Raw genomic sequence first — 66,262 nt, forward strand, 5'->3', positions numbered from 1 at the left:
CTGTGCATCTAACCACCTACTTCCTATGTGAAATTCCCCTTTGACCATCTCCAAGGTATTTCCAGGTTAACACACTCAAAGCCAAAGTCATAATCATGTTCCCCAAAGCTGGTTCTCTTCCAGTGCCCCAAATCTAATGGCACAGTCATCCACTGAGGTGCATAAGACGGAAGGCCATGAATCATCCTTGGCTCCTTTCCATACTGTCCATATCAGGGGCTGACAACTCCACCCACTACACACATATAAATTCCATGCCCCTTCCACTAAAAGTTCCCTTCATGGATGGTCTCTTCACTGGTCTCTCTGTATCCACCCTTACTCTTTATTAATTATTCGCCCCCATCCATTTCCCTCCACCCAGAGCAATCCTGTTAATATATAATCTGATCACACCAGTCCTCCGTTTGACACCCTTCCTGACTTTCCACTGGCCTGAAATGCCAAAGCCCTATTGGAGGCTCCTCTGCCCTGACATTTAATATGTATGTTGAGGGCCTAAGAGGGTAGGGGTCTTCCTGGGGTTGGTGGCCTTGGAGAAGTGCAGGGAGGAATAATGGAGGCTGCTGGGGACTGCCCCTAAAAAGCCCCAACTGTGGGACCCCATGAACTTCCAGGGTGGGCAAGAAGCCTTGAGGGAAGTAAGTCCAGAGAGACAGAAGTTGGCAGTATCCTGCACCCAAGGTCTCCCTCAGGCCTCCTTGGTCACCTAATTTCCTTTTAATTGGTGCCTAATGGAAGTGAATTATTGAGTTTTAATGTGTCTGTTCAAGTGCCAGTCTTAACCTGCCTCCCTTTTCCCAGGAGTCCGTGGCTGCAGGTGGAAAGAAGGAAGACGGGCTGTTGAGGGTGAGGAGGAGTGTGCACCCTTCCCCTAGCCCTGCTGAGGTAGGCCTGATAGTCCACAGGTCTCCCTGGGACCTTCTCTACTTCCCCAACACCCCCTCCCTGTCCACCTGCATCCCCTGAATACCTAGGTTCCAGCATCACTGACTTAGGACCTACTTTGTGCTGGCACTGTGCTGAGAATTTTCCCTGCATCACTTTCTTGAACCCCCATCAGAACCCAGTGAGGCAGGTAGTACTTGTACCCCCTTTCCACAAATGACTCTGAACTGACATGTCCAAGGCCACTGCCTTCATTCTATCTAGAGCTGTGCCCTAGATATGGTAGTCTCTAGCCACACTTGACTACTGAGCACTTAGAACGTCACCAGGCTGAACTGAGATGTGCTGTATGTGTAAAACAAACACTAGACTTCAAGACTTAGTAAGAAAAGAGAATGTTGGTAATTTCCTTTACTGATTATGTGTTGAAATGATTTTTTGATATATTGGGCTAAATATATTATTAAAATAAATCTCACCTATTTTTCTTTTTATTGTTTTTAAAGTTTATTTGTTTACTTTGAGAGAGAGCATGTGAGCAGGGGAGAGGCAGAGAGAGAGAGGGAGAGAGAATCCCAAACAGGCTCCGTGCCATCAGCACAAAGCCTGACACAGGGCTTGAACCCACAAACTGTGAGATCATGACCTGAGCCAAAATCGAGAGTTGGACGCTTAACTGACTGAGCTACCTAGGCACCCTTATTTCCTTTTTAAAAATGGCTACTAGAGAATTTGACATTTAAAATTACATATGTAGTTTTCATTTTTTTGTTGGGCATTTTCTCAGGGTCTGGTCTTACATAGGGCTGGTCTGCTCACCCATGACCCTGCCATGGCCTGGAAGGCAGGGGAAGCTGCAACCAAGCTTGGGTGAGCTCCTAAGGCTGTCTCACCTCTTGGGAGGGCTGCGGGTCCCTTTCAGCACCCTGGACAGCATCCAGGGCTGTCTTTACCTTGGGTCCTTGGATCGCGCCAAGGCCCAGGAAGGAATAACCGAGACAGGGGCAGGTATCATCTGCAAAATGCTCCCCATGAATAATAATATCAGTGAGGAGGGCTGGGTAAGAATTATCCATATCCCCATTCTGCAGATGAGGAAACCAGTGTTGTTTTGTGCATTCCGTCTGTCCACTCAATAAAGATCCACTGATGCCTGCTCTGTGTGGAGCCAACTGAACATACAAACCTGACCAGATCAACATAAATGACAACAATTCTGTGAGCAGTTTGACAGTGAAAGTGTGTGCCAGGGCTTTGGGAGCCCAGTGGGTGCCAACTCCTGAGACAGGGAGTTCAGGAATGACTTCACAGAGGGGCCACTTGGGCTAGATCTAGAAGGATGAAGGGGGTTGCCAGGAGGGAGTCCCAAACAGAAGAAATGACATGTGCCTAGGCACAGAGGGCAGAGAGACAGGCCAGGAGAGTTAGGCAAGGGTCACATCACCAAGGGCCTAGATTCTAGGCTACTTCTAGGATCCTTAGGAGGCTTCTGAGCAGGGCAGTGGCCAGGCCACGTCTGCATTTTGAAAAGATCACACTTGGGCCAGGTGGACCAAGAACTGGAGATAGGAGGCAGAGAGAATAAGGAAGACAACAAGGTGAGAAATTCAAGTCCAGGAAAGAAATGACGAGTTAGCTATTAGCCCTAATGGAAGAGCTCTCAGGCCTACAGATAAGGAAACCCAAGCCAAGGGCCCAGCAGCCTGTCCAAAGTCACACCCCAAGTCAGGGCTTGGGGGAGTGAGGACTGAGGGGCAGAGGGATGGGGCCCTGAGCCCAGGAAAGCTCTGCCACAGAAGCGGCGAGCCTCCAGCCTGTTTGAGCAGAACCAACAAGGTGAATATTAAACTGCCCCAAACCAGATGCACAGCAAGAAACCACAAGAGGGGAGGGGAAAGCACATGGCAGCTCAGCCCGAGATCCCAGCGGTGGCCAGTGGAGCCCAGGGCCAGGAAGAAAGGAGACGAATACAGCAAAGGCACGGAGAAGGCTTTAGGTGGTAGCTCAGAGAAAAGCCTGGCCTGCACCATGGTGGGGGCCCAAGGTCAGGGCCAGAGGCTTTTTTTTTTTTTTGTGCCAATAATGTCCATCACAGCACCCCAACCTCCGCCTGGGGCCAATCACACCCCTCCTTGGGGAGTTTCTGATTCGAATTCAGGAGAAAGTTTCTTCCTCTCTGGGGGCAAAGCAAGTGCTGGGCGCTGGGAGAAGGAAACCCAGTGCAGGGGGTGAGGAAGCTTGCCTGGAAGAATGGAACTAACACAGAGCATCTGTGAGGAGCAGAATGCCCAGTGGCACTCTGACCCTGGGTCCCCTCACCCAAGGCCAGCCACACATGCCCACCACTGTCCTTGCTGCAGCTTGCAACTCCTGAGTGAACAAAGTTCCCTTTTACCTGGGCTGGCTGGTATCGAGATCCTGCCATTCACAGCCCCAAGTCCCAGTAAAGCCACTGACAAGGTGTGTGAGTTTGGGAAAGTCATGTCCCCTCTCTGAGCCCTGACTTTCTCATCTGTAAAGTGGGGGAGTCACAATACCTACCTTGAAGACTCAAATGAAGTCGTGCCTGAGAGAGCACCATACGCAGTAAGTGCCCGGGGTGCCCAAGGGGAGGCGGCCTGGAAGGTTCAAAGGAACTCAGGGGGCCTGGAAAAGCCCAGGGCCTAGGGGCACAGGCCTGAGGACTCTGCTCCCGCTCCCCTGACCAGGCCCACAGCAGGCAGAATTCAGAGAAGACTGAGGGAGCCTGTACCTCCATGGCCATCCCTCTTCCAGCTCCTTCAGGAGGCTGTTAGCTGTCACCCCTGCTGCAGCAGCCAGTCCCTTCCCCCACTCTCTCATCCAGGCTCCCACAGCACCTAACCCCTCCCTCTGATGTGTCAGCCATCCCCGGAGACTGAGTCCCTGGGGAGTGGCCCAGGGGTGCCCACGCTGTTGAATGGCCAGGCCAGCAGCTGCACCTGTGGCCCCCACTCCCAATGCTGCCTGACCACAGAAGCACACTACTGCACAGACTGCAAGCTATTTTTACATGCTGAGCCTGTGCCCCCTTTTCCTGGGTGCCTGGGAACTGAGCAAGGGTCCATCCACTCAGGCATGTGAAGCATACACCCCAGCAATGAGCCTCCCATCCCGGCCCTCTGGCACCAAGGCAGCCTGGTCCCCCCACTCCACACCCGCACTAAGCCCTGAACCCCGAGGCTCCACTGCCACCCAGCACCCTGTCGCTCCCCTGCAGCCATGAAGCTCAGGTGCCGAGAGGTGAGTTGAAGCTTCCTGTCCTATCAGGCGGAGGCTGATAAAAGGTGCACGAGGGTGGGCTCCACTGTCCACCAAGCCTGGGTTTGAAATCCCAGCTCTGACTCTGACAATGGCCTTGAGCAAGTCACTTCCCATTTCCGGCCTTGTGTTCTATCCACAAGCCTAAAACCTTCCAGCAAGGTTATTCTGAGGCATCAGTGGTTGTGTGTGCAAAGCTCCTAGCACAGAGCGCAGCATGAGACCAAGTGCCAAGTGATGATAGCTAAGACTTGAGAAGCGGCTTCTGTGCCAGGCACTCGCTAAGCCCTTTGCATATATTAATGTCTCATCCTCTTAGCCACCCTATGAGGTAGGTACTATCACCATCCCTATTTCACAGAAACTGAGGTCACTAAGCACTGCCTTGCCTCCGGCCTAGGCAGCCTGGCCTCTGAGTCCCAGTGAACAGCAGCCATGACCATCATAGCCACAGGGGAAGGCCAGCTGCAAGGGGTCCCATACCACACGCCCAGTCTGCTTACCCACCCAGGCCCTGATGGGAGACAGGATGCGTCCGAGGTCATCCAGGAAATCGGGGGCAAAGATGGAGTCAGAGCCCAGGTGTCCCCTCCCAGTCAGGGCTGGCCTGACCCCATTATGCAATTTGCTGAGACCAAGTGAGGTGAACCAAGGAGACGGGGGAACAAAGCTGGGGTCCCAGGGCTGGGCCTTCACCTGGGGGAAGCAAACAGCTCAGCAGCAAAATCCACAGAGTGAAGTTTATTCCCGACAAAGTTCCCCTCCCCCCTCCCCAGCCCAGGACAGGGACAGACAGCCTGGGGTGAAGATGGGGGGGCCTCTGAGAAACAGGGAAGGGCCCTGGCCCCCCAGGCCATGCCGTGTCTGGCTTCCCCAGCCCGGCCGAGTCCACTGCGCCTCCCTGCCCAGCCCTCGGGAAAGGGGAGGGGGCGCCGGCTCCTGGGTGGTTCCAAAGTGGAGTGTGAAAATAGAGAGATATATATATTTATACGCAGTGGGCAGTCCGGTGTGGCACTCACACCTCTGTCTGGAAGTCGCCATCAGGTGGTTCTGTGGGCTCCCAGGCTGCTGCTCGGTGCAGGGCCAGCCGTTCTCGGGGCTTGGGGGGCAGCGAGCCCAATGTCATAGATTTGAAGGTGCTCCAGCTCTGATGTCTCCGCTGTTGGGACAAGCCGGGGTGCTCCCCAGGGCTGGGCTTCTCCTGTGGGGGCAGTGGGAAGGAACCCGTGGAGATGGGCCAGTACCCTCTCACTCGTTGTACAGGGCAAACCGAGGAGGCCCAGAGAGGGCTGGTGAAGCCCAAAGTCACCCAGCAACCAGGTGCCTGAGCAGAACTGAAACCCAGATCCGCCTGGTTCCGTAGTTGGGTTCCTGAGATGCTCTGAGAGGCCCCTGGGATCATGTCTTCTGTGTGACCCCCACTCTTCTCACAACAGTCACTTATGCCATGGGTGGACCCTCAGTGAGCTAGGCTGAGGTTGCCCAGGAAGGGGAGGAGGGCTGGGAGGGAATGAGCCCCTCGGAGCCCACCTGACCCCAACCCAGCTCAGGGGCACTTACGCCGGTCACGCTCCGTTCGGCCGTCCCACCCGAGGACACACTCCACCGCTTCTCCCTCTGCAACGGGGGCCACGGGTCAGGGTCCGACCCCAGGGGGCCCTGTGTCAGGTTGGGCCCCAAGCTTTGGGCAGGGAAAACCGCGGGAGTAGCCCTCACCTTGGCTGCGGACTGGCTGCGGTAGCGGTCGAAAGTGTGGAATTTCTGGTTGAGCTCGTGGTAGAGTTCCGAGTGCCGTTTCCGGGTGTGCATCACCTTCTGGGAGCCACAGGGTGTGAGAGGAGGTGCTCCGCACTGGGGTGGCACTGTGAGCCACCCCCCACCCCTGTCCCCTGGCTCCCCACATCCCTGCCTGCTGTTGGCCCTCTGGGACAAGGCCTGGGTCTCCCTCTACCCCGGAGTGATGCTTGGGCTGGGATCGGGGGATGGTGGGAAGCCCCCATGGAAACCATGGGTTCAGGGTCCTTGGGTCAGACTCTGCAATGGGGCTTTGGCTAATTTTAGGAGTGGGCCCTCCAGGGATAGATACCACCCACGGATGCCCCCCAACACACATGCGCATACATGCACATATGCGTGTACACACACACACACACACACGCGCGCGCGCGCGCACACACACCACTTACCTCAAAGTCCAGGTCTGAATATCGTAACTTCTTTCGCTGGGAGGGAGCACCAAGGAAACAGTGAAGGAGAAGAAAGCTTTTTACCACATGCAGTGGCTTTAGAGACGAGAGACCTGGCACCCAACATCTGCACCTACCCCTGTAACCTTCCTACAGCACAGGCCCAGGAGCTAGGAATACTTCAGGGCAGCCCTTGGGGTTGTGGGAACAGGACGGAGGTCTGGGGGATGAGGAGCTGAGGCATGACCCGGCCACAGGGCTGCAGCTCAGGCCCCAGGCCCACACCCCTGCTGCTCCCACACATGACTGAGCCTGCAGGCAGACGCTCACAGGGAGACCGCACACACAGACACACCACAGACGTGCGACCACACACAGACATGGGTTCCCACATGGGATCACAGAGCAGACACTCCTTCCTCTGTGCCCCGGACTCTACCCCTCTGCCCCATCTCGCCCTACTCTCTCTGCCAGCTACAACCTCCCCTCTCCTTGGAGCTCTCCACTTGTCCTACAAACACGAGGCCTCAGGTTTTCAAGTCCTTCCTTTGGCCCTGCCTTGCCCCTTTCCCTGGTCTCTGCACCGCTCCAGGCCCTTTCCAGCCCCTCACTTGCCCAAGAGCATTCAAGGCCCCGGTGACCTACCCAGCATCCATAGCTATTCGAGGAGGAGGCCTTAGAATCTTAGAATGTTGGCACCAGGAGCACTCATGAGACCAAAGTCAACTGTCCCAGGTTACACTGGGGAAACTGAGGTCCAGAGAGGAGAAGGGACTTACCCCAAGGCCCTCAGGGATGATGCTAAGACCGCCATCTAAGATTTCCCAAGTCCCAGGCCCAGCAGACATGGTCATCACCACTGGCCTCTATGACACCACTCTCTCCTGGTCCTTCCGCCTCTCTGCCTGCCCCTTCTCCACCGTCCACCCTGGCTTCCCCAACACTGGGCCCTCCGCGCTGTGCCCTGGACCTTCTCCTGCCCTTCTCTATGCACATGGGTGACACATGGGTGTCCTCTCTGTTCTGGCCACCTCTCTCTTTCTGGAGGCAGTGGGACATCTCTTCCTGTCCCCAGGCACCACACACACAGCTGTGCCCAACTAAAAAAACTCAGAATTCCCCGCCCCAAACCCGCTCCTCCGCCTCCACTCCATTGCGGTTGCCTGCACCAGAATTCTGGACGTCATCCTTGACCCCTCAAGATACTGCCACATTTATTGCTACCTCCCACACAAGGAGCCTGAAACTGGCCCCGCCTCAGTGGCCCAACCCTGGGCAGGTGTCCACAGAACAAAACCTGCCATGATGCTGAACGCACTCCTCCCCAGTGCCGGTGTCGTTTTGTCTTTGTTATGCCTTCCGGTTTTTGCCATCTGCAGCGGGAGCAGGCACCAAATGTTCAAGAAACATTTTGGGAGAGAAACTCAACTTGCAAACCTCTAGCTGCTAACTTAATTTCCTTTGTGCGGAGGATGGGGAGAGGTTTCTGAGGCCAAACATGAGCAGCCAACAGTGTCTGAGCCGTGACTCCTGCCCCTGTCCTTATCCACGTTTCCATCATTCCTCCCAGAGTTCCAGAATGTTCTGGAGTTCTACAGTGGACCACTATCATCTGCTTGTTCTCAGCAATTCCCTGACGTGGCCAGAGGGAGGGTGGAGCCTCCACAGAAAACACACAGGTAGGGAGAGAAAGGGGTTTGTGTTTTCTCAGGAAAAGAGGGCCAATGACCACAGGCCCATGGGCAGTGTCTGAGGCTGATTCCAGGGATGTTAACAGCAGCAACTCCCAATTATCTACCACTTACTACCTGTTCCACACAGACACCAGCGTTTTATACCACTCAATTCGTCCTCGGAACAACTCTACAAAGAGTCTCCCCACTTTACAAGTGAGGAAACTGAGGCTCAGAGAGAGATTCGCTCAAGATCTCACGGCTGATCAGTAGCGCCCAGATCCAAACTCAGACCTGCCAGACTCAAGAGACCCAGGCTCCCAGGGCCTGGTGTGGCTTCCCTAACAACACAACACTTAGCCTGAGCCACAGGCCCCTCAAAGGAAGACCCATCCTAACCAGTTACCTCAAAGAGACACTGAAACAAGCAGGAAGGCACCGAGAAGTGTGCTCTCAGCACACCAAGTCCAAGCCCATTTCAGGGGTTCAGAGAAGCCAGGGTTCCCTTGTGTCCGTAAGCACAGACGGAGGAAGAAATGCACAGTGTCCACGCTCCCAGCCACTTTATACAAAGGTGCCCCCCTGGGGAGGGGGGAGGTGCGCTGCTGGCTGTCCCTTCCCTGCGGCTGCCCGCGACTCAGACACCGTCTCGGGCACACAGGGCAGGCCTCCCACGCCCACCCCATGCCCTCCAGCCCCTCACCTCCAGAGAGCCCAGCTTCATGGTGGAGCCCGGCACAGTGCGGGGCATGGTCCGGCTGCGCTCCCCCGGCTCAGATACTTGGCGGGCGCTGGGTGTCGGTGGTGGTGGCTGGAAGGTCATCCCATAGGGGTTCTGTAGAGACCCATAGGCGGGGCCCAGCCCCAGGCCCGAGTGGTCCACAGACAGGAAGCTGGGGTAGCCTTCGGCAGCATGGGGCACTGTCTTGGCAGCCCGTCTAGGGGTGCCCTCGGGCCGGGCCCTCGGGGGATCTTCACCACCTCCGCCCCCGCTGCCAGGCTGCAGGCTCAGAGTCCGCCGGGGCAGCACCATGTAGTCCCCCTCGGAGCCCGGCTCGGGTCGCAGCCATGTGAGGTCCAGCTGCCGCAGGCCGCCTTCCCCACACACGTACACGGGGTTGGCCTCCTGCGGGGGCGGTGGCTCTCCCAGGCCTGGCGAGGCTGCCATGGGCACCAGGATATTCCCAGGCAGCGGTGAGAAGCTGAGGCCGCCCTCGGGACCCACGAGGCAGGACTTGGGCTCCTCGTCCTCATCCAGGGACAGGCGGGACAGTGTGCCCGTGATGGTAGACGGGTTGCAAGTGTTGACCTCCTTGAAGAGAACTGGGGGCGGGAGTGGGAGAGAGGTAAGTCCTGGGGAGGAGGAGGCCCTGATGCCCTTGCCCAGGCTGGGGAGGTATACCAAGCCCCTGGGCTTGGACGGAGGAGGAAACTGAGTCTTGGAGAGGTGGCTACGGGGTAGATACTCTCTCACACACCGGGCATGTTAAGAAGAAGAGTGTTCAGACTGGCCCAGAGGCCCACAGCAAGGCAGGGCAAGGCAGGAGCTCCCATAGGTCAGTTCCCGGTGCAGGTCCTGAGCTCTGACCCCCCACAGCTACGAGGCTGTCAAAATGGCCTTGCTCCTCCCCGTTCCCTGGCAGCTCCTCCCCAGGAGCCAGAACTGGAGATTCTGGCAAGAGGCATGGAAATCATATAATAAGGTAACGGCCACTAGATGCCCTGCACCCTGCTAAGCATTTGACGTCCCCTCATTTATTTAAGGCTCAGAGAACTAAGCTGTTCGCCCAAAGTCACACATTAAGTGGTGTTCACAACCTTGACTCCAACTTAGGGCTGTCTGACTCTACAGCTAAACAGCATGACCAGACCACTAGCAGGGCCTCCCACGATGGGGCCGGAGGCCCTCCCTTCTTACCCACCCCTGGGGGCCGTTCTCGGCTCCGCACCCGCAGACTCACCTGTCTGACAAGCCAGATCCACATCCTTTTCAAAGTCTGACTATAGGCAGAGAGGGACAGAGCAGATGGGCAGAGAGAGGATCCATGTATCAGGGTGGGGGGATGGGGCTCAGGCCCCTCCCTAGCCACCCAGAGGGGCTGCCCTTGGCACACTGCCCAACAGAGCCCAGAAGAGCCTGAGACATGGTCTTCTCCAGCCTCGCCAGATAGGTGGGAAAACCGAAAGGGGAAAAGACTTGCCCGATGCCACCAAGTGGTCAGTGGCTGGGCCTGAATCAAACCCAATCTCGGTCCCCTCCCTGTCTCCCATCCCCTCCACGGATGGGGAAGATGAACGTGGGGCAGGGGGACGGGGGAGGGGTGGGGAGCACACTCAGAACCCACCCTCACCCTGCCTAGGCCACCTCACTCACCAGGATCTGCAGTTGTCCATTCTTACAGGAGTCGGGCGAGTCTTCACTCTCATCGGCCCGGCACACACCCATCTGGCACTTCACCACGTCCTGGACCTGGGGGCAGCGGGTGTCTGCTGGGCCTGAGGCCACCACAGGGCCCCTGGCCACAGCTGGCTGTGCCTCCCACCCCAGGCGCCCAGGCGGGTATGGAAGGAAAGAGGCGCATCCAGTGTAGGGGAAGGTCAGAGGGGAGAAGGAGCCCTGGGAGGCCAGGAGTCCAAGGACAAGGCTGTCCCAGGCTACCAGCTTCTAATACCAAGGGCTGCCCAGCTGGGGGCCCGGTTGGGGCTTGGATCCTCCCAGTCTGCACAGGTGAGGTGGATGGGAGGGGGCAGGAGACGCCCAGCCCCACCTCTCGGCGCAGGAAGCAGTGCACAGCAGTGATGACAAAGCCCTGCGCCGAGTTGAAGACAGCGAAGAGAGCCTGGAAGAGGACTGAGCGGCGGTCTGTCATGGCCAGGACGGCTGACATCCAGGTGAGCGCCAGCAGGGGCAGCACCACGCAGGAGCTCCAGAGCGAGGCCCTGAGGACAGCAGCAGAGGGCCCATCAGGGTGACGCTCCAGGGGCGGTGTGGGGGGCTGAGTCCAGGCCTCCACTCGGCCTGGGGTCCTTAAGCTGCCCAAGACTGGCAGGGCCCCAAACTCTAAGACCTCAGCGATGTCCCCAAGCAGACAGAGGCTGAGGAGCCCGAGGCAGAGAAACAGAGAACAGAGACAGAGGCAGAGAACGGTGGGGGCCAGAGCAGGGACCAGGAGAGGTGGGAGGGGCTGACACAGTGGACCTGAGCCACAGTCAGAGGCAGCATCAGGGGACAGAGACGGGGAAGGTGGAAAGAGCCGGTGGGAGAGAAAAGGAAGAGGGAGGCAGACGCAGACGCTGTGAGTTTCAGCCCCAGTCTGCACGGAATCACGGGCCTGGGCTGCACCCCCCAGAGATTCCAGGAGAGGAGGCAGGAGGCTGGACGAGGAGAGACAGCGGCCAGGGAGAGAGAGCGTGGAATAAGCAGACACACAGAAAGATTCAACAGCGCGAGCGCATGGAGGACGTCAGAGCGCAGCTCTTTGGGGATGGGGTCCGGCCCAGTGAAGCACAGGCTCTTCCCTCTCAGGTCCCCAAGGAGGCGGTGCCAGGCTCCCAGAGGCTGCTCAGAGCCCTGGGCAGAAAGATTACAGCTGGAGCTGGCCGTACAAGCTGGGGTCATGACCAAACCCACACATCCGCCACCTCCTTGTCCAGGGTGGGAAAAGGCAGATGGGGTCCTGGCATCCAGGCACAGGAGCCAGCCCGCCCTCCCTGGCTACTGCCCACATGGGCACAGTGGGGCAGGCTTGCCACGCCCAGCCTACTCTGCCTCGTGAACACCTGGGTCGGAGAGTCAGGCAGCGGTGGGAACAGCTCTGCACCAGGCAGAAAGATGGGCAGGGGGCCAAGACCTGTCCTAGGAAGAGAAGTTCAGGGCTATTCAGCCTGGCAGGGGGCGGGCCCAGTGGTCTCCACAGCCCCCGGAGGCAGAGCCAAGACTCCGAAAGGGCCTAATCACAGTCATAAGAGCTACCATTGATTAGCCACCAATCCTCTGCCAGGCCCTACACTGAACAATTTACATACATTAGTTCGCACTGTGATCAAAACAACTCCAATAAACAGGCATGGGGATTATTATCCCAATTTACAGATGAGGAAACTGGAGTGTGCCCAACTAGGAGAGAGAGACAGAGCTGGGATGCAAACCCAGCTTGGCTGCCTCTAGAGCCCCAGCTTTTAACCGCTAGTTCTGAGAGACTGGGTCAGAGAGGCAGATGGCAGCCTGAGCGAGAGGGAGCTTTCTACGATGCACAGCTTCCCAGAGATGGTGCCAGCCGCCTCCAGAGGCGGTGAGCCTCCTGACCCTAGAGGTGTGTAAGATAAAGCTGGACCCCCACTGGTCAGGGAGGCTCAGATGGATTTCTGGCCCTGGGTGGGAGGCTGGGCCCCAGGCTCCTATGGATTCATTCACTCATCCTACTCGCGCATGGCTGCGATTTTAAGATTGTCACCTTCCAGAGGTATCTCCTCGAAATAATTCTCTAAGATTCTCTGCCCCCCAATTGATTGTGAGATTCAATGCCTCTGAAATTCTAAATCTCAGATTCTATGACAAATGATAAGACTATGATTCACTCATTCTAACATTCTTAGCTTGTGATTGTCTTATTCTAAGATTCTATCGCTCTAAGGTTCTATGGGCTCACAAATTCTAAGGGCCTCACATTCTAAGAGCCTCTGTAGGTTGGGAGTGTAAGGAGGGCTCCGCAGCTGTGCCTGGATAAAACATAAGCTGGGAGTGGGGGCAGGGGTGGGAGCAAGGGGTGGGCACAGGAACCCAGCATTTTCCCAGAGGCACAGACATTCACTCCCCGTTGCCCTTTGCCAACGTCGATGCCAAGCCCTTGAGAGTGTGTGGAAGTCGGCAGGGCAGGGCAAGCTTTCCAGGACGCTGGGCTGATTCCCTCCTCCCCCCAACCATGGGCACTGCCCCCCATTCTTTTGCCCCCGCCCGCCCCCACCCCGCCCCCCGGGGGGCACAACTAACATGGCGTTCCTGGCCGAGGCTGAGCTGAGCAGGGGGCTGGGGACCGCTCCGCACGCTGAGCAGGGGAGGAGCAGGCTGGCCCAGGGGCACCGCTCCGACCTCGGGGGCGGCACAGACACGGGAGAGGGGGGGAGACACATGGGAAGCGGGAGGAGACGGGGCAGCATGAGCCCCAAGTGGGGTGGGAGGGGGAGGGCAGACGAGAGAGAAAGAGGTGGGTTAGGGTGGGCGAGGGGCTGCAGCAGAGCACTCCGGGTGCCCACCTTGCCTGCACCCTTGATGCACCAAGGTCAGGGAGCCCCGGTTGGCATCGTCAAGCCCTGAGTCTCCAAGAGGCCCGGCCCTCCCTCCCTGTACCTCTTCCTACAAGGCCAAGTCACAGCCCCCTTACCCGGCCCTCTGCTTCTTGGACTTGTCCGAGATGCCATCACGTGCCATGAGCTTGTTGAAGACGATGATCCCAATGAGCATATTCACCTGGGGGCCCAGCGGGCAGGGGGACACAGGATCAACAGGCGCCCGCCTGGCAGGGAAACCCCCAACTGGGAGCTAGGGTACAGGGAGACGGTAGAGCCCCTGTGGCCACATCCCTCCCAGGATGCTAAAGGGGCACATACCAGGACAATGACGGCTGCGGGGCCCACAAAGGCATAGAGCAGGCCGCCCTCCAGGGAGAGCCAGCAGCTGGGGTGGAGGGAAAAGAGGGGGCATCAGACACCCGGGAGGCCTGCCCCTTGAACACCGCCGCTCGGTGTCCCCTGGACTGCCGATGGGGCAGGGCCTCCAGCTGGGTTACAGTGAGCCCTGGGCTCCTGCTCAGCTTCAGTTTCCCCTCTAACAAAGACCCGGCCCCGGCCCACCGTGGGGATCAAAGGCTGATCCGTGAGCTAAATAGTTTTTAGAGATTACCTCCAATCCCAGCACGTGCTTTTACGGTCAGGGAAACAGAGGCTTGGAGACAGGGAAGAATTTGCCCAAAGCACCACAGGCATGGGCCTGAGAAGGCCCAATGGCCAGTCTGATGCCCTAACAGGTCCAGTAACCCCCGCTGCCCACCAAGGGAGGCCAACGTACTAGCTGGATGTACCGTATCCTTTGGTGCGAGTAAAGCCGACAGACACAGCCACCACCAGGGCTGGCAGACCTGGAGGAGGTGGGGGGGGGGGAGGTGGCCACAGTGAGACGGCTGTCGGTCCTCAATGTCCCCTCTCCTCCCAGACCCAGCGCGGCTGGCCCCTGGCCCAGACAGTGGGGCCAGGGCCAAAGCTGACCCTATCCTCCTTCCCCTGCCCCCAAGGCCCAGTGACAGAGTCCGGCACGGGCCCTGCTCACCCCAGCCCAGGCAGAGGAAGCGTTTGCGAACGAGGCGGGTCCGCATCCGTCCGATGACAGCCAGGTAGGACTGCCAGGCCTCAGTGAGCACCCAGCAAAAGGAAGAGAGGAAGAAAAAGTGCAAGAAGGCGGCAGTCATGGTGCATACACCCTGCAGAGAGAGGGAGGGGAGGGAGTGGCCCTGAGCAGGCACCGGGGTGGGTGGGGCCAGGCTTCCCACACCCGCTGCTGGGCGCGGCCATGGCCGCCCACCCGAGCTCGGCCCCCCACAGAGCCCTGTCAGGCACCCCCGCCTTTATGCACCCACACACGGCACGACACAGGCCCAGTGACACGCACGCAGAACTCGACATCCGGGAGGCGGGCAGGCAGGCCACCCACGTGCAGACGGGGCTGGCGGGGGTGGGGGCTGGGGGAAAGACAGGAGCACCTGCCACATCATGGTCCGGCGGGCCCCACGCCTGGCACTCGCGGTGCTGGCACCACAGAGAAGGCCAAGGGGGCCTAAAGGACAGCCAGCACGGGTCATCCGTAGGCAGGTGGCACAAGAGGCCTCACTTGGGCTCTCACAGACACGGGGAGGCCCAGGCTCCACAGATGCCACCTGCCTGACACGTGTGCCCAGCTCACGTACGTGTTCACAGATGCGCACGTTCACCACTCGAGTGCACACACACCCCTCTCCAACGCCGTCACGTCCACTCCACTCACACATGCTACTTCCCCCCCCCCCCCACATACACACCCCCAACGCATGGCTCTGAGGGATACGAACACCCGTCACTTGGGCAGGTACGTGCAAACACGCGCGCTGGCACCTGCAAACGCTCGCTCACTCCACTCTCACCCTGGCGCCCGCCACCTGCACCTGCCTTGCTCAGCACCCGTGACTGGCCCACGAGGATCAGGACATTGGACGCCAGGATGGACAGGCAGAAGTTCAACAAGATGATGGAGCGCTCAGATTTTATGAACCTGAGAGGGCACGGCGGGCGGGAACAGAGGCGCTAGCTGGCCCAACCCAACCCGGGGTGGCCGGCCACCTCCCGCCCCAGCCTGCCCGGCGTCCCACCTACCTCCAGAAGGCCGCGTAGATGGCAAGAAGGGTGAGCAGCGCCATGCAGGACACAGCACAGCCGATCACGAGGGGGACCGAGGGGGAGCCTGCCAGCTCCAGGGTCTAGGGAAGATGAGCCGGTGGTGTACCGGGTCACCAGGAGAGGCAGCTGCGGGGGGGGCCCCTCCCCTCCCCTCCCCTCCCCTCCCCTCCCCTCCCCTCCCCTCCCCTCCCCTCTCCCTGTCTAGCCCAGACTGGCACCTGCACCTTCCTCACACTCACAGGGAAGGAACTCGCTGCTGTATCCACGTGTGCACAGGGCAGACCCAGTCACACACGTGGGTGTGTATTTATGCTGTCGCCCACGCTTCTCTACACACAACCACACACGCACGTGTGTGTACACGCACACGACTGCCACCGCCACACATCCCCAGGTACGTCATCCCCGCGAGCACCATCCCAGAGGCACAGACTTCCATGGCGCGATCCCACAAGTGCACCTGCTCAGATGCACGTACGGGATCACCCAGGTCTCTGCCAACACCGTCACAGATGGCCACTGGCAACCCGGGAGCGGCCCTCCCTCCCCAGGCCCAGGCGCTTCCCTCCCGCTCACCAGGTCCTTGGGCGGCTGGGCCAGCACAGCAAACGTGGACAGATGCTGGCACTGGCAGCGGGTGTGGGCTGCCTGGGTCTCCAGGGTCTGGCAGCTCTCAGTGTCCCAGTCCCCTGAGCTGGCATCTCTTGGGTGAGGGAAGAGGTGGAGTGATACCCAGCCCAACTCCGTGGCCCCACTCCCAGCGCTGGCCACTGCCCCAGGACGAGTGAAATCAGAGCAAGACCACACCCGAGAGGCAAGTGGCTAGGGCGCCCCGGGATGTGCCCTTGACGCCTCGAGCCCGAGGATGGCCCTGAGGAACGTTTTGGCCTTCCATGTTAAGACAGCCCTCCTGACAGAGAAGTGCTAGGGCTGTACCCCACCACACTGCGCCCCTGCCCCACTCACGCTCTGGAGTAGTCCCAACTGGCGCAGTGGGGGTCCGTGGTGCCCTGGGGAACAGAAGTCATGAGTGTGGTGTGGGGTGGGGAGCTCACCACCAGGACAGCTACCCATCCGGCCGTGGCAGGCCCCACACGGGACCCACTATCGGGGCAGACCGCCTCCCCATCAGACAAGCCTTTGGTTGCTCACGATGGGGTATCCCCAGGGTTCCTGTCTGGGCCCCAACTCACGTTGATGATGTAGGAGAGCTCCACTGTGATAAGGGGCTCAGCTGGTGGCTGGGTGGGGGGCCGCACAGTCACTGTCATCACCCTGGATGTGACGGCCAGCGGGGGCCTGGGGACGGGTACTGAGGTCAGCTCCTACCACCGCTGCCCAGACCCAGTCTGGGACCTCAAAGGTGCTCTGGATCAGTGGTAGGGGGCTACCAGGGAGCCAAGACCAATTAAAGGCCAAGAGTTCCATGGGGCCCAGGACTTCAGGTGAGGTCCGCAGCTTAGCCTCTGGGAGCCGCACAGACATCTTTGAGAGGCACCTATGTCCAGGGTCAGACAAGGGTGCCCAAGGCCGCAGGAGGCTGCAGAGGGAGCTCGCTGTGACCAGCACAGCCTCAGTCCTCTTGGTCTCACCTGGGCGGCCCCACGCACCCCTCCTGGGGACTCACCTGGGAGGTGGCAGGATGAGGCCGAGCGTGCGGTAGAGCACAGCACCGATCACAAAGTAGGAGGAGGACTCCTCAGGGTCTGCCGGCAGGAGGCGCTGGTGGGAGTGGCCTGGGCCAGGGGGCACGGTTCCCGGGCCCCTCCCCTTGCCAGGGTTGCCCGAGGTGCCAGATGCCCCTGGCTTCCCCGGGGAGGAGAGGCTGAGCACCTCCTTGGGTAGGAAGAGGCGGTCCTCTGAATGTCGCACCCAGTCCTTCATGCCCCTGCGGCCGCGCATGGGGAATGTGATGTCACTGGACACGGCGGAGACCGGTTCCCGCTGAATGCTGATCACTGCAACCCGTGCCCGAGCCAGAGGGACAGAGGCAGAGGGGAGAGTCACAGGGGAAGAAGCCGATACGGGAGAGACAGACATCAGGACGCAGATATCGAGGTTGGTAACAAACACACGGGTGGGGCGCACATACACACAGAAACAACACAGAGGTGGAGGAGGAGAAGACACAGAGAGAGATACAAAGAAGGGGTTAAACGAGGGAACTACAGGCCCCAGAGAGAGAGAAAAATAGGAGGAGCCCTCAGAAACCACCCCACTCCCACAGCAGCCTGGGTTCTGCCATGTCCAGCCCCACCTCCCTAGCCTGCCTCCTGTACCCAGGTTGTCTGTGACAATCAGAGAGCTCTGGAAGGCCTTGAGGGCATCGCCCACCAGGTGAATGAAGTCCTCCACGACACGAAGCAGGTGCACAGAGCCAGGGGACACCTGGAGACAGAGAGTGTATAAGGGTCCGAGGCAGGGGTCGGTCATGGGGGGCAAAGCCTGGAAGCCCAGCCCCTCACCTGCTGAGCATCATCCCACTTGTCCTTGTTCTCCGCGTCCACCATGAAGCTCACCACCTGGAAGAAGCGCTGGGGCAAGAGCAGTGGGTGTCAGGAGATTCCAGCCCCAGGGACGGAAGCTTCCCCATCAGAGCCACAGGTGCTACCCCCAGCAGACTCTGCCACAGGGGCCCAACCTCCTGCTTCAGTCTAGGGTGCCCTCCTTCCTTCTGGCGGGGCAGGGCAGTACCTGCACATCATCAGCCGAGGGCACGTAGGTGGCCCTCTTGAAGGTGTCAGTGACATTCCTTAGAATGTCCACGGAGAAGAGCAGGTCCCCACTGTAGTAAGTGCGCCGGGCCAGCAGCTCCTGCAGGCTGCGCACGACCTGTGACATGCCCTCGCCCGCCAGCATGCGCTGCCCCTTGGCCAGGTGCTCCCGAAGCTGCAGGGGACAGGCAGGCTGCTGTCACCAGAGTGTCAGGAGCTGGGACCGGCCGCTGGCCCATCCCACTCCAGTCCACCCTCTGCTTGCATCCAGAGGGAGAGGGAGGGTGAAAAGGTCAGAGAGAGATGCTCAAAGGGGCTCATAGGAGACAGAGTCCAAGAAAAAGACCTAAAGATACTTTAAAAAGACTGAAATAGAAACAGCTAGAGGAGGAAGGTGCTCAGATGTACATATAAAAGATGACAAGCACGGCACAGGGACAAGGCACCTCCCCATCCCAGAGGGGTCATGCCCACTCTGGAGCGTAACGCACTCTCTCACTCTCCCTTCCAAATACAAGCTCCAAGTGCAAACACGCAAGTACCAATTACAGCCAGACGAACACAGGCCACGTTCACTGCCAACATTCTTACCCCATGACAGGCCCTGGGTGGGGCACTGGGGTCACAGAAATCAATTCGACTTTGTCCCTGCCTTTAAGGAGCTCATAGTCTTAACAGGACACAGACATCTCGATGAGCATCCACAACACCTAATGACTTTGGGAAGCTCAGGGGACAAGAGGAGCGCAGAAATAGGCACCAGGAATAAGGAGAGACACTTGAGAGTCAGGTCTTGAGGTATGAATAGGAGCTTGCCAGACAAAGAGAGGCGCGGCCAGGCAGAAGTGGGCACAGCAGACGTATGGCAAGGCACATGGGCAAGAGCAAGAAACGAGCTCCCCCCACCCCCTCCCAGAGTCTGGGACAGATCCTGGGTCGCCCCAGCCCAGCGGGGCACACTCACTGACAGGTACAGGTAGCGGTACTCGTGGGAGATGCAGCGGGCGAAGCTGGGCAGACCCCAGTATGCCACGCCCTGGGCACTGAGGAGACAGCGGCGGCTGGCAGACCCTGCAGGCAGACAGGACACGGGGCTGGGTGCGGGCCCGGCTCTCATCCACTTCACTCCGCGCCTCAGGCTGGAGGCTCCCACAGGCTGGGGGCCCGGGACGGAGACGGCAAGAACGGCAGGGGTGGGGCCCGAGGGGAGAGCCACCTCCCCCCCTCACCTGAGGCGTTGGGGGGGCACTTGTTGTAGATGATCTCGCCAGCAGCCGCCTTCTTCCACGTCATCAGCATCACGTACTCGTCCCTGCACATCTCATGGAAGGCTGCGGGGGGACAGTGGAGGGGCTCAGCCAGTCCCCACGGGCGTGTCCCTCAACCCCCAGGGTCCTGCCGCCGATACCTGGACACCTCTTCTCGCTGCAAGGCTTCACCTCCTCTCCAGTGCCCTCGCAGGGGTAGCCCTGCGCACCCGTGGCCTGGCACATGCGGAAGCGGCGCTGCCAGCCCGTGTCACACGTCTTGGAGCACAGGCTCCACGCGTTCCACGGCCCCCACTTGCCATCTGTGGCTGCAGGAGAAGCGGGGCGTGAGCGGCCCCGAGTGCCCCCAGGGCCAGGGCTGCCACCTGCCACCCGTGTGCCGAGCACTCACCCGGGCACTCAAGGTTGCTGCACTCGCGGGTGTCCGTGAGGGCACCCGTACACGTGGCCCAGGCCGGCCCCGCCACACTGCACTTCCGGCTGCGCTGCTGGGTCCCGTTGGCACAGGATGTGGAGCACGGGCCCCAGGGACCCCATTCTAGCCACTGGCCTTCCACTGCATGGGAGACACAAGCAGGGGTGGCCATTGAGCAAGAGGTGTGAGGTCTCGTGGGGGCAGAGCACCGCAGGGAGATGGCCGAGCCTGCCAGGCATTCAGACTTGAGCCAGGCCAGACCCACTGGAGAGGGGTGGATGAAGAGGGGGCTGTAGCGAGCAGGTGGTGCCTGGGCCTGGGCCTGCCTGCCTGCCACCAGCTCCAGGAACACAGGATACCTCTCCACACTCAGCCCCGAGGTGGCACATGCTCTCTTTTGGTTAGGGAAATGGGCCCCAGGGGCACCTTTGGATTTTTGCCCACGCTTAAGCCCAGATCTATGTCCCCTCACAACCCAGTTGCCATGAGCACCCAAGGGCAATGGACGGCAAGGGTATCCCAGGGCTTAGGGGAAGGGGCAGTCTTCTTTTGATGGACCTGCAGTGTGCCAACTCCAAGTCTGGGCGGGGCCACATCACCTCCCACGCCGGCAGGTACACTTCGCCAGTCCCCCCACCCCCCACGCTTGGTTAAAGTTCGTGGGCCCCCAGGGTCAAGGCACTGGACCTGACTACCTCCCCTGGGTCTCCCAACCCCCACCCGGCTGGGCAGCGCCCGCCTGGAAGCCCACGGGCGCTACTGACCCGGGCAGGCCGCCATACTGCAGAGCTTAGTCTGCAGCTCGGGACCCTCGCAGGCTTTGCCGCCGTGCTGGGGGGGCACGCAGGTCCGCATCCGGCTCCGGGACCCCCGCCCGCAGCTGCGGGAGCACAGGCTCCAGGACCCCCACTCCTCCCACACGCCGTGCACTGCAAGGAAGCACGTGGCCGGTGGCAGGGCGGCACCCTGGCCCCGCCCACTGCCCATCCGCCCACCAATCAGGAGCTCCGGCAGCTCTGCTACCGCTCCTCATTGGCTCTGCACTGGGCCCCAGGACTCCACCCCTTGGGGGAAGACACAGGAGTCTAGTCCCAACTGGCACAGGATGCCTCCTGTGGCCACCAGGATAGGGAGACTAGGACCCACCCGGGAGGGGAGCCAGGGCTCCTCCTCTCCTGGGAGCACAGGGAAAGCCCAGGAAAGGACTCAAGATTTGCCCCAGCCCATCCCCCCTCCCTTCAGCCCTCCCCATCCCCAGACCCGAAGCAAGAATCCAACATGGCAGGCCTGGGGCAGGAGAAGCGCCCCTCCCGACCCCAAGCGCATGGACACACAAAGAGACACGAACCTCTACATGGACACTGACACAGAGAGCTCACACTCTGGAACACAGCTTTGCCCCAGCCCTGTGCAAGCTCTTGCCACACCCCCAGGTACCAAGACCCCTTCCCATGTAGCCTTGCTCTAAATCCACAGCCAGGAGCTGGTTATGGCCTAGGCACCACTTCACTCTCTCAGGGCACGAGGAGCAGGACTGGCTGAAGCTGGCCCCCCACCATGGTGGACCACCTGTCCCAGGCAGGCACATGCACATTCTCGACACTCCATGCTGGACTGAGGAGGCTCTTTGGGGACTGGGATGGGGAGTCAGAGGAGGGAGGGGACGGTCAGGCAAGGTTTCATTTAAAAAAGAAAAAAAAAAAGTGGCATTGGCATTGGTCTTAGACCTTGAAGGTCAGACTGAATTGTAACAGCCAAGGTGGAGGGGCGGGGGGTGGACAGGATAAGAATAAGCAAATGCAGGGAGGTGGGAAACTGCAAGAGGCGCTGGTATGGCCAGAGCAAAGGGAATACGGAGGGCGGTGAGGGTAAAAAGATGAGCCTTGATTACCAGGACGTAGGCAACAGGGGAGTGGTGGGCCCAGAACTGAGCCCGCTGCTGTGGGCCCTGGTCTGATTCATCTGTGTCCCCAATGCCCTGTGTGGGGCTAGGCACAGTGTGGGGGACAGTCAGGTTTGATGAATGAAAAAAGGAGGCAACCAACCATCTTTGGAAACTGAACCTGCCCGAGTCCCAGGCAGGACCTAACCCTGCAGGCAGACCAGGCGGGAGGGTGGGCATACCTGGGCAGGTGGCTGAATTGTTGCAGGGCCGGGTCTCCCGCAGGGGCCCGCTGCACAGGGTCCCATAGGGGGAGGACACACAGGAGCGGGTCCGCACCTGCAGACCCTGCCCACACGTCAGGGAACACACGCTCCACGGGGACCACTCCTCAGCCGCCGGGTCGCCTACGAGAGAGGGACAGCGTCGGCGGCAGGGGGCACCTCCCAAGCACTCAGCCTCATAGGGATCCTCCTACCCTGACCCCAAGTGACAGGCTCTTATTAAGGAGGCCACCCAGCCCTGCCCACAGGCCTCACGTGGCAGAGATGTGACTGAGCTCTAGGACATAGACACAGACGGGCACACGCCAAGCACACATGCCACCAGACGCCACACAGTCGGGCCCCCGCCACAGAGGAAGGGAGGCGGGCCCGGGTTACCTGTCTGCGCCATGTATAGCCCAGGCTCATCTGCAGACCTTGGCCACTGGGTTTTCACCTTCGGTTCCTCTTCCGGCTCCTCACCTGGAACACGGAGGTGGTGGCAGGGGCTGAGCCAAGGCCAGCTCTGTCCTGCCAGAGTGGCGCAGAGAGGGCAGCCTTGCTCGCCCTCAGCCTGAGGGCCTGGAACCAACTGCAGGCGATGCTGAGTGAGGCTCAAGTCCTTGCCCCTGCCCCCCCACCACCATTTCACAGATAAGGAAACTGAGGCTCAGGAGGCCACACAGGACTTGCCCACGGCCTCACAACCGTCTTTTCCTTTTCCTCCTCTTGCCTCAGCCAGCCTGGGGGAGACTGAAGAAGAGTGGCCGCTCACATCAACGAGCTCCGGGAGGCTTCTGTGCCCACGTGCTCTCCATACCTATCTCCTTTAATCCTCCTCTGGGAGGTAGGGACCAACGTCTCTGTTTAAAGATGAAGACACTGAGGACCAGAGAGGAAAAGTGACTTGTCCGAGGCCACACAGTTTGGTGAGCCTGAAGCCCAGGCTCTTTGCCTTCACAGGACGGACTCCTAAGGCTGATGAACAGACCACCCCCCAGGCCTGCCTCTGGGACACGATTCATGCCAAGCCAGGGGCTGAGTCTCAGGTCCAGAAATCTGCTCCCCATGCAGCAGCACTAGACTGTGGCCTGGAGGTCAGAATGAGGTGCCTCTGAGACCCAGGGGCCTAGGGTGGGTGCCTACAACCTGCAGACCCTCGTCTCCGCTGCCCCTGCAGCTGGGAGAGCAGCTGATGCTCCCAAAGGCCGCTGCTGCTGCGGCCCCAGCCCCACCGGGCTCTCGGCTCATCACTCTGATTTATGTGTCTGGTCTAGGCCTTGGAAGCACCACCCGTGCTGGAGGAGGGGTGGGGAACGCCCATTCTCCAAAGCTGCTCAGACATGAGCTCAGCCAGGCCCTCTCCCACAGGCTGGGGAGCCTAGATGGGGGCTGACACGAGTGTGAGGGGAAAGACCCAGCCCGTGGAGAGACTGCTGGGCAGCTGGAAATAGCCTCTGGGACACGGCTCAGCCCATGCTGTCCCCGGACTAGAAGGGACTGCTCTCCCCCACCCCCACCCCCCACCCCAGGCCCTCTCCTATTTCTGATAGGCCAGGTCAGCACCTAGCAGGCACTCTGGGTTTGAAGGAACCGGAGAGGACTGTGCTCTTCCTGCCCCCTGCTGCCCAGTCCGGTCTCTGCGTCCGTCCAAGAGAAAGCTCTTTCTGACCAGGCATGAAGACGGCCACCTGAAGCAAACCCGCCGGACAGGGGGCCCCGAAGTGCCACTCAGCCTAGCTTATGGTCTCATCAACTCCGGGGCCCTTCCCTCCACTGCGGCCACTGGTCCCAGAGCTCAATCTACGTTCTCCCCCAAACTTCTCCACCGTCTCGCAAACCTGGATCCCCAGGAGAGCGTTGGAGTCCAACAATCCTGCATCCCAACTGGGACACGGCCACTGACCAGCTGTGTGACCTTGGGCAAGTGTCTTTGCCTCTCTGCCCCTGTTTTCGCCTCTGTAGAACAAGACTCGAACACCCCCTACCTTGAGGGCTGACTCTCAGACTCCCCGACAGGAGACCACGAAGCCCTTGGCACCCTGTTTGGCATGTGGTGAGTGCTCAGAAGGCAGGAACTGTGGGTTTACTTTTACCATCCCCCCTCCCCTCACAACCTGCACCTCTTCCCCACCCTCCCCTGCCACCCTTCAGGCCCCTGGGCCTCCCTTCAAATAGCATCTGCCTCTGTCAGGTCCCTGACTCTATCGGGACCGCAGAGAAGGTGCTGGTGCCGTGCCTGCCGACTCCCGAATCCCCTCACCCAGCCCTCCACCCCACCCGCTCAGCCAGTCCCCAGCCCCGGAGCCTTGTGACAAGCCGCCTTCTCCACGCCCACCCCCAGGCTGCTGAAGAAATCCACAGCTGTGCCAACTGGCACCACTACAGACTCAGGGCTGCGTATCCGCTGGGCGCCCGGGGCTTCTCGGCAGCACTCCCCGGCTCCCCGCCTTCCCCACTCCCCACCTTGGCTGGCTGTGCCAGACCTTGACCTCTCTCCTTGAGCTCATCTCTGCCCCCCTCTCTCTCTGCAATGAGCTCCTCTATAAAGAAAGCAGCGTGGGATCCCCCCCACCCACACACACTTCTTGCCCCACCCCTCCAACTCCCAAATTCCCTGCATCTACTCCCAGGCCCAGCCCTGCATCTACTCCCCCCTGCCCCCTGCCACTTCCAGGAGGGCTCCATTTGAGCCATCCGTTAACCCTCTGGCTCAGCATTTGGTCGGCACTGTCTTTTCACGGCAGCCCAAGAATGGACCTCCATTCTGGGGGGAGCCCCTCTTTGAACCTCCTTCCTCCTCCAGCCACTGCCCTCAGCCTCCTCCTCCCCAGCACTAAGTGGTCCACAGCTGGCGCTCTAGTTTCTCACCTGCCACTCACATCCTGGCTCAAATGTCACCTCGCCTGGTAATCCACTGCAGTCTGGCTTCTGACCACATCTTACTGCTGAAACCGTTCTCGACAAAGTCATCAACGCCCTCCTTATCACTAAATCCTATGGACACTCTGCAGCTTTGTCCCACTTGACCCCTGGGTAGCACGGGGCCCTGCTGACTGTTCCTGCCTTGAAACACTCCCCTCCCTGGCTCTCCAGGTTTCCTCCTACCTGTCTGGCTCCTCTGTCCCAGTCTCCTTGTCTGTCTTCCTGCCCCTTCCCCTATCGGGCCTCCACGCTTCGCGCCACACTCCCCTCCCCAAGGTTCAAGTAGCCCCTCTGGCTGCTCCAGAGTCATTACCCCCAGCGCCCTACTCGGGGCTTCACTCCTGGGTGGCCTCCTGCCTTCTGGACAGGTCTGCTGACGAGGGGCCCTCAAATTCAGCACGCCTAAGACAAGATTACCCCTTCTTCTCGAATCTCCACCTGCTCGTTCATCACCTCCTTCACCTGGGAAACTCCTACCTGATTTTCAAAATCCACCTCACATGGCTTCTCATTTGGGGGGTCTTCCTCATCCCCCACTCCTCAGGCGGAAGTGGCTGTCCCCTCCTCTGTGTGCCCCGTCGTCCCAGAGGATGCCATCTTCCGACCATCTGAACCTCCCCGCGCCCACTGGCCCTTTGAAGGCAGGCTGTGCACGCCATCTCCCCGACCCCAGTGAACACCGGCCCAGAGGAACACCAGCAAACAGCAATGAACACACTGCTCCTAGCTTTCCCTGCCACCCCACGGGGGTCACTGGGAATTAGCACTTGTCATCCTGAGTAGCGGCTCTGCCCAGCAGCCCTCCACCTACAGCAGCCCCGGGCCCGACACCCATTTCCTAATAAACATTCTGCAGATGCTGTTCGACCTATCACAAATCCAGCTGAGGATCCCGTCATCCGGTTCCTGCTTTGGCGTCTTGACCATCATCGTGTCTGTGGCATCCACCAGCCTGGCGTCCGGTAAGGTCAGGAAACACGGACATGCGAGACAGCAGTCGGACCCCCTCGCTGCTTCCCGTGGTCCCCACATCCTCTACAAACCGTGCACCAGTGCCTTGCGGGCCAGCCCCCACGACACAACCAGAGGTGATGGAGGTGGTTTCTAGGATCCACCCTGTTTGAAAATCAGAACGTGTCCCAGGCCCAGCTCTTGAGTCCCTCTCCCGGCCTCCCGGGCTGGGCCAGAGAGGGGAGGGAACAAGCCCAAGGCTACCCAGCAGGGGCCTGCACTGACTGCCCTCCCTTGTGCCCCCACCCCACTTCCCTCAGAAGGGAGGCTGGCAGTCTATTTCCCCCACGTGTGAAAGCTAGTTCTACCCGAAAGGGAGGAACACCAGGGGGGTCACCCACTCAAACAATGTTTCAGCTCAGCATATGCCATGAGGCAGGCCACAGCCAGCTCTGGGCCCACAGCTGGGGGAGTCTAAGAGGCAGCTGAGCCAACAGGACAAGAAGGGGTCCAGGAAAAGGCAGCTTGTAGGACCCGGATCCTCACAAGTTCTGCAATCTATAGGCCTTCCCACCTGCGAGCCCGCCCTGGTGTGGACGGACCCGCTTCCCCAGGACACGCTACCCTGCTCTACCCCTGAGGACCTCCTCACTGTTCCGTTTTGTTTTGAATGAGGTAACACTCACTACACAACCCGCTATTGCCAGTCACCGTGCACCAAGTTTAATCCTAACGAGGATGGGTTCTCCCATGTTACTGATGAGGAAGGAGGCTCCAGGGTCACACGCGGGAGACAGGCTACGTGGCATTCGAAGCCAGGCTTGCCTGACTCCTCTGGAGCCCGTGCTCTTTCTACTGAGCTGCGCTGGCTCTAACAAAATGCAGTTGGAGCCTCCTGAGAGATGGCTTTCTTAATTCCCATAGGACCCTGAGTCACTCCCTCATCCCGCCAAAGCCCCTCACACTTGCTACTGTTACCCTGTTTTCACGCCACCTTCTTATTGTTCCTTCGCACATCCACTCCCCCACTGCCCCCCTCCCCCAGGTGAGCCTGATTCTCTTCTGCAGCCTCCAAAGTGATCCTCTGGGAGCCCAGCGCAAAGCGCACGAACTCCCCTGCTGAGGGACCTTCGGTGGCTCCCCACTGCTACCAGTGTAAGCCTCTGAGCCTGGCATGTGCCGGCCTCTGATGCCCTGTCCAGTCCTGTTTTCCTCTCCCCACCAGGCAGCCAAGCACACTGCAAGGTCATGTGGACCAGTGGGAAGGACATGGATTAGAGAACCAGAGACAGAAGCAGATTTGATTCTCAATTCTGCCAGTCTTGCTGTGTGCCCTTGGGCAAGTCGCCTCACCTCTCTGAGCTTAAAAATCTTCAACTGAAAATAAAGAGGACACGTCCTACCACAGGTTCAGAATTAAATGAAACAAGAGCTATGGACCGCCTGGAATACAATAAGCTCTCTGTGCAAAGAGACTGCCCCCCTCTCTTGTTATCCACCTGCTTTCCTCCCTGAGATTGGTGTTCCCTCCCCCTTGCAATGCCCTCCTCTACCTCCATCTGCCAAAATCTTCTACGTGTCAAATACTGCCTCCTCCAGGAAGCCTTCCCAGGCTGACCACACAGGGGTTTTGGTATGCTGGCCCCTTCTCCTGTGGCTGAGACCCTAGATTGTCTTCCACTGCGGCTGAGAGTAACCTAGGCTCATCCCTCTTGTGGGCACTAAGGGAGGGTATCAATCTCCCTCACTCCTCTTGCACAGAGGGCCCAGCTCTGAGCAGCCAGACACAAGACAGGCATTCAGCAGACATGGGCCAGATATCCCTGAGGGTTCCTCCACCCCAATCACCCAGGGGCCACTCTTGTTCCCCCCTTGCACCGGCAGGCTGGGTGGGCACAGGGGCTCTCTGCCATCTGAGCAGGACGGTAGGCACCTGCTCCACCATGCTCTGCAGACCCTGCCCCCCAGACTCCACACAGTCCAGCCCCCTCAGCCTCCTTTGTCATGAATATGTTAAAAATAACCACGATAATCATCACTTCCACGGGGAGAGCAGTGCAGATTTACAAAGCAGCCAGCCCTCCCAGGGCTCTCTACATCCTCCCTGAAGCTGGCCCTGGAGCCCTGAGTAGGCACCAACAGATCCCCTTGAAACATGGTTCTGTCATGTCCCTCCATGGCTTCCCACCCCCAGCAGTGCTTCGTGAACCCTACAGTGCCTTAAAAAAAAAAAAAAAAAAAACCCGGGGTGGGGGGAGAGGGAGGGCAGGGGCAGAGAGAGAGATGGCTTTTGAAAATTCCAAGCTCTACCTCTGCAGTCCAATGCAACTGGGTATCCCTGTGAGACCAGATACTCAGCCAGAATGCCAGTTCCCCCCCAATGACTCCCTCCCCCGAGCTGCTGGCCTGTCTGCCCAGCCCCTCGACAGAGCTAGCTGGGTCCCTGCCACCTCCCCCCACACAGCCAGGAGCTCCTCGAGAGCGGGGACCACAACTGACTCATCCCACCTCCCCCACGATACCCAACTTCTTGCTGGCTTGAGGCCTTTGGTCAATGGAGGCGGGGGTCCCAGTGTCTGGGGATGGCAGTCAGAACCTTGGGCGCATCTCCCACCACCGGGGCTCACACTTCCATGTCCTTGCACGGGCTGCTTCCTCCTGCCAGGTTTCCCAAAGGGTGCAGCAGGAAATGAGTTGGGGTGGCTCACCAATGTGCCCTTAAAAAACCCTGCATCATGGACTGGGGCAGTTACCCCGTCTAGGTCTCTTTTAATTAGGGTGACTTCCTGCCAATATGCCTGGGGTCACCGGGTTTGTGCCTGCTGCCATGACATAATTAATAGGACCCCTTCCCCTGCTTTAAAAACCTCAAAAATGTCCCAGTTTAGATGATAAATTATATGGTTGCCTTACTTCTAATCCTTGCAAATGCATGCAAGATAAAGTCTCCGTGTAGTCTGAGACTTTCACACACCGCCAGCACGTGCTCATTTCTCTTTCTAACAAATCGACAAGAAGGACGAACGTCTAGCTAGAATTTGCTAACATCGCTTTGTTTTCACTGGGGCTCTTTCTTCTGTTATCTTTTGCTTCAGATAAGTGATACTCTTTTTCCAGGTAGGATGTGAAATTTCTTCCTAATGTATTAAATTTTAAAAGTGATTCGATGTAAAGAAAAATTCCATGGGTAGTGAATTCCTATTCACTCCTCAAAACCCAACTCAGAATCACCTTCTTTAGACTGCCTTTCCACCCCTCTATGGTTGAACCCCGCACTCTTCCTCCTCCCTTGACATCTGGCCCAGGTACATCAAACCTATGGCACTAAATTATGACAACACGCAGCTATTTATCAGGGATTTACCATGTGCCAGGCACTGTACTAAGCACTGACCTATATTCTCTTGTTTCATCTTTATCATCACTCTGTGAATAGCCCAACTATCCCGACTTTACAGGTAATGAAATGGCAGGTGAAGAAACCTGCCCACGGTCGCAGAGCTTAGTCAGTGGTGGGGCTGGGAATTGAATCCAGGGCCAGGAAACTTCAGCCTGTGGCTTTGACCACCACTGTATACCTAGTGGTCGCTCTCCCCGATCAGAGGGCAGGAGGTACATCTGGTGCACCTGGGATCTCATTCACCCAGAGCCAACCCAAGGCCCGGCACAAACTCCGCTCCAATAAAGACACGGAGATGTGTGTGATGGGTGGGTGGGGACTCAGTCCCTGCTGAGATATCTGGGGGAAACTGGGTCCCACTCCCCATCCTGTGACAGAGCACACCGAGCTCCAGAAGCACAGATCTCGGCTGGAAGGACCTTCTAGGAAATGTACTAAATGTGCGAGGTGCCCCCTCCTCCCACCACGAGAGAGGCCTGGCCTCCCCGGTGTCTGAGCACCAAACAGACAGGTAAGGTTGCACTTCCCACCAGCGGACCAGGCTGGCCGAAAGAGGACAGCAGGGCCTGAGCACCAGGAGGAGAATGACCAATCTAGGACTAGGTTGGGCAGGTACAAGGAGCTTCCTAGAGGAAACGGGTTGAGCAGCCCTGGGAAAAATGGGAAGTTATGGAAAACCAAGGCCAAAGGGCATTCCAGGTGAGGGAAAGGCCCAAGCAAAAGCAGGGAGTCCAGAAAGCAGGGGCTCAGGGGCCAGTGAGAAGCCCTGGTCAAGGGCAGGACGGAACTAGAGGGAAGGCTGAATAGCAGGTGGCAGCTGGGTCTGGAATGCCAGGCTGAAGAGTCTGTGCCACGATGGAGAGTATGGGGGCTGGATCTGGGAAGCGATGCACAGATTACTGGAGGCCCCGAGGCCCCCGTGGGGCAGCCCATCGTCCAAGTCACCCAGCAGCAGTGGCAGAGTGGGGATTTGAACTCTGGCCTCCGGAATGGGGTCTGGGTGATGGGGAGGTGGGTGAGCAGCAGCCAGCCAGCCAAGGATGGGACAGCACCTCTGAGGAAGGCAGGGAGTGTGGGAGAGGAGAGAGGAGGTTCCCCCAGGTGTCAGTCTGCACAGCCATCCCCACTGGCCAGTGTCTCGTCAGGACCGGGGAGGGGTCAGCAGGCAGGAAACGCAGGGTGGCAGCACCACGTCTTCACCGCGATTCCTGCTCCCTGCCCCCCACCCCGGCCTCAGCCAGCATCCGCTGGGCTCCTTCCTGCCTGCCTTCCCTTTCTTCCTCTCTCCCCACTTAACAGATTGCGGCAGCAAGATGGCACAAATTTATGGCTCAACTCACCAAAAATAACAAGAGATCTATCAAAGGCAGTTTGCGTGAAATTAACAGGCGCCTGTACCCTCTTGTCAAACGCACTGGGCTCTGAGGCGGGCCCAGGCACTCCACCCAGGCACTGTCCCCCAGTGCCACTCTTCCAGCATGGACCCAGTCCCACTCCACCTGGCCTTGCCTTCGATTGATTCTATGCAGAGTGTCCCAGAGAAGGGGAACACAGCTCCCCCGCCACAGGGCCTGGCAGAGGGGCTAGGACGAGGGTCTTACTCTTCCTGTTCACTGCCTTGCCCACCAATCTCGTTCTCAATCGGGCAGTTCCACATGTGAGCCGGTTCTCCCACAGCTGGTACATGTGTCCAGCTGGCCCAGTGGGGAGGAGGGGGTCCTGCCAACCAGGCACAAAGGGCCCTGAGTCCTGACAGGGCCCTGTCCCTCAGATGCCCACTGCCACATGGAACAAATTGAGACATACGCCCACTGTCTCTTGCCCCTAAGAGACTGGGCAGGAGGAAGGAGATGGCAGAGAGGAAAAGTAAAAGCCTCTTGCCTGCCAGGGGAGAGGAAGGGGCTCTGGGCACCAGTGTGCTGGACAAGATCACTTAGGATGACCAATGCCACATCACCCCCTGTAACTCCCCACAAGGGCCCTCCCTGCAGGCAACCCCATGGAGCAGCCTGAAAACATGCCAAGCAGGACAAGGAGCATGAGCAGAGGTCAGGTGTGGAACAGCTGGGAGCCTGGGACTCCCAGCTCAGAGATAATACTAGGCCTCCTGCCCAGGGACAGTCAGCACCCAATCTCCACCCATGCTCAGTCCCAGAGGCCCCCGCAGAGGCTGTGATGATGGGGACAATGGTGGCCTTCCCATCACCAGCCCTCTCTGACCCCCAAAGTCACTCCGACTACCAACCAACTCCTGTTTCCGGCTTCACCAAGCCCAGCTGGCTGCTCCTGGCTCTGTGCTCCACATGGCAGCCTGCCCAGATGGTGCCCGCCCATGAGGGCAGAGCCTTGCTCCGTCCACTGGAGACCACTGGGCCAATGGACCGCAGGGAAAGCCAGACAAAAGAGCCTGCCCTCTGCTGAGCGCGATGGGGGAGGCCCCCACAGAGTGATGGGCAGTGGCCGCCAGGCAGGAAGAGTCATAAACCTCCTGATATACGCCTGGCACTCTCCGCCAATGTTCGACAAAGAAGCGAAATTCAATTTCTTCCTGCAGGCACTAAATCCCAGGCCAGCCTCCAGGGCCTGTAACCTGCCCACGGCCTGGCTGTCACTCGGACGGCTTCATCGACCGATGTTAGAGGCCAAGCTGGCCAGGGGGAGAGGCCAGAGCAAGGCCACTGGGCACTTGCCACGGATAGGCACGGTGCCAGATGTCTCACAGGGGAGGTTGAGAAGTGCCTCCCCACTGCATTGGGAGAGGCCGCTGTCATGATAACTGGCCCTCTAATTAACGCAGAGATATCTCCCCATTTTACAGATGAAGAAACTGACGCCAAAAAGATGGGATCCACTCAAGGTGATAATAGTCAAAGGCAGTGCTCAACTCCCGGGCACTGGCCTTCAAAGCAGGGGTGGGGACAGATCATACTCCTCCAATACTCCTAGCAGCCCTCACACAAGACCCCCTGTGTCCCTGTAAATCCTCTCAGGCCGATCTCCATGGCTCTTCTGACTTCCATCCCTGCGTGACATCCTCATGATGGGAGGCCAGCACCTGTTATCCCAAATGGGGAAACTGAGGCCAGAAGAGGGAAGGGAACTCCCTTTTAGTCCCAGAGCTGGGGACCAGATCCCAGCTCTGCCTCCCTCCCACCCCCACCCCCTGGCCAGTCACTGGCCCGGCACTGTTCGGCGGGCACACAGGATCCAGATGAGGGCCTGGGGGCTTTGTAGCTGCAGGAAGGAGGGTCGGCAGAAAGTGGCTGTGGTGAGGGAGCCGGGGTGGGAGCGGGAGCAGGCAGGGCTCAAGGGCTCGCAGAGCTTTTGCCCAGTCAGCAGGAAGCTCTAGCAGCTGTGGCAGCCTCGGTCCCAGAAGACATGGGCCCAGAGGGGGAGACAGGGGATGCTGGGAGCGGAGCCAGCCCAGCCCTCCAAGGCAGCCTCGAAGCCCAGTCCTCTTCACCCAGGCACATTCTTCTGCACCTCCCTCTGCCCTGACCCTGGGGCCACTGCCAGAAATCGCCGACCCGTGTGGGCAGGAACATGTCCCTGCTCCCTGCCTACTCTCCAGCCTCCAGGCAAACTTGTCGACTTGGCACGCACTGCTCCCTCTGCCCGGAGCGCCCTCACCACTTCTTCGGCTTGGCTGGCTTCCACGTGTCCTTCAGATCTCGGCTTGCGCCTGTATCACTTCCTTCAGGAAGCCTTCCTTGATTGCCTAGTCCTCTCCCTGGGTTCACCACACTGCATTGTCTCATCTCTGCCCCCCATTCACCTACCCAGACTACAAACAAGAGTTTGGGGTTAGTGGGGTCTAACCCCAATCCATTTCAGGGACCCCAGCACCCGGAGAAGGCCGGACACAGAAAGGACAGGGGCGAAGAACTACGCAAATGGCCTGAGGATCTGCCAAGACGGGGACCAGAGCGTACCCTCAGCCCTGGGCACGCCCACCCCACCGGGGCCCTGCTCTGACTCACCATATCTCATCTCGGTTGTGAACAGGTCATTGCTGCTCCCTGAATGCAAATCGGCCTCAGCAGGTGGGGCCGGGCCCCCAGGCACCAGGGCATTGGACAGGGTGTGGGCAGCAGGCGGGCCCGGAGGCGCGGTGGTGGCCGAACCAGCCCCCGCCTCCCCGGGGCAGCTGCAGCCTGGCTGGGCGAAGCCACAGGCCCTGCCAGCAGTGCGGCCGCACTCCTCACTCCAGCGGCACAGCACGCCACAGGTGAACTGGCTGGAGTTGTTGTTGTTGATGAGCAAGACCTCGACGAAGCGGAAGGCCAGGGCAGCGGGCGCCAGCAGGCGCGGGGCCTCCGAGGGCTCTGCCGACAGGCACAGCTGCACGAAGTTCTTGTCGAAGTGCAGGAAGGTAAAGGGGCCCGAGCCGCCACACAGTTCCAGCCCCGCTGCCTCCTCCTCCTCTTCTGGCCGCCCCGCCTCTGCCTCCGCCTGGGCCACGGCTTCCTCTGGGCTAGGCCGCAGGCAGGTAAAGTTGACCAGGTAGTGGTCCAGGGGCAGCAGACGGGGGGCAAAGTGGGCGCACACCTGCTCCTGGCGGTTGAAGCGCAGGTAGAGGGAGTACTTGGTGGGGTCAGGGTTCTCCAGGGTCCAGGAGCAGCCTGAGGCGATGGTAGGAAAGAGGTCCTGCAGTGAGAAGGCCCCGTAGAGCACGCCCGAGGCCAGGGCGGAGCAGGCGCTGGGGGCAGGGTCGAAGGCGGCGGCCAGGCGCAGGGACAGAATCACAGATAGTAAGAGGGGACAGGCTGGGGTCATCCTATGTCCCTTGCCCTGTGGAGAGAGACAGTGGTCAGCAGCCCCAGGAGCTGCCAGCGTGGGCTCTGAGTCTCCTGTGGCAAGCTGCAGGAGAGGGCCTGGCGGTTAAGGCTCTGCAGTCGCCCAAGTCCACCTGTGTGATCTTAGACAAGGGACGTGACTTCTCGGAGCCTCAGTCGCCTTACCTGTAAAATGAAGGCACGTGGGAGAGTGTCTGGAAGCCCGTAAGCCCTTAAGAAACATCAGTTGTTGCCTCTGTTATCCTATGATTCCCCAGTCAATCTCATCAGCCACCGGCATCTTGGCCTGACACTTGGATCTCGCCTCATCCCCACCACCCAACTTAAATTCTCCAGAACTGTTGCTCTCAGTCGCAGCGTATCGTGATCAGTTGTGAGCCATGTCACGCATAATCCAGCGGTAATTGTCAAAGGAGCAGTGTTTGACAACGATTTGCTTTTTTATAAATCAGAGCAATTCAAGGTTATTCCCAGAACAATGTCGTTCTCACTCACTTGCCTTGCTGAGTGGGAGAGAAAGGGGAGGAGTTACCACTGGGGTGCCAGGGACTGCGCACAACCCAAGCCATGCCCATGGAGGGCATCACAAGTATGAGCGTCATGAGTATCACTGCTGTGGATTTCCTGGTGGAAACAAGGGGAGAGGTATCTGCAAAATGGGTGCAGTATTCCCCTTAACCCCTTTTCCCTTCCTGCCATGGGTTATCCTCCAAGGCCTGGCTCAGGGTCTGCTACCTGGCCCCCCACCCCCACCCCACCTCCGGAGGCCACCAAGCCATCGCCCAGCTCTCAGCTCCCACAGCCCTTTCCTGAAAGCCCATGCCCCCCAATCATCACCTCTATTCCCTGCTGTCTCCCCAGGGCTAGCTCACTCATCTCAGGAGTGGAGACCAGAGTTTACTGATTTCTCCCTCCCCGCAAAGTGCTACATACACTAAACCAAACTGCCAGCAGGCTGCAAAATTCAGCAGGTATGAATGTACTCTCCATGCGTGGGCAGGCAACCAGGACCCAGGCCATGCCCCGACAGACACTCAGGGCGGTCAGGGCCGAGTGGACAGAAGCTGGCGGGCAGGGCACCTGCAAGTGCCTTCCCACCCACCAAGCCAGGACAGAGCCACTGCCCACAGCCTGTCCACAGCGCTGTCCGGAAACCAGAGCCTGGCACCTGGGCTGGCTCAACCCTGCTCCCAGCCCTGCCCCCTAAGTGATCCATGCTGCCTCCCTCCTCCATGCCGGCAGCATAGCTCACAGCACTGGATGGGCCCCTAGAGCCCGGTTGCTCCACATTAAAGGAGAAAGGATGAGGCTCCAAGAAGGGAGGCAACCTGCTCAAGATCACACAGTGGTCCAGCTGGGACTGGAGCCCGGGACCTGAGGCCCCAGCCTGGGGTTCCCTCTCATCCACCAATAGCCTCTTGCTCTGTCCCCTTCCTTGCTCAGGCTGCACACCCAATGGAGAAGCCATTGGCTCTGGGAACTGAATCACAAACATAGGATAACTCACAGGTGTGGCTAAATTTTCCCAAGACGTAGCTGCTCCCCAGGCACAAATTTCCCCTTAGCTTTTTAGGAGCCTCAATAGTGGTTGGAGGTGGGGGTGGTGAGAGGGCAGGAATTAGAATCCCAGAATTCCAGCCTCTGTGCAGCAACCATGGAACTCCTCACTCCCCCAGATCCCGCACTTGCCCCTCCCCAGCCATAGGGGGAAGGAGGGGTGGGGGCTCAAGCTCTAGGCAGGCTCATTTATTGGGGAGGAGCGGCCCCACCCTCCCCCAAAGACCCGCCTGGAGTTATCCAACAAAAGTCAGAACAGGCTGTGTCTCCACTGCTCCTGCCAGAACTGCAAAAGGGACACAAGACCCCTGGCCTCCCCCGCCCCCACATCATGCCTGTCCCAAACTGTTCAGCCCGCCCAGCCTGCTGCGGCACCAGCGAAGCCAGTGGCTGATGATGACTGACATCCAATCCCCCCGCTGCCCCCAATTATTTTTAAGCAGGCTGCAAAATTCAGGCCATAGCTGTAGCTCAGCAGAGGGGAGGTGGGGGCTCATTATAACTGGCCTCGCCTCCCCCACTTAGAGCAAGGTGAGGAACACACACACACACACACACACACACACACACACACAGGCTTGAACATTGCTGTGCCGTGCGACGTGCACACAAAAGCATGTATGCACAGATGCATGTATAGACAGGTGTTCACAGGCATTCAGCATGCACACAGATCAGTGAAGCCACAGATGAGTGAATTCACGTGCACACTAGGGTACAGGCACTCACGTGTACAAGGTATAAAAGAGCCAGACACTAGTACACATGGAAATATACTCTCTAGTGTGAATATACACAGGCATTTGGTTCTTTGAGGCTTAGCATATGACAGCTAAGTGGCAGGTGGGGTCTGACTTGCTGTTCCCTCCTTTGTGTGTTCCTGAAGCTGGGGGCTCAGACCCCCCCCCCAACCCTACCTCCTGGGCCTCAGCTCCTCCCTCCTCCATAGCACCAATCCATCAAGAAGCACTAGGTCCACATCCTCAGAGCCACAGCCTGGCTTCTCCAGAATTGAGCCACCTCTAAACCCTGACCAAGCCCCCTCCTCCAGACAGCCCCTTCACACCAACTTGGGAATCTCACCCTGGGTATGTATTACCCTCGTGGTTCCTGCTGTGACATAAGACCTTTGGGGGCCCTTTTTAAATCTCACTCCGCCTCCACAAAATAAGGCAAAAAGCCCAATTCCAAGTCAGAGAGACCCTCTCGTGGGAGGGGACCTGGAAGGATCCTTGCCTCCCAGGCAGCCGAAGTGGTTATTAGCCATGTTCAACCTCCCTGAACGGAGGCAAGTTCCCCACTCTGTGGAATGGAGACCATGATCCCTGCCCCCAGGATTACACACACTTTCTTGTTCAGCGTCCCAGTGAGTTCCCAGCACAGAGCCTGGCACAGACAGGGTATGCACACCTTCCCTTCCCCCCTCCCACGGAACCTCACAAACTCTCCCGGCTTTCCTGCTGAGCTCCACCGCTATCTCTGGGAAGGCCCTTTGGGTGGAGCCATGTAAATGGCTTGGCCACCTCCAAAGCCAAACAGCAAGATCACATACAGGCACAAGAGCTAGAGACGATAGGTATGGAGCTCAGCTCTGAGGAAGAACTTCCCGCGTCAGGAGGTTAATGGAGAGGATAGTCTAAAAGCCTCCTCCCTCAGGACCTCACTGGGCTGAGATGGGTGAGTTGCCCATTGGCATAATCTCAGTCTTAGGGACCCCTCCTCCAGCTACCTCCACCGCATGCCTGCCGCCCGCCAGCAAACTTGAGAATGCCACCCACCCTGTGTCCTAGCACACTGAGACCCCCTTCCTCCCAGACCCCGCAGGCCTGCTCAGCCTCGGGCTTCCCTTCTGCACTAATGAGGGAATAGGAGGCTTTCGCAGCAGCTGTAAGGGAAAAGACTGGGGCTGAGGGGGAGGGGGGCGGGGGGCACCTCAGGGCAAGGCCTGGGTCTCGGGGATCCCGGGGATCGACCCCCTTGCGCCCTGCCGGCTGGGAGCAGCGCGGCGCTGGGTGACCGGGCGCTCGGAGCCCAGGGCCGCGGTCGGGGGAGGGGCGGCGGGTGGGGGAGGGGGCGCAGCAGTGCGCACGTCGGTCGTGTTTATCCACCTGGCAGCTCCAATTCGCCCGCCCGTCACTCACCCTCCGCCTCCCGGGCGCTCGCTGCCGGGCCGAGCCCAGGCCGACACGCGGGCGGGGACCCCCCACTCGGGGCCTTCGGGTCCCCTGCCCCTGCACTGGCCGGCTGGCAGGGTCCCCAAGGACCCCTCTCCCGGAGCTCTGGTACCCAGGAGGGCGCACATTTCCATCCAGCCTCTGGAGCTGGTGGGCAGGACCGAGGGGAGGGGGGGTTCCCCCCCCCCAGTGCGGCCCCGCCTTCTCCACCTGGCGGAGCCGGCCACTCCTCCTCTTTCTCAAGGGCCTTTCGGTCTAGGGAGGGGGCCTTCAGCCCACCAAGAGAAGGGAGACCGGGGTGGGGGGTGGGGGCGGTGCCTCGAGGGCGGCGGGGGAGGGGGCGGTGACTCAGCCGCCCTCCGCCCGCCTCCCCGGAACTTTGCAGCAGCTGGAGCCGCCGTTGCTACAGGAACCGAAAGCTTTTGTTCCCCAATGTCAGGGCTACCCGGGCAGACTGGAGGCTGAGAGGCTGCCACTCCCCGGTGGGACCCAGGCCCAGCCACACTGCCCAGAGGACTTCCGGCCCAGCAGAACGCCGTGGATTCAAGCCCTCTCTCTTCTCTCCCTCTTACCTGCCCTTCACCAAGCCACTCACGCCAAAGCCAGGTTTCTTCAAACTCTTGGGCCCTCAGCCTGGGTCGCCCCCTAACTCTAATCTGAAGCACTAACTGTCCTGGAAAGTTCCCGATGGCGTCTGACCTCCTGGGGAGAGGTAAGAGGCTCCTCTGTGCACCATGTTCTCCTCTGTGGCTGATTTCCCACGTGCCCTCCCCCCCCCCCCCATTAGGCAAGCCTGCCTTTGGGGACCTTGACCTGGGTTTCTTCCCTGCATTTTTCCTACCTCCCCAGTCTCCACACTGGAGCCAGGACCTCAGAGACCTTGGCCTGGCTTTCACTGATGCCCCTCTGGCCAGAGCTGATCCCAGAGCAGTCCAGTGGGATGGTGAAAGATGGGTGAGGGAGGGAAGAGACTGATAGTCACAGGCTCCCTGGACCCACTCTGGGGAGCTAAAGGTGTTTTCTGGCTTTATTATCCTGGGGGATAGAGTGAAGTCACTAGAACCTGTTCTGCACTTCTCCTCTGGGAATAGTAGAGTGGCAAGGGGCCTGACCTTGGCCTTGAAGACGATCGCCCAATAAGCCAATCATTGTTGAGCACCACTAGATGCCAGACACTCTATACAATCTAATTTCATTCTCCCAGAAACTATATGAGGCATTTATCACTGACCCATTTTATAGAGGGCCAACTGAGGCTCAGAAGGGTTATGTAGCCTGCCCAGGTCATACATCTTTTGAACCCAGGTCATCTGACCAAAAGCTGAGTTACTAACTACTTACTCAGCTCCATTACCTGGGGGTTGGGAGGGAGAGAAGAGGGCAGAGACCAGCTGGAACCTTATTTGGGGACACAGAAATGCCTACCACACACAGCCACCCCAGACTAGACCTATCCCTTTCTGAAGAGTGATGGGGGAAGGGGGAAGGGAAGGGAAGGGAAGGGAAGGGAAGGGAAGGGAAGGGAAGGGAAGGGAAGGGAAGGGAAGAGAAGAGAAGAGAAGAGAAGAGAAGAGAAGAGAAGAGAAGAGAAGAGAAGAGAAGAGAAGAGAAGAGAAAATCTGTCAATCTTGGTCCAGGGAAGACCCTCCCTCAAGCCTCACCACCACCATCAGGGCATACCCAGTACAGAATCCATACTGACCCCTGTGGCAGCGAGGGAGACACTCCCCAGGTGCCTGTTCTGCCCCAGGGCCAGGTGGACTCTCCCCCACCGTCTACACCATGCCCAAAGTAGACCAAGCCCACCTTTGCCCCCACCCTTCACCTAGTGGAGACTGCCATGGGGTACACAGAGGCTCTCTGGGGACACCCGCCCTAGCCCAAACAAACCCATCCAGACCATCTCAAATCCAGGGGCTAGTCTTCCTAGTCTGTCCCTGATAGATCAAAGGGCTCCGGAATTACCGCTGGGATGAGCCCTCCACCCCACCCCACCCTACGCCACCCCACCCCACCTCCAGAGCATATGGCCTGACAACCAGGACTGTTCCCGCAAGGCTAGCACGAGGGGGCACCCGGCCTCGCCCGCCAACCTCCTCTTCCCCAGGGACTTCCCACTGCCAGTCCCGCAGCCACCGCTGCTGCTCCGGCTGCGGAAACCTGGGGTTACCCGCGGGAGGAAAAGGAGCGGCGGGTCCAGGGCTGCGGGCAGGGGGCGCCAGAGGACGCCCAGGGGCCCGGCCGGCAGCTGGCGAGGCGGGCAGGCGGGCAGTATCTCTGGCCCGGGAGCCCCTCCCCCCGCGGGCACCAGACCCTTCGCCCGCTCTGCACCCGCCGCGGCGCAGAGGACTTCCCTCGGACCGAGCTGACTGCGGGAGTGGCCACCAACTTCACAACCTACAACCCGCCCCCCCCCCCACCGCCGCCCCAACACGCCAGCCCCCAGGGCTGCAGGAGGGTGCGTGTGGTGCCGGGCTCTATGCCCCAGGGGTGGGAAGAGAGGGATGGGGGATGGACAGACTCTGACCAAAGATGGACACGGGAGTCAGGGATGCAGGGCCAGCCGAGATCCCGGCCGGAGAGGAGGGGGCTCAGATCAGACACGGGGGACACGGCCCCAAGTCCTGGGTGAGGGGGAGGAGACTTGCAGCAGAGATTGGCGAGGGATAGAGAGACTCCGGGCAGATATGGGGGAGGAGGCAATCGGGACAGAAATAAGAAGGGAAGCATGGTCGGGGTACTGGCGCGGGGAAAGGCAGTAACTGTGGGCAGACAGGGATAGGGACGGGTAGGACTCTGGGCAGAAATGAAGTGAGTGGAGGAGCAGGGTCCGGCATCCAGCCGAGGTGGGGGGGGGGGTGGATTAAGGTGGAAGACACAGTCGAGCTGCAGGTTGGAGAAAGGGGCTCTAATCAAGGTGGGGGGCGCACTGCCAGGATCCAGGCTAAGATACGGAGAGACTCGAGACAGCAATGGGGGTAAGGTCTGGGTCAGGATTGTGGGGGAGGGCTTTAGCAGAAATGGGGAAGGGGATGGGGGTGGAAAAGGGACTCACCAGCGATGAAGGGGGCCTCGGCCCCAGGCTTCGAAGTTCCCAAAGAGACAGGAATGGGTAGATGCTGAACGAACACAGTTCGGGAGGGGGAAGATTCGACCGAGATGAGCTAGGGGAGCGCCCCGAGTCCGGACCGGTGCGGAAACTCGGGACCGCGCCGGGAGGTTCTCGGTGCGGGGCCGGGTCAGGGTCTGGGACCGAACACTCACCTGGGCGCCGTCAGCAGCAGGAGCGGGGGCCGGCGCTGGCGGAGGCAGCCACGGGGCGCAAGTTTGCCATCCCTAAGGCGGGGGCCTGGCCGGGCGCGGGGCAGCTCGCGGCAGCGGCGCGGAGGGCCGAGGCTCCCGCTCCGCGGAGCCGCGGGTGCAGAAAAGGCGCCGCGGAGCAGCGCGGGGCGGGCGGGCGCCGGGCCGGGCGCGGGCTCCTGCCGCCGCCTCCTCGCCGCGCCGCCCCCCCCCCGCTCCCCGCTCCCCCGCCCCGAGCACCGCCCGCGCCGCGCGCCGCCTCCTATTCGCGGGTGGCGGCCGCAGCCCCGGGCTCCAAAAGCCGGCGCCGCATCCTCGGTCTCAGAGCGCCGCCGCCGCCGTCACTGCCACCGCCGCCGCCGCCGAACCCGGTTCCTCCGGCCGTTCCGGCCGCTGCCCGCAGAGCGCGCCGGGCCGAGTGACGGCCGAGGCGGGACGCGGCGCCTGCGCGGGCTGGGCCCGGGAGGGGGCGCGCGCCAGGCCGGGCGCGAGGAGCCGCGGGAGAAGGGGCGGGGGGCGGGGGCGACGCGCGCCGCCTCCTGTTAAAGGGGGAGCAGCGCCAGCCGAGCCGAGCGCACCCTCCTCCTCCCCGCCCTGGGCCCCAGGCGCCGGCGCGGGAGAAGCCCCGGGTAAGCCCCCGCCCCGCCCGCGGCCTCCTGGACCGCAGGATGCGGCGATCCGCGACGCCCCTCCAGAGATCCCCCGGGCCGGAGGCAGCTCTCGCAGCCGGGGTCTCTGGGGCCCTGGGGGCTGAAACATTTGCCCCACCCTCCCCCGTATGCATTGCAAATCGCATATGCCTGTGCATGCAGGTGCCACTCCTGTGCGCTGAACTTTGCATATGCTTATGCACACAGGTGCCCTACGTGTGCACTGCAATGTTGCCTGGCTCCGTGCATGCAGTTGCTACACACATACACAGCGTGTTAACATGTGTTCAGGTCTTGAATGCATGTTGCTTGTTCCTGTGTGTAGAGATGCTGTATGTGTGCAAGCTTATAAGTGCCACATATGTGCTGAGAGCTGTGGGTCACCTGTATGTAGGAGCCACACATGTACGCTGCAGTGTGGCATGTTTGGTGCATACTCTAGTGTGAACTGCAATGTTGCATGTCCCTAGGCACGGGGATGCTACACGTGTGCAGTGTGTTACATGTTTTCCTGAGCGCCTGTCTATTCCCACAAGTGCCTTTTCCTGTGCCAGGGGCGCCCCCATGTTGCATCTGTTTGTGTAGAAGCAGCCGGAATGTACAGACCTGCCCCCTCCCCATCCTGGCACTGTGCAGTTGGGTGGGGCCAGAGCCCACATGGTGAAGGTGGCTCCCAGGGAGATGCCCATGGCTCAGGGCCCTGGTCTGGTGGTTTTGTGGCCTGGGCATGTTGCCACCAGGAAGGTGGGCAGACCGGGGACACGCCACTTCGGCCAGAGACAAGTAGGTTAATCAGATGGCTCTGGTCAGAGGAGGAGCCAGCAGGGGGCAGCTTTGCAGGGAGCATTTGGATGGTTTCAGGAACCCTACTTTTTAAAGGTGCCCTGGCCAGGAGGGGGCTGAGCCTGGGAGGCAAGGAAGTCCCCAGTCCGTCCAACCCCAACCCCACCTCTCCACTGAAGCCCCTGGAGTTGTGTCACCCTGAGGACTAGGACAAGAAGACGCCTCGTCCCCCAGGAACGTCCTGCCAGGAAGAGGCAGAGAGAAAAGCCCCTGATCTCTCCCTCCGTCTCTCTCTCCCCCCTCCAGCAGTCTCCATGACATTTGTTGTGAGTGATTGTGAGAGATTATCGACTTTAATGGAAGGAGGTAATAAGGGGCGATGAAGGAATCTCACCCGTCACCTTAAGGGAATTTATGAGGCTGTGTGAGACAGGGAGGAGGCTGGCACCTTTCCTTTCCCAGCGGGAGCCCAGGGAGGCCTATGCCTTACACTTAGCACTGGCAGGCAGGGCTCCTGGGTTCTTGCCGGGCACTCTCAAACACCCCAGGTCTCTGGGTTTGGAGACTCAGCCGCTCCCGTGAAAGCCAAGCCAGGCAGAACTTGCCATCTACAGAGCGTGTCAAGAGCCACCCCAAGGGCAGCGGGAGATCCCAGGTCTCCCTACGTGGGGCATTTCGAAGGGCAATGGCGTGGCCAAAGTGGATGCCTTAAGGAGGTGGGCAAAAGTGGAGAGAGTGAGTGAGTGGTCGGATATGAGGTATGCACAAAGCTATAAGGACAGGTCCTCAGAAGCTCCCAGGACCCTGTACTCCAGGGCTCCAGCTCCTTCCATTCCCACAGGGAGCCTGCCTCCCTCTTTATGAATATTCACTGAATTAGCATACTAGAGACCCAGAGCCCAAAGAAACACAGGCAGGTCTCTTGCAGATGTAACGCAGCTGGATCCCTGAGGCCCTCCCTCCCCCCCCCCCCCACCCAGGATCCAGCTGGGTACAGGGTAATGGGAGGGGCTGGAGAGACAGCAGCATTTTGTCTGTTTCGTGTTCCTTGGTAGCCCTCTGACTTCTCAACCCCGTTCTTTCAGGGTGGAAAGTCTTTCAGACTGAGGGAGAGACTGACAGTGATGGTACCCCATACCTGGGGGCTCAAGGCGCAGGGTGGCGAGGTCAGCAAGGCAGCAAGGGCTGTGGGAGCTGGGTGGAGAGAACAGACCTCCCAGGGGGTGTGCGGAAGCAGGCTAGATTAGGGCCAACCTCCCGAAGGCTCTCCCGGAGGTGCCTCCCGGCATCGGGGCTTCCCCACCTCCTTTCCCAGGAGCCCCTGCCCTTCCAGACTCACTCTGGTGATAATGCCGCCCGGGAGGACTTGGAGTAATTACAAATCGTTTCCATATTCAAATCCAGCTGGTTGAAGAGAAATTACTTCTCTGACAGCCCAGGCGGGGGTGGGAAGAACAAGTCTAAGCCCCAGGAGGGGCCTCTGGGGAGCCTAGGGCAGAGACTGGGCAAGGGAAGGGGCACCAGTCAGAGCTTGAGCACAGAGGGTTTAAGCAGAAGAAATGGATACTTCCCGCCTACCCCTCTTCCCAAAACAAAAACTGGGCAACAGACAATGACCCCAGTCCTTTGGAGCTCCCCCTGGAATCTCCGATGGCATGGAGAGGACCAATCCTACAAGGACAACTAGAAGTCAGGCTCTCTACCAGGCTCTCATCCTGCCTCCCTAGGCGACCTTGAGAAAGTCCCCTCCAGCTTTCTGAGCCTCTGCTTCCTTACCTGTGAAATGGTATAAATGATGGCACCCAGCTCCAATGAGATAAAAGATGTGCATTATAGCAAGAGCTAGGCTCCTGAAAGGGGCCTTTTTAAATAATTGTCTTATTACCAATTAATTCGTCTTTTGGTTAACAATAACAACCACCAGTGGCCCATTCCGGAAGCAGCGCAGCCCTCAGTGGGGCAGCTTAGGAGAGGATAGTGGGTGATGAGGGCACGCATAACCCCGGCCTCACGGGCCTGGCCTCACCCGCCTGGCCTCAGCCCTGCCTCCCACTGGGCCAGCCACTGCTATGCTTCGTTGCCCTTTAAACAGATGAGAAAATGCTCTTCTTCTCTTCCCAATGATTTATTTGGCCCAGAGCCTGGTCAGGTTTCCTTCTAGCTGGTGGGACCTAAGAGTGCCCCTCCCTCAGCCCCTACCCTCCACTGACACTCAGCCAGGCGCCCACAGCAGCCCAAAGCTCTGAGTACCAAGGTCCCCCTTGAGTCCCCCAACCCCACCCCAGATACCTATCAGGAGCTCCTAACATGTTCCCAAAGACACCCAAATCCATGTGACAGTCTTCTATCAGGGTCTGTCCCAGAGCTCATGGGATACATACCTCATTGCTCTGGATGCCATGGATTCAGGAGGGGTATCCTGGAAAAGGTGGACTGACCCTCTCTGTCTGTGGGAAGTCCTGCATGTCTAATTTCCATCCTTCCTGCTGCAGATGCCAAATGGGTTAGGAGCCTGGGGCAACCCAGGTCGGGTGTGTGTCATTTTCTCGGTGCTATAGATCAAGGAGAGGAGGGAGGATTAGCAGCATTGGAGCCAAATCCTCCCAGAAGGTCAGTGCCGGGTTTGCGTGCACCCCTCTGGGCAGTGCCTGCATTCTCTGGCCCCTGGGGCAGTGGGTGGAGAAGACCTTTAGGATCTTGGGTGATCTTCACACAAGTCTTACACTGGAGGATGCGCACAAGAGCCTGGCACCGAGAAGGTGCCTTTGCTCACCCATTCAATGAATCTTTATTGAGTGTTTACTATGTTCTAGGCGCTGGGATCCAGGCCATCAGCAAGTTCCGTTGCTTCTACCTTCCAAAACATCCCAAATCGATTCCCTCCTGACATCCCCACTGCCAACACCAGAATCCAAGCCACCATCATCCGGTGCCTGGACCTCCCTTATTTGACCTCCATGCTCCCACATCGACCTCACCCTCCTCCACTCCATTCTCCCGGAGCCCACTGAGTCATCTCTCTAACTTGTAAATCAGAGCACCTCTTCTTAAACCCTCCCATGGTTTCCTACTGCACTTAGCACCATGACCTTCCAAGCCCTGCATGACCCGGCACTTACCAACCTTTCCAGAACCATCTCTCCTACCCCCCACCTTCGCCCCATCCCAACACAGTGGGGGACTTTGACAAAGTCCAAATCCTTCTTCCACTAGTACTTGCCGTGGCTGACTCCACTTGCCAGGAAGGTCTCAGTACCAACATCACCTCCTCTAGGAGGCCTCCCCTGATTACGCTTCTAAAGCAGCCCTACCCACCCATCCCCGATCGTTCCATCCCGTGGCTTTGCACTTCCTTCACAGCATCATTACCTGAAAATATGTTATCTATTTACACACAAGTCATCGGTTTCCCTCACTGGACTAGGAATTCTGTAAAGGCAGAGACCTTGTCCATCCGTTCATGTTTGTAACCCTGGCACAAAGCACCATGCCAGGCATGTGATTTGTGCTTGTCAAGGGAAGGAATGGCGAAAGGGCAAGTAAAGACCCTGCCCTCCCAGAGCTTCCAGTTTGTGGTCCTTGATCAATGTCCAATAAAACACTGTTTCACCGTTTCCCACGTGATGGACTAGAAAGGACTTCTGCCTCTGTCCCTCACTGGCTGTGTGACCTGGGACAGGTCATGCATGCTGTCCAGGCCTTGGTTTTCTCTTCTGTAAAATGGAAACAACCTAGCAGAGCTGAGGTGAGTCCCCATGAGATGACAAAGATGAAGCGCCCCACACAGTGCCAGACCCAGGGAGGTGTCATCTGCATGAATATGGCCCCCTTTCAGACTCATTCAGGGCTGCAGCTGTTCTGCGTTCTGAAGGCATGGAGAAGACTCGGAGTGGGGCCCTGACCTTGAGGCCTTCCCGGTGCCCCCTCCCTCCCACCTAGGGAGAGAGGAGTTCTTATCTGCTGAGATCCTTGCTGTGAAAGAGGCCACCTGTGTAATCAGGACAGTCGCACTGGTGAGTGGGTGATCACTGCAGAGAAACTGAGTCTGGATCCACTTCTCCGCGGTGCCTCCTCTCCTTATGTCGCAGCCCCTCTTCGTTTTCCGCCTTCCTTGTCTGTGTAAACACATGCACACACACACGGATGCATGTACAGACAAACCCATATCCACACCCTTACACAATCACCGGCCAGCAGACATATGCCCTTGACTAGGAAACACAGGTGTATACATAACCACACACACACAACCCCCCTCCACTTTTCTGGCCCAGTGGGGACCTGTCAGACTCATCTATCAGTCCTGTTGCCTCCTGCTCTAGGCTGGGGTTAGGCACAACCCCTGCAGGTTAACAGGAGGCAGCGTGGGTACTCCCCTTGGTAGGTTCTCCTTGAGTCTAATCCCACTCTCGCCTGCTGCAGACCTTAAGGACTAGGAACCCTGGCAACGACTCCAGACACCCAGTAATGACAGCGCCATCCCTTGTGCCCACACCCACAGGCTGGGGGACATGGAGAGGGTGGAGGTGCCTGAGAAGAGCTGCTCCCAGCTTCCTGCCCCGGGGGGAAAAGGGAAGGGGAATCCCTCAAGGAGGGTCTGGGGCACTTGGCAGGCATGGGGCACACCAGCAGTGGGGGGCCAGTGTGTTCCCACCATCTGGGATGCCCCATGTTCTCTCCCCCGGGCTCTTTGCCACCTGGATCCAGCTGGACTGGGCTTGTGCCAAGCAGGACACATTGAGCATAGCAGGCAGGGGTGGGGGTGACCTAGAGGTCTAGAGGGACCAGCTCATCCTGTCGAGCCCCTCTGTGGGCCTAACACTGTGCCAGCTGCTTTTAACTTATTGTCACAACAAACCCTTACCCCGGCAAGGTCACCCCCATTTCCCAGATGAGGAACATGGCTTAGAGGGAGGCAGAGAGAGAACCTGAGCGCCCCCCCCACTTCATTCAGTAGGGCCCTGCCTAGTCTCGCCTCTCCTTGTCCTCCTTGCCACCCTCCAAAGGACAGACCAAGCGCCAACTGTGGAAAACAACTTCTTTCAGGATTGGAGCTGATCTCCCAGAGAGAACTAGCTCTCTCAGGGTGAGAGATGTGAAGGGACCTGACTCCCAGGGCCTGGCCCGTAAGAGGCTGAAGCCGGACACCCAGACTTGGGGGAGGCAAACAGAGTAGCTGAGGGTGCTGGGAAGGACCTCTCACAGGATCTGCTGAGACGGACGCACCTTGCTGGCAGGCACAGCCACACTCCTCGCCGACACACCCCAGGAGGACAACCCTCTTGCTGGAACACACACTGCCTCGTGCTGTAAAGCAGTAAAGCTGTCACTGCCGAGTGAGCGAGAGGGTGGGCCTCCCACCTCATTCAAACCTGGCACAACTCTGACCTCTCTGGGTCCCAGGCTTGGGGGCCGGGGGCCCGCGGGGGAGAAGGCTCTGAGTGTCGTGGTTGGAGAGGAGGAGCCCTGGGGTGCATCGCCAGCCAGCGTTCTGCATGTCAGAGTGGGAGTGAGTGGGGCTGAGCTCGGGTACACGTGTGGGTGGCTGTGTGCGTCAATGCGTGGGGGGAGAGTCTGTGTGTGTGTATATGATGTGCCTGTGCGCAGGTTTTGTGTGTGTCTGCCTAGGCCTTGTACGTCAGAAGCCCGGGCCTGGCTCCGGGATCTCTGCTGTGTGTGCGTGCGTGTGTGTGTGTCTTTGTATGCAGGCTGTGTGGTGTTTCTCGTGCGTTTATTTTTCTGTTTGTGTACATGTGTGGCGTATAATGCACACAAGTGCCTGACGCTGGGGTTTGTGTCTCCACTCAGTGTCTAGGTGAATGTGGGGCGTGTTGACAGGGCTGGGTTTACTGCTGGAGTCTGTGTGCCACCAGTGTGTGGGGTTTCTTTGTAGTTCGTGCCCGAGCCTGTGCATGCACGTGCGCGCACGTGTGTGTGTGTGTGTGTGTGTGTGTGTGTGTGTAGGGGAAGTGTTTCCAGGCCTGTGTCTGGGCCTTTCGGTTCAGTGTGAGTCAGGGCATATGGCATGCGCAGGCCTGTATGTGACTGTGTCTGTGTCAGTGTTTGGTAGGTGTCCGTGCCAGCCTGTCATGTGTTTCCCTGTGTGTACTTGGGGGTTGTGGGCAGGCCTTCAATTCGGGGGGGGGGGGTGGGCATTGTGTGTAATACTATTTGGTGTGTGACTCTCGCTGGTTGTGACCCTGGATGTCCTATATGTGTGTCTAGATGTGGGGTGTGGATTATTGTGTAGTGTGTATCCGCAGAGCTGTACGTGTGACATTGTTATTCTTGTCTTTGGGGACTTTTCAAGCTAATGCTTCCCAGGAAGTCTCCTCCTCCCCCAAACGCTGAGATCTCGGCCATGCTCTGCGCTCCCAGGCATCTTGGCCGGCTCTGTGTTTGCCTTGGGTGGGGGTGGGGGTAGGCGGGCGTGCTAAGAGAACCCTGAAACTGCCGGCCAGGGGTCAAGGTCGCATGTTAGGAAGCACAGGGCTCTTTCTCCTAGGGCGCCCCAGGACCCCCTCCTTTCCCCTCCTCACTCACAAAGGGCCCTACGGGTGAGGCCACCGCATGCCCCCCCCCCTCCCGCCCTGCCCAGGTCTCCCCTGAAATGAATTTTAATTTCCGCTCTGGGCAGGCGGCAGTAATGAGGCTTGAACCAGCAGGGCGGCGGCGGAGGTGCGGGGGCTCGGGTTGCCAGCTGAGGAAGGGAGGCGCGGATTTGAATTTCAAAGGCAGCTGGGGCCCAAGTGCGTCTGCGTCGTGCGATTGTGTGTGTGGCGCTGGTGGGTCCGCCAAGGCGCGCCTGCGTGTGCGGCGTGTGTCTGGGTGAGCGTGTTTAGTGAGTGTGCCTCTGAAAGGCGTGTTCGAGGCCCCGCGTGGTCTGCGAGCGCGAGTGCCTGAGCCTCCGGGGGTCTCTGCCACCGTGAGAACGGCCACGGCAGCGTGTCCGCGTGTCTGTGCGTGTGCTTGTGGGCAGATGCTTGCATCTGGGAGTGTGTATTTTTAGGACGGGTCGGCACCACCGTGTGTGCGTGTGTGTCCGTGCTCCGGGCCCTGCGTGTGGCTGCGAGGGTGGCCGCAGTTTTGGGCGCTGGTGCCTGTGTCACCGCGTGGACGTCCGCAGGGGTGTGAGGGTGTGTCCGTGTGTCTGTGCCACGTGTGAACGCGCGTTTGCACCTGTGAGTCCGTGTGGGCATCTGTCTATAGGAACGCGTGTCTGAGAGTCCCCGCGTCCCAGCGTTGAGTCTGCGAGTGTGCCCGTGCTTCTGCGCGCCGGGGGTCTGTGTCACCGTGCGTCTGCAAGCGCTGGCGCCGGCGAGAGTGGGTGTCTGCGCGAGCACGCAGCGGGGCCGGCGCCGGGGTGGGGGAAGCGGGGAAGGGGAGCCCGGGGAGAGCGGGGCGCCCCTTCCCCCGCCAGCGCGCCGCCCCCCGCCGCGCCCCCACAGCGGGAAGGGGGGAAGGGGGACCCGCTCACCGACCCGGGGGTACTTAACGGGCTCTCCGGAGGCAATGGCCGGAGAGGATGGGCCATTAGCCGGAGGGGCGGAGCGGCAGCCGTTTCACGCTCGCTCTTCCGAGGGCCAGGGCGTGGGGGCAGCTCATCTGTCTCAGGGAAACGGGCCTGCGCCGCGGAGAGATCGCCACCGCCTTGTGGCTGCACTGGGGACTCAAGCTGCAGAGCAGGAAGGGCCGCCGGGGCCCCAACAAGGTACAGCTCCTAAGAGGCACCCATGGACACTAACTCAGATACACCGGGGCACATTCCCAGGCACACCTGACACACACAAGAGCGTGGGCCAGGCTGCTGTCACCCAGCTCAGGGGTCAGGCCCACTGGTGCGCACCCGGGAATGCATGCATGTGAACTGAGCATGTGTGCAATGCACACGCGCGCACGCACACACACACACACACACACATCCAGAGACACAGGTAAGTTCTCACACTCACTGGAACAAACTCACCCCTCCCTGGGTTTTGGGCCCTGTGGGGCGAAGAGGGCTAAAGCTCAGAAGTCCTAGAGAAAAGGTCTGTCAGGCCCTGGGTTGGACCCTGACAGGGAAGCCTCACCCTGCATCATATCTCCCAGAAGCTGGGGCGGAGGTGGGGGCACAAAGACCCCAAATACAGTTATTCCCGGTCATTGCTGTAAGGTGCCCGCAGCCAGAGGCAGGTGAGAGCCCGGGGCTGCCTTCTCATGGGAGGTCCCTCAGGGTCCTGGCTGGAACAGGCAGGCACTGTCAGGATACCCAGAGGACAACAAATTAGGAACTAGGGATGGGATGATGGTTTCAGTCCTCCTTCTCCGCAAGAATGACAGCATTTTGAGAAGGGGTAGGGACTGACTCCTCTCAGGAAGGCTCAGCCGGGGGCCTGGCACCAAGGGGCTACTCCAAAAACACTACTGACTGAATAAAGAAAAGAAATGAGTTAGACAATGTAGAGGACCACCTAAGGGCTGAGGGAGCAGCATACAGAGGCAGAAATAGTCTATCTGCATGGCTCTCTGCATGGCCGTGTGTGTGTGTGTGTGTGTGTGTGTGTTTCAGAGGAGCATATGGGAAGCTGGAGGTTAGGCTGGAAAGACATCACCGTGGGCCTGGTAAGCTAAACCAGACGTAGATTTTATTCTCAAAACAACAGAGTCCTATGGAGGGTTTTGGACGGGAAAGAATCACGGTCAGATTTGTTTGGGAGAAATAGCTGGGCCACTGGAAGGTGGATTTGAGGAAGCCAGAACTGGAGAAGGGGGCTAAGCTCATTCACTTGTTCATTTATTCATTCAACAAGTATTTACTGAGAGCTTACTATAAGGGTCTAGCCGTGGGGTGCCCAGGTGGCTCTGTCGGTCAAGCCTGTGACTCTTGATCTCAGGGCCATGACTTCAGGCCCCACGTTGGTGGTGGAGCCTACTTAAAAATAAATACGTAAAAGTGTGTGGCGCTGAGGGAGTGAAACGGATACAATCTAGGACCTCAAGGAATTTCTAGAACCTGACCACATAACTGCTGAGCTTATGTGGAGTTTACCTTCTAGTGGGGGAGGGGAGGCAGACACAAAAGCATAAATATGTGGAACGTTAGTGTTGGGGAGTCCAAAGAAGGAAAATAGTGTTGGGTAAGGAGGCAGGAGTGGTAGAGGAGAACAGGGGGCGATTTTAGGTAAACGCTTCTCTGAGACGGTAGCATCCGAGCAGAGACCTGAAGGAGGGGAGGAACGCGTGGAAAAGAGCAGCCCGGATGGGGGAAAGTGTAAGTGCAAAAGGTCCTGAGGGGGCGTGTGCCATTTACTCAGATGGGGAAAGACTTGTGGGAAAGTGGATGATTTCTATTTTGGACGTGCTGCATTGAGGTGCCTTCAGGACATCCAGGGACAGTTGACCAGGAAACAGGAGAGATGTGGGTAAAGATCGAGACTGGAGAGAAGGGAAGCTTGGGTGCTGCTGCAGTAGGAGAGATTAAGTGTAGCCGGCAGGAAGGAGAATGGGGAGGCAGCCCAAGGTGTGAGAGTCAGTTCTGGGGAGAATGGCTGCTAGGGTGGGGAGCAGGGATGTGGAGCATGTGACCAAAACGGCACCCCTAGAATGGTCCTGGTCCTAGCTTCCCCTCCTTCCCATCCCCCTGGGGCCACAGCCTCTCTGCCCTTGCCGGTCTACCCTGCTGCCTGGGAGAGGGCCAGGGTAACAGGCTAGGTTGCAGACAGGAGCCCCTTTCTACAAGGAAGTCCCCTGAGCAGCCTCTGCCCCTGTCCTGGCCATCAGAGCCAACCTGTCCCCCTTTAGTGCTTCTTTCCTCTCACTTGAGGATGAATCCTCAAGTAACTCTGCAGCCCCCAGAGCAGGAATTAGTCCTGAGGAACAGGGGAATCTGGACTGAGAGTCTGGAGGACCACAGACTTTCTAGATGGCCTCTGAGCTTCCATTTCCCCCTGCGTGGGATCTGGAGGGACAACATCCTAGCAGGACCTTTCCAGCCCTAACAGGATCAGAATTTCTGAGGCTCTTTCATCACGTTTCCGATGATGTTGTTCGTGTGTTATTAACTGTTTCACAGCTGGCTCTGGGGAGGAAGTGGGGAGGCATAGCCTTGATCTGTAGCAGTTGCCAATTTCGCTGGCGTAAATCCTCCCGCGATGGCCAATTTAGACAACCAACGTGAAGTCAATTGGCTGGCAGATTCCTAAACATGTAACAATCGGCTCTCATAAACTGGTATGAACTGGTTCCAGCACCTTTGCCAGACACTTTCTGGAGAGATGGAAAAGAGGCACAAAGTCTGGGAGAACTTTGGGGGGGGGGGGGATCTGCTAGTAGGAGACAAGTCAGGATTTCTAGCCACCCCCATCTTTCCTCTCAACACCCAGGTCATTCCCCAGGGAGGGGCCAGAGCCTCTTGTCTGCCATTGCTCCTCCGACTTTAACCATGTGACATCCTTCCTAGGCCTCTACCCATTGGGTCTCCTACTCAAAAGGTAGACTGGTATCCACAGCCTCACTCACTTTCCACCCCCCACCCCCCGCAAAGGGGCACTTTTTTTTTTTTTTTTTTTTTGAAATGGAGGCCAGACAGCATGGGCAATGCCATCCTGACCCACAGCCAGGCTACAGCTGTGGTCAATGCAGACAGGTGACCTGGATATCTGGTCCAGCTCTGCCACCAGCTCCCAGGAGTTTCCTCTCCCAACCTGTCCTCAGTTTCCCCATCTGTAAGATAGGCAGCAAGTGCTGCCCTCTCCAAAGGCCCTTTCAACGGTGAGATCCTGCGATTTCTATCAGTCCTTATCTCAGCCCTGGTGGCAACCCAGGGCCTCCTCTCTCAGCACATTTCCCCAGCCTCCTAGACCCCCCTGGCTCCAGCGGCCCCCCACCGCCTCTGGCTCCCCAGGCTCCCCGATAAGGGGCCCAACTAATTACATTAGGATTTCATGCCAATTAGCAAACAATTACACGGGCAAATTGGTGCCTAATTTGGAGCAATAACGACAGCTCCATTGGCCGAGGCAAGATAGCTGCAGACGAGACCGTTCACCGGGCCTGGTCCCGTCGGAGCCCCTAGAGGATGGGAGCCGCCAGCTCTGTGCCCTGACCCGGCGAAGTCTGCAGTTCCCTAATTTAAGGATCTTTAAGCGCTGTTTAGCTGTTTGTGCTGATGACATGGTCCGTCCAGGCCTTTAAACAAAGGATATAGAGGAAGGGGAGGGAAGGTGGATAGTGGGGACAGGGGAGCTGAGGCAGGCGGGGCCGCCTTCACTGAAGAGGTGGGAGGATTGGGGGACAGTAATTAACCGTCTAAAGGCTTGGATGTTTGAGTGGTTCATGTGAGCTCAGGACCAACGGAGGCACCAGTTAGGCTAGAGCACAGGCGCACGTAGGGGGGTAGGAGGGCTGAGGCCATAGAGGTGGGTAAGGCCAGGCAGAGAGCACCATTACAGCAAACTGAGGCGTGCTCCCGGAGGCCTGGGAGCCCCTGGGGGTTCAGGATGGGAGGAGGAGACTGTGCCTGGACTCATCCTGGGTCCTGACCTTGGGTCACCAGCAACCACCCATCCCACCTACAGCCGCCCCCGTGAGTCGCCTCCAGTCTCCCCTCTGAACACGGCTAGAAGCCACTGCCCTTGTCCGGGACCACAGAGCTGCCAGCTCTGCCCCTCATCCCCTGTCCGTATTTTCCCCAAGTGATCATTCTAACGAGCAAAGCAAACCAGATTCCTCATTTGTTTAAACCCTCAATGGTTCCCCAGTGCTATCGGGATAAGATCAGGCACTCTGCATGCCCTGCCTGTTACCATCTGGCCACTGTGGACCTCCCAGGTTTCCCTCCCTTTCCGCCTGCACAGCCACCCGGCGTCCTGGGAACTAGACCCCGGTTCCTGATTGTGCCAGCCTCTCTCCCACCTCCCGGCCTTTGGCTATGCTGTTCCCTCTGCCTGGATTGCTGTCCTAACACCCCTTCCTTGTTACCCAGGAAGGTCCTTCCAGGGCCCCCTCCTCTGCCTCCGAGATTCCTCCAGGAAGCCCCAATTCTTCTCTCTCCTCTGGGCTCCCTTTGTCACCTTCTTCCGTGGCCCTGTTCACTCCACACTGGAGCTGGTGGTATCAGTGCCTGCCTGCTGCTCATGGGCAGGGCCCGGAGCTGATTTACTCTGTGTCATCTTCGTCCGGCATAGAAAGCACATGAATAGAGAAGACAAAGGGAGGAGATTAAAAAAAAAAAAATTCCCCTGAGGATGGTGGAGAAACTGAGGCAGAGACCCAGAGAAATATTTATGAATCTGGTGGATGCTTCACTTATGGAAGGAAAGCTGGGTCAGATTTCAGCCCTCTGTTCACTGGAGCCACGCCCTGACCCCATCCCTCCAGGTTTTCTTCCTGAACACCTTCACAAAGCTTGGAGGACCCCCTCCAACCCGTTCTTACCCAGCTGTTTTCAGCTCTGCTTTCAACAAATGAGATACAGAAATCCCCGCTAAGCTAAGGATGCCCCTCCCCAATAAAGGCAGCTCTCACGAGGGCGATGGCACAGCAAATGGAACTGCAACACGAAGGACGGTGGGCAGACTCAAGGAGGAACCTCCTGACCACCAGGGCTCAGCCCCATCCCTAAAGGAATGGGCAACGGGGAGGGGGGAGGGGGCCTTGGTCTACCTAAAGGAGACTGAGCAGAGGCCAAGGGTAGAATACAGACCTTCCTGGAGGCAGGGGGAAGACCCAGCTGACTTTCCTGAGAGCTTGGTTCTCCCTTGGGGGGCTGCCACTCCATCTCAAGGCCCATCACTCACGTTAATTACCAAGAAAAAGCCGATTTCTCCTCATTTCCAGACTCCGAATGACAGTATCATTAGGCTTGTAATGTGCAGAGAAATTGTGCGTGTCTGTCTTGGAACATGTCCTGAGCCAGAGTGGGTGAGGGCGCCCCCAGCTAAGGGTTTGTCTCCAAGACGTTCCCTACGGCAGAGGGCCAATCTCAGGAAGCGATGCTGTGCCACCAGGACAAAGGCACTCTCCCTCTCTGTTTAGTGGGCACTAGTGGTGGTGATTACACGTACTGGGCAATGGCGTGGGTCACAACACACAACACACAAACCCTGCCAGATGCAAACAAAGCCAGCAGTTCCCTTCTCAGAATTAGACAAGGGCACAAACCCCCTTGTCCCAATCGAACTTGAACTTAGGCCTGCCCATCCCAATCTTGCCCAGAACCTTTACTCTGAGCTCCCTACCCACCTCTGGACCACCAGGGCATCTGGGTGCCATCTCATCTCTGGGAGCGGGGAGTTGACTATTCTTGAGCCTTCCTTCCTCTCTCAGCAAAGCCAACATCCTAAACATGAGCAGACTTCAAACAACAGCCACTGCCCACAGCCCTTTACACACCTCTTCACACTCTTCACTGTGTTTCATCCTCACTCAAATCCACTTAACATGTGAGGAAACTGAGGCCCACACAAGCAAAGTGATTTGCCCAGGTTCACATCTCAGAGGTAAGCTTGACCCCAGGTCGGCCCGATGTCAAAGCTCAGGCTGAAGACAAGGGTCTTCGATCCATCTAATACTCTGGGAACACGTCCTCAGTTGGTCCCTGCTCTTGATACAGAGAATTGGACCCAAATAGGCTCTGCCCTCAAGAGCTGAGGTTGGTGAAGGAGAGGCAGGATGTAAAAATATAATTATAGCTCAGTGCGTTCTGTGCATGACACGAAAGAGAAAATACAAAAGGTTTATCCTCAACAGTAATCAAAGACATGCAAATTAAGACAACAATATGATGTGGTTTTACCTATTGAAATTAATACAGTTTTTTTTTTTTTTCTAAAGACAGCGTTGATGTGAACTGAAATCTGGGGCACTCTCAGACTCTGCTGATGGAAGAGTAAATGAGAACAACTTTTCTTACATTTTTTTAAAAGTAGGCTCTACACTCAACGTGGGGCTCGAACTCACAACCCTGAGATCAAGAGCCAGCCAGCCTTCCCCTAGACAGCGTTTCTAGAAGGCCATTGGGCCATGCTGCCAGGAGTTTTAAAAACACACCCCTTGGGGTGCCTGGGTGGCTCAGTCGGTTAAGCATCCGACTTCAGCTCAGGTCACGATCTCATGGTCCGTGAGTTCGAGCCCCGCGTCGGCTCTGGGCTGATGGCTCGGAGCCTGGAGCCTGGAGCCTGGAGCCTGGAGCCTGGAGCCTGGAGCCTGGAGCCTGCTTCCGATTCTGTGTCTCCCTCTCTCTCTGCCCCTCCCCCGTTCATGCTCTGTCTCTCTCTGTCCCAAAAATAAATAAACGTTAAAAAAAATTTTTTTTTAAATAAATAAAATAAATAAATACATACATACATACATACATACCCCTTGATCTTGTTAATCTACTTTTAGGAATCCAATCCAAGAAATAACCAGATACTGAAAAAGAACCATGCATCAGGAATATTTATTGCCATTATCTATAACTGAAAAATCACAACCAACGTAAATGTCTAGCAGTTGAGGGTTGGTTAAATAAGTTACAATACATCCATATATAAGAATATTATGCAACCATTCAAAGTCATGTTCTTGAAGAATTTTTAATAACCTGGGAAAATGCTCACTCTATAATAAGTTAAACAAAACCATACATATAGGATGATCTTCACTTCATAAAAAAAAAATTAATCAATTCATTTAAATAAAGTCTGGAAGGAAATAAACCAAGAGTTAATCTGAGAGGGCTTGGGGTGATTTTTTTTTTGTTTCAGTTGGTACTTTTTTGTTTTTTCTAAGTCTCCTCCAAATCTGTGGGAAAAAGTCAAAAAATGCAAGCAAGGTAGGGGGGTCAGGTGCAGCCCAGGATGTCATGAGAACACAGAGGTCCCTAATCCTAGTCAGGGAAGGCTTCCTGGTAGAGGTGATGCCTGTACTAACTCTCAGAACACATAACCTTTATTTATCATTCCAAGAGTCAGAAGACTGGTTCTAGGCTAGGGAACCATGTGCAAAGGCATAGAGGCAAGAGAGATCCCGATCTCTTCCGGAAACTCTTAGTTGCTCGTGGGGCTGGGTGAAGGGGCAACAGGTAAACCCCATGCGGTGAGCAGAGACCAGACTGGGGAAAGCCTAGAAGACCGAGCTGAGGAGCTGGTGCTTTGCCCTGAGAACAAAGATCCAAGCAGGGGGTGTAACAGAATCTGAGTTGTGTTTTAAAGGATCGTCATTGTGGCCACTGAATGGAGGAGGGGATGGGGGCACAGGAGAGAGGGCGAGGCTCGACCTGGAGTCTGGAAGGTAGGGAGCGCTGATAGGAGGCTGTTGCATTGCCTGGGTGAGGGAGGGGTCTGGCCCGGGCTGGGTGCGGGTGGCAGAGAGGAAGAGAGGAGGAGCGAGAGCTAGCTAGAGCAGTGATGATGAGGAGATTTGACAGGACTTGGTGATTAATTGGAGAGGGGAGGCCAGGTGGGGGAGGGGAGGCTCTGCCTCTGACAGGGACTACAGCACACACACATACAGGCACACACTCAGAAATTTAGATCACACGGTTTCAGGAGTGAATTGCACCCCCAACCCCCCCTCAGCCCCCCACCCCGACCGGAGGGTCAGATTTGAGCCTTATTTGATATTTACCTGCAGACCCTAGAAGAGGCTGAACTTGGCCCAGTCACCACACTTGACCTCTGGCTCACCCCGGGCACCCATGTGCCTCTGTACTCCCAGCCTGCACCCCCAGAAAGTGGAGGCAGGCAGGGTGAAGGGAAAGCCCACAGGGAGTGGGGTGGGCACAGGCAGGAGCAGACAGCCAGATCTTCCCTTGGGACATAATACCGTCACACACATAGACCCAGATCCACAGAGAGAGAGCACAGTCACCCACGGGGACTCTGAGAGTCAACTCACAGGCAGAGATGTACACAGAGACAGCCTGACGCAGGCTGTTAGACGCAGGCCTGTCGCACACACAGTCACACACCCACCATCAGACAAGCCTCCGACACAGCCCCAGACGGGTCTCACACTCAGGCCCTCGGGCTCAGCTAGAGTCCCCAGGTCCTCCGACCGCTCTACGCTCCCGCCCCACAGCCGTCCTCCCTCCCCAGGAGGACAGACAGAGGGCTGGCAGAGGGGCCAGCAGAGGGGACTGGCACAGGGACCAGCAGCCAAACGGGGCAGCCGGGAGGGAGGCCTCTGAGAAGGGGTTGCCAAGGCAACAGGCTCCTGTACAACCAACCAGGAGCTTAGATTCTCGGCTCTTATTTTTAGAAGTTGGGCCTGGGCTGGTTGGGCCGGCCAGCGGGCCTGGCTCCCTTGGGCAGGGCCTGAAGACATAGACACCAGCCTCAGCCCCCCCCAGGGGGTTCTGGTGGGCACTGCCCATGCCAGGCTTCTTCCACACACCCCCAGCCTCCTTCCCCAGGGTCATGCCCTGGATAGGATCTTCTCCTCCCTTCTGTCTTCACACAGACCCGGGGTCCCACCTGCTGTACCCTCTAGCCTCCAGGGCCCAGGAATGGGGGACACAGCCTACCCTCCCACTGCAGTGTGTTGATGTCTGGCTTAATTTACAGAGTGTTGAGGGAAGAAGGAGAGGATGGACCTTGGCCAGATTCGTGAGGTGGTATATGGGGTATATGTGTGTGCATCTTAGGGGTAACTCCCAGGTCAACAACTCTGTGTGCGTGTGTGCGTGTCTGTGTGTGTGTGTGTGTGTGTGTGTGTGTGTATGTGAGAGAGATAGAGAGAGAGAGAGAGAGAGAATATTCCCCTTTCCACAGAGGGAAAACAGAGTTCTCCCTCTCTCCCAGCCCCACTCACCACCCCTACCCCTAACCTCCACCCATGCCTGGATCTCTTAAAAATGGGGGGGGGGGACAGAGATCTCAAACTGGAAAGGTGGTAGAGAGTCTGTGCCTTGGTGTCCCCCCTTTTCCAGACCCTCCCTAAGTTTGAGCAGTTAGCTCCTGAGCAGGGCAGGAGAGCGGTGGCAAGGACAGGGAGGGGCCAGACAGATCCAGGTGGACAGAGACTGGATAAGGGGGTTTGGGGAAAGCTTGCTCCAGCGAGTTGACTTTTCGGTGACTCCTCCAGCTGCTGGGGATTTCTCTGTTAATCTGGGCCGGCTCTGTTTGCATCTCATTTGCCTATATTTGCATAACAAGGGTCTAGCTGGCACCGGAGATCAAAATTCCTAGCCTGAGTAATTGTGTGAAAAAGCCTCTGGAGAGGGAGCCGGTAATTTGGGGGCCAGGGAAACAGAGGCAGGGAGCTGGGTGCACTGGTGTGGCTAGTCCAGGTCCACATTTAATCTGGGAGCCTCCATATCTTCCTTAATGCCAGGGCCAGAGGGGTGGGGATGTCAGTGGGAGTGCGATTGGAGGGGCAACAAGATTGAGTCAATCTCAAAGCTGGGCACAGAGCAGTCAGTCCCCTTGGGGGAAACGGCCTGAATTTGGTAAGAGCAGAACTGGGAGTAGGGGTGGGGAAGTTAACACTCAGCTAGTTCTGCCCCTCCTGTCAGCCCCCTGGCCCCTCAGCCCCTACCAGTCTAGTTAAGAGCTGAACTAGCCAGAGTGCCTGGGATGGTGCCCTGGACCACCACTTACCGGCTCCAATACTCTCAGACCTGGGCAATGGAGGCCCCTGCCCTCCCCCTCTACTTCGGACGACGCTCTTCTGCATGGGATGAAGAATTTCAAGGTCCGAAGGCCCACAGGGTTGTCCCCACCTGGTGCTCCAGCCCGCTGCTAGACCATACCCCGACACAGGACCCTAGAATTCCCTGCCCCCAGAGCCCTAAGCCAGCTGCCAAGGCCTGGGTGGCGTCTTCTCCACATCTGTCTCCTCAAGCCCGAAGGGTGGCTATTTACCAGGAACGTGAAACAAGCAGGGACTCTAGTGTTGGGGCATCCGCAGGCCTGCACGCGAAGCCCCTCACACTGCTGCCTGGAGCCCAGAGACGGAAGAGGAGAGGGGCGGGGGTGGAGGTCTAGGGGGTCTCCTGTTATACTCTTGCCCTAGGCTTTGTAAACATTCGGGGTGGCTCTGAGAAGCTGTCTGATCTTGGGCAAGTTACTTAACCTCCCTACACTCCCAAGTGGGGTTAATAATAGTACTTGCCTCATGCAGCTGTTAGGAGGAAGAACTGAGTTAATTCATGTAAAGCACTTAGAGCAGCGCCTGGCACAGAGTAAGGGCTTGTAAGTGTTCACTATTATTATCTATATTATCCCGGGATTTGGCTTTTTTCCCTCCAGCTGCAAAAGAAGCACCTTTTCTTTCACTTTGAGAGACTGAGAAAGTAAGGGATGGGGACATCCCTTCCACTCCCCGCCCCCATCCCTCTGAGCCCAGACTCCCCGCCTTGTTTCCCTCCCCAGCTACCATACCCCCAGGCCAGGATGCCAGGATGCCAGATGCTAGGAGGACAGCCAGGTCACTGGACTGAATATAATGGTTTGTTTAATGTCCTTATGGGCCGAATGAATGAGTGAACACTGGTTGAGTGAATGAATGAAAAACAAAAATCGAATGACTAATCGTCAAAAGAAGGCTGGATTCACTGACAGAAGGACAGAGCTACAGCAGATGTTTTGGCTTTGGGGGCCCACAGATCCGTTTCTTGTTTGCTTTCATTAGATGGTAGGAGGCAGAGGGGGGCTCGGGGCCTGGCCAGGCTTTCTGCAAAGTCAGCCCTGGCGTCGGTGAGTGGCTGCTGCCTGGGGACGGGGTAGCTGTACCTGTGGGTGCTAGAGGAGGTGCCTGCCTGCGTCTGTGTCCTTCTGTGCCCTGTGGAAGCCTGAGTGTGTGGGAGTGGCTCTGTATGAATCCACGCATCTCTGTGCCTGTGAGTCCCTGCTCAGAAGTTCCTCCCTGCCCAACAACGAAAGGCCCTGGGGCAGGCACCATCCAGGTCTGGGGTGCGGGGTGTGGAGGGTGCTGGTGAGCTTCATTACCTCCTTATTTCCACCCCTGCCCCTCTCTGGCCGGGCCAGGCCTCAGCGCGCCCGCCTGTCAACTGGCGGGTTAGCAGTGATAGAGAGCTCTCCTGGGGCCCCGGCAGCCTCCACCATCTGGCCAGGCTGGTATTGAAGGAGATGGGGGGACCTGTCACAGGATGCCCCCTGGGCCCTCCAGCTTGGCACTGGGCTCATCGCAGAGAGTAATGGGCGTAGGGGCATGTGGCAGTGCAGGTGTGTGTGTGTGTATGTGTGTGATTTCCTGTGTGGTGACACTGTGTGTGGGCGGCTAGGTTGACCGTGTGTAGAATTTTACGTTTGCATTCGTGACCGTCTATGTTTGTATGGCCACATGATTGGATCCTTGGGGGCTGGGGTTTCTGTGTATGACGACGTATGTCCCAGAATATGGGCAAAGCGTTTGGGTCTTGGCTCTGTAGGTTTTCCATTGGAAGTTCCCAGGCAGAGATGGGAGAGGGGAGGGTCAGGTCTGGTGGGGACAGGCGCAATGGCCTTGAGAGAAAGGTACCCATTCTTAGCTTTCAGTTCAGAGAAATTAACCTCCAGGTCCATTTCTTTAGAAACGATTCTCATTTCTCTTCCTCGACCTGGGTGGCCCAGTGGTGCTGAATCCCACTAGATGGGCTGGAAGTCCCTCTCGGGAAAACCAAGTGGGCCCTAGGAGTCCTAAAGCCCTGTTTCCTAGAGGTGAGCCCCAGTTTCAGGTGCCCTCAGAGCTCCCAGGCTCCCTGGGGAGCATCCCATGGGGACCCCCCTCACCTGCCACAGCACAGAGGCAGGACACACGTAAAGCCACTCTCAAGTAGTGACACACGGCGACCCAGACATGAACACTGGCACAGGGTCACTTGTGAACCAGAAGCCCACATGAGAGTCACAGATCCACTGCACACAAGCACATGTACCTACACCCACGCGTACATTTTGACACACAAACATTCACACAGGCACACAGATGTAAGGTGCATGCCTATTTACACACGAGAACATGCCCATGAGCTGCAAGGACACACATGCTTATTACATGCTTGTAGACATGCTTGCATGTGTGTGTGCACACACATCCTGTCCCTTCCCGCCCTTGTTCCATGCTCAGTCCGATTCCCTGCTGCAGCTCTCTTGTAGATGACCCTTTGCAAGGTGGGCATCAAAGGAGGGCCACATGTATGGGGGGTCCATGAGTAGATAGCTGTGTGTATCTACGTGTGCAAATTTGTACACGTGTCACTGTGTGTCTTGTAGTCTATGTGGCTCTAGCTCTGTGCAAAACACGCAGGTGTCCCTTTGCGGGTATTTTTCTGGGTCTCTGCGCATTTCTGGCAGAACTTATGTGTACCTCTGTGTACACATTTTTGTGAGTGTGGATGACAGTAGGGGACTTGTGTATCATGTGCCTGCAGCTTGTGGACCATCTCTCCACAGATGTATATCTGTATATATCCGTGTGCGTGTTTGCGTATATGTGCATTTCTCGTGTGTATGTGGCTCTGGGGTCTGGAGTTCACAGGCTGCCTGGGCTGGCTCCCCTCCCTTCCGAAGCTGTGGCCTGGGGTGGGGCTGGGCAGGACTGCTCTGAATCCCTCAGCCATTGACAGTCGTATTTACAGAGCTCCGAGTAGGACGTAATTGGTTCTATTAATCTTTCTCTGGTTGTTAATTGCTCACTTATCGGGTTGTGTATTATGCCGACTGTTGCTCTTAATTCGCCTCCGTAGCTGCAGGTGTTTGCTGCCTTATTAACTGTTAATCGGCACGGCTAGGGATGGAGACTTAATTGGCCCCCAGAGTGGGACACAAGCGGGCCAGCCGGGCACTGCCAGGCTCTCAGCCCGTCCCGGGAACCCTTACCTGTGGAGCGCAGGTGGCTACAAGGGAAGGAGTTGGCCCGCTGCCATCCGGAGGCAGACAGCAGTCTTGTATACAGTGGTCAGAGTGACAACCGTAGGGTATTAGCCCCCATGTAATCCTAACTCCTCCAGGAAGCCAAACAACCAATCAGAATCCAGCTCCTACACTCCCTCTCCAACCCCAACAAACTTCATCTACCCAGGAGAGGAGCCAGCCTCATTTATCTTAATTACCCGAACCTAACTGAGAACTAAGAGACCAACACAGAGTGGAACTGGTTCTCCTCCTTTAACACCTCCTCTGCCTCCCCTCTGACCCTGGCAGTCGAGGCTGTTAAGGTCACAGAGACTCTGGGAGAAAGGAAGGCAAGAAGGCCAGAGGAGGAAAGGCTGAATATAGACCCGGGGAGGACTTTCCAGCTTTCGAAGAGGCTATACGGAGCAACTAGCGTCCAAACGAGAACAAGAAATTCCAGAAGGAGATCTGCTGCTCCCTCCCAGCCATGCTCTCAGTCCTGCTCAGCCCCTGCTTTCAAAGCCCCAACAACAAGGAACTCACTGCCTCCATGGCACGGCTACACAACTACAGCAGTGAGGGTTCTTCACCCTGAACTGACCTCTGCCTTTTTTTTTTTTTTGCCCCATGTCTCAGCAGAGGAGTCCTAATTGTCCACAGTGGGGACCCTGAGCCCCAGAAAGGGCAAGGGAGTGACTCCAGGGTTTCCCAGTCCTCCCTTGTAAAGGCTCAGATGTTTGACTCTCCAAAGTTTCTGCCGTCAGCCTCTGGCCAGACCCTGATCCACCCTAGACATCTCAGTCCTGTAAGGGACCTTCTTGGTCACCACCTCCCTAGCTCTGCCACTGCTGCAGAGGTCCTGGGCTCCAGTACCTTTGAGACAGAAATGCAAGGTGTCTGGAAACAACTGGTCCCTGAGAGGGAAAGGCGTGTAAGGATGTGCATGAGTGTGTGGTGTTGGTGATGGGTGGGGGATAGGGGTCCCATGCTTCACTAACCTGGCCTCCAGCCTCCAAGGACAAACAGGCAAACCAATAGTCCTCATCCTTTGCCTCGAATCCTGACATCTGGAAGTTCTTCCTGGTGTTTAGTTGTCAAGTCTTGAGCTGCAGAGGATGTTGATTTGCTTTGGTTGGATCCTGAGAGGAGCTGGGCTCTATGGAAGGAGAGTGGAAGCTACCATTAAGGGCTTGCTGTGTGCCAGAAGCAGGGTAAGTGTATGTGAAAAGTGACATCTCATTGAAGAGTCACATCACCTGATAAATTAGGGATTAAGATCCTATTTACAAAGAAAGAAACTGAGCCATAGAGAGGGGAACTAAACTTGCCCAAGGCCACACAGACAGGAAAGGGCAGACTGGGATTCCAACCAGGGCCTGGCATTGCCTGGGGGTGCTGGTAAAGGTCTTTGGTTAAGAGTACCTGGATGAATTCATACTAATGGTTCGGTAAGGTGACGGGGCGGGGGGGGGGCCAGAACCAGGAGTCAGCATTACAGTTCACCCACCCACCCCGATTCTGGGAACATTAACAAGAAAAACACTCACGCATGCGCTGCCCACGTGCCCTTCAGGCGGGATGAGAGAGGAAGCAAAGGGAACTGTCCAGGGATAGTTGCCCAAACAAGTTCCGGCCCCGCCTCTATGTTAATGACATGCAGATATATGTAAATTTGTAGACGCTACCGCTCAAACCTTTGGAAGAAATGGGATGACACAGGAGCAGTTGCTATGGAAACCCAAATGCGACCCCCCCCCTCTCCCCCCTACCGCACAAGCGAGCGTACAGACACGTGCACAAAGACCCAGGGTTCCTCGCTCCATAGCCCAGAGGATCACGGAGTCTCGGAGGGTGTGAACCTGAAGGACCCTCAGAAACTGCGTCCAGCCTGAGGGAAGCTGAGACCCAGAGAAAGTCGCGAGAGAGCAGCTTCGTGGGGCGCCCTCCACTGAAGCCGAGGGGAGCTGGGTGGCCATTCCGGTCCCTGAGGACTCCTACTCGGGCCTAGCAACGTGAGCCCCGCCCAGCGTTGCTCAGCAACGTCCCTTGAGCCCAGCAACCGCCGACCACGCCCCCTAGCAACAGCTAGCCTAATCCTTGCTCCTGGCCGCCTCGGCCAAAAGAAAGGCGAGGGAAGGGGCTTGTGGACTAGGGCCAAAACGTGGGTGGAGGTCGTGTTGTCCGGTCCCCGGCCTCAAAGCAGCCTGCAGGATTTCGCTGTCCACCTCTAGCCCTCTTCGCTGGGTGAGGTGCTATAGGGCCGCGTCATCATGCCCATTTGCAGGGGGCGAAACTGACTCTCCGAAAGGAAGTTCCAGCCGACAGTCCAGAGGTTATTCTTCCCTGAGTGACCTGAGAAGGCAGCAAATGCTCTTCTGTCCCCCTGGAAGGAAGCCGTGGGCCTGGGGGGGAAGGAGTTCACAGCCATCTTCCCCTTGACCTGCCCCAACTGTGTTAGGAAGATGACCCAAGTTACCGACTCAGAGTCAAGCTGCAGGTTGCATAGTAATTTGTGTCATTTACATATAGCCCGGAGGCTGTGGCGCTCACAAGCCCGTCGGAGCCCGTAAAGTTACCGAAGGAGCCCCGCCCCCTCCCCCGGTTCACAAGTCCGGTCTCCTCTCCTCTCTCCGCACCTCCCGCTCCTCCCCTCCCCCGCACCCTCTTCCAGTCCCTCCGGCTAAAATTCCATACCTCGCCCCGCCCCCAGCTCGTCCTCCGGTCCGGCTAGCCCCGACCTCCATCCCTAGGCCGAGGGCCCCCTCTGCTGTCGGCCGCGGGTAGGGCAGCAGCGAGCTCATGGGGCCAGAGAAGAGGGGAGCCCCGAACAACCAATGCCCCCATCCTTCCCAGTCCAGCCCGGCCCTGAGCGAGGCTGATGCATGACTAGACTTTCAGAGGGATAGACGGGGTACACCCCTTAAGGACTGGGGAA

The 66,262-nt window shown here is 58.1% G+C and overlaps 1 protein-coding gene and 1 long non-coding RNA gene across 11 annotated transcripts; both read right to left on the reverse strand.

Moving 5' to 3' along the window:
* Window positions 1–4,893: 4,893 nt before the first annotated feature.
* Window positions 4,894–41,285, reverse strand: ADGRB2 (adhesion G protein-coupled receptor B2). 10 transcript variants are annotated; one of them, XM_019836575.3, is made up of 32 exons: window positions 41,058–41,228; window positions 40,849–40,912; window positions 33,247–34,057; window positions 22,390–22,473; window positions 21,970–22,134; window positions 20,610–20,774; window positions 19,822–19,986; window positions 19,571–19,738; window positions 19,392–19,493; window positions 19,127–19,233; window positions 18,143–18,337; window positions 17,914–17,982; window positions 17,728–17,836; window positions 17,076–17,406; window positions 16,642–16,747; window positions 16,415–16,458; window positions 16,025–16,151; window positions 15,425–15,528; window positions 15,221–15,323; window positions 14,349–14,499; window positions 14,091–14,160; window positions 13,634–13,700; window positions 13,408–13,493; window positions 13,017–13,115; window positions 10,795–10,966; window positions 10,401–10,496; window positions 9,988–10,027; window positions 8,730–9,349; window positions 6,354–6,389; window positions 5,884–5,979; window positions 5,728–5,784; window positions 4,894–5,368 (listed from the first exon to the last, which is right to left on the reverse strand). In XM_019836575.3, exons 3-32 carry the CDS (start codon window positions 34,040–34,042, stop codon window positions 5,183–5,185), a joined length of 4,716 nt encoding a protein of 1,571 aa, XP_019692134.1. In that variant the 5' UTR covers window positions 34,043–34,057; window positions 40,849–40,912; window positions 41,058–41,228; the 3' UTR covers window positions 4,894–5,182. The 10 variants fall into 10 exon arrangements, with proteins under 10 accessions (XP_019692134.1, XP_019692133.1, XP_006934588.1 ...); XM_019836574.3 differs by having other exon boundaries at window positions 5,884–5,982; window positions 41,058–41,227; XM_006934526.5 differs by lacking the exon at window positions 40,849–40,912 and having other exon boundaries at window positions 5,884–5,982; window positions 41,058–41,285.
* Window positions 41,286–45,245: 3,960 nt separating this feature from the next.
* LOC109502207 lies at window positions 45,246–50,508 on the reverse strand. The gene is made up of 3 exons (XR_002744398.2): window positions 49,706–50,508; window positions 47,753–47,833; window positions 45,246–46,641 (listed from the first exon to the last, which is right to left on the reverse strand). It is a non-coding gene; the product is annotated as an uncharacterized LOC109502207 (long non-coding RNA).
* Window positions 50,509–66,262: the final 15,754 nt, after the last annotated feature.

The sequence above is a fragment of the Felis catus genome, chromosome C1 (genome assembly GCF_018350175.1).
Source record: "Felis catus isolate Fca126 chromosome C1, F.catus_Fca126_mat1.0, whole genome shotgun sequence".
In the NCBI taxonomy this organism is placed as follows: Eukaryota; Metazoa; Chordata; class Mammalia; order Carnivora; family Felidae; genus Felis; species Felis catus.

Coding starts and splice junctions, on each gene's coding strand:
- ADGRB2 (XM_006934526.5), bottom strand. CDS start 34,042: ATGACCCCAGCCTGTCCCCTCTTACTATCTGTGATTCTGTCCCTGCGC. Junction 13,701..14,090: donor GGATACGGTACATCCAGCTA/GTACGTTGGCCT, acceptor CCTCCACCCCAG/CTGCTGGCTCTCCCTGGAGG. Junction 10,497..10,794: donor ACTGCTTCCTGCGCCGAGAG/GTGGGGCTGGGC, acceptor CGCTGCCCCCAG/GTCCAGGACGTGGTGAAGTG.